The sequence below is a fragment of the Anabas testudineus genome, chromosome 18 (genome assembly GCF_900324465.2).
Source record: "Anabas testudineus chromosome 18, fAnaTes1.2, whole genome shotgun sequence".
Taxonomy (NCBI): domain Eukaryota; kingdom Metazoa; phylum Chordata; class Actinopteri; order Anabantiformes; family Anabantidae; genus Anabas; species Anabas testudineus.
In genome coordinates, this window is record NC_046627.1 from 9,026,459 (window position 1) to 9,098,547 (window position 72,089).

General features: G+C 37.8%; 1 protein-coding gene across 1 annotated transcript; it reads left to right on the forward strand.

The window, feature by feature from the left end:
* The first annotated feature begins 34,984 nt into the window (after nt 1–34,984).
* On the forward strand, nt 34,985–36,965 carry LOC113168110. The gene is made up of 2 exons (XM_026369114.2): nt 34,985–35,018; nt 35,051–36,965. The coding sequence occupies exon 2, from the start codon at nt 35,053–35,055 to the stop codon at nt 36,517–36,519; it is 1,467 nt and encodes a 488-aa protein (XP_026224899.1). The 5' UTR covers nt 34,985–35,018; nt 35,051–35,052; the 3' UTR covers nt 36,520–36,965.
* Nucleotides 36,966–72,089: the final 35,124 nt, after the last annotated feature.

Sequence of the window (72,089 nt, forward strand, 5' to 3'; positions counted from 1 at the left end):
CTAAACCTACAGATAAGATTCACTACAGTAGATGTTTATCTGAAAATGCTTTTGAAAAATTGAAGGAACTGATTCAATCTTTTATTTCAGAGCCATGTACCAACACAGAGGAGGGCAGTCATCTTAACTTTACTTCAGCACAAGTCGACTATCTTGTTGATTGTACTGTACTGTACAATACTGTTGCTCCTCTGAAAAAATACAAAAATAAAATACAATTATATCTGGCCCGCAAAATAATTTTACATTGATCAATTATTATTGTTATTAATTGCCCAGTGATATGAAACGCTGATAACACAGAAACTACAGATCCAATAATGCAGCGCAACAGCTGCTTTGCCAAATGATAGGTTACCTAGGAAAATTCCCGCGTCATTCAAGTAAAGCGTCTGTTACTGTCTGAAACACTATTGTAACGTCAAAGCTAGCTCTTAACAATGGCGAAAAGAAAAGCCGTTTCTCAAAACAGAGCCTTTCAAAACCAATGGGAGGCTGAGTATATGTTTATTGACATTGCCAGTAAACCCGTGTGTCTTATTTGTGGAGGTAATGTGGCTGTAATTAAGGAATTTAATCTAAGATGGCACTTCGAGACAAAACATGAGGACAAGCTGAAAACCTAAATGCGGACCAGAAGCTACAGAAAGTAGAAGAGTTAAAGAAGAATCTGACATCTCAGCAGACATTTATATTTACGGATTGTCAGCGGCGAGTGAAACCACCCGCCGCGAGGGATGTTGAACCCAATTAAAATGCCAGTACCAGAATTCGTGGTTGAACAAGCTCTTTATTATAGATTATGAATGTATGGGTAGGAGACTGATTGCAGGAACCGGGTAACCAGAGTGCGTGGATCTATGGATAAAGAGAGGAGAGCTGATGATGAGGCAGGGGTAGGGAGCAATGGTGACTAGCCTGTAGAGGCCCAGGGTCAGCGAAGAGGTTAGCCAGGCACAGTGTGGTGTAGCTGGTTGGATTAGGTCCTCCTCTTCGTGTGCACACAACATAGACAATCCAAGAGAATGCCAGAGAGAGATCCCACAGATATACAAGGTACACGTCCAGTATTCACGACAGTCATCCACAATCCATATACAAAAGAGGAAGATCCGGTACTCACAACAGGCGTCCTCAGACAGTACTATAGACAGGGGCAAGAGCTGGAGAGCAGGTCCAAACGAGAGCAGGGGTCCAAAACCAGAAAAGGCAAAGAGAATCAATTCACGGTCTTTCAAAGGAGCAGGCAAAACTCAGGGTCGACAATACGGTCCGGTCTGTAACACATATGCAAACAAGATCACTAGAAACACTGGAAAGTCAAACACAGGGTCAGGACAATCTGGCAGCTCTCTCAGGGGAAGAGTCAGAATATAAAGGGAGCTGGCACCAGGTGAAAACAATGAACACAGCTGAAAGAGATTGGATAATTAGAATCAAGCTGCCAGCAACAGGAAAGAAAAACAGGAAGTCAGCCACAAAACTAAAAGCAGGACAGGAAGCCCTGTAGGATCATGACACGGATATTTGAAGTTTAAGTTAATTTTTCTAAAATGGCCAAAGAGCAAAGAAAACTGAATGTTTTGATTTGTTATTTTTACTTTTGTGGAAAAGCATAATTTTTATTTCATTTTTTCATGTTCTTTTGCAGCATGTTCATAGTTGTAACTTTTATACTTTTCACAAGATATATTTTTATAGAGAGCAAAGTATTTTAAGTTATATAAAGTTTAAGTTTATTTATTGTGGAATAATAATCCTGTCTGTTTTTATTCCTATTCATGCTCAGAAAACATTTACTTTTAGTATGTTCAATAAATGTTTATCCTGTTCAGCCTGCGACCTAAAGTGTGCTTTGAGTTTTGGCCCCCGGTGCTTTGACACCCCTGATCTAAACCATCAACATGTCTCTTAGACAACTCAAATATGAATACTACATATTTCAAGATCAGATATTTGGTGTGGTTTAGGCAGTTCATCAGTGACCTGATTAGTGATCATACAGAGTGACTTTCTGCAGTTCAATTTATTTCATATTTATTTAAGTGCTGATCACAGCAAAGTATCAAGCAATCGCATGGCACTTTATAGGTTTAAAACTTAAAATATAAGTGTACACAGAATTTTTTAGAGAAACCTCACAATCTCACTTGAGCAAGCGCGGGTGTGGAGAGGAAAAACTTACTTTAACACAAAAAACCTCCCACAGAACCAGGCTCAGTGTGGGAGGCTATCTGCCTTTGCCGTCTTTTGGAAAGTCTTGCAAAATGTGCTAATTTCTCTCATTTTACTTTGAAACTGATTAACACCCCTAAAAACAGTACAGTAGAGCATAAACAATAAAAAATATGCATATATAAATACAGCACATACAGAGATGTCAGTGTATGTACTATAAACATTGAATGCAGTTACATTGACATGTACAGTGAGAACTTTATGAACCCATTCATTAACTATTGAGTGAACTTAAGGCAACTCATAATTTAAGTGGTGGCCATGTCACACACTGCACAGATTACACACATAATTTCCTTTTATTGAAATTAATTAAGTTACAAACATAATAATTTCTTTTCTTTTGTTTTCCTTGGTAATAAAACATTTTCTGATCTACGTCACAAGTATAGACAAAGACAACATAATATTATTACTTATAATTCCTTCACAATACAATTAATTTCAGTAAATAGTGTTAATTGCAGGAGCGGTTCTAGCCTATAGTGCCTATAGTAACACAAAAAAAATGTTTTAGTCTTTCTTAAACACAATTTTTTAGAGATCAGCTCCAGGCTGTGTGTTGGCATGTGTTGATGCAAAATCAGAGAACATAATGTGATAATAAACCCTGACTTGAATCATATTTTCTCATTAACTTTAAATTGTTAAATTGTACATTCCTCTCAGAATCACAATCGTCCCAACACTGTGTGAACTTCCGGTTTTCTATTGGTTTTCTCTAACTGTTTTTGTAAACTTTACATTCTACTTTTGTTTCAAAAGTAAGGTCATGTATCTTGATACATAACTATCTAAACAGTGTTTTCTGATTGGTCCTCTACAGCACTGTTTACTGATCTCTAGTCTGTACTTTAATGCTGGTGTGAGCAAGATTTTATGCATTTTGTGACAGCTGGGAGAAACACTTTTTTTGCATATTGCAAAACCAAAAAGGGTTTGCACAGACACTAAGAATCATTAGGAATTATTCGTTCTTGCTGTACAGCTGCATGGTAGCACCCCTCTTACTGTGTCTTTCACTGTCTTCTAATGGGCATCATTTGATCGTAAATCCCAATGTCTTGGAATCACCATTGCTGTTCCATGACTTTCAGAGGGAACTGTGTGCTTGTGACGAGGAGAGGGAAAACAGATAAATGCAACAAGAGGAGAGCGAAGGACCACATATAAACATGAACTTTCAGTTCACAGACAGTATGTTGGAGGATGGAACAGTTTTCAGACCACTGTACATGTTCATATGTTTTCTATGTTATATGATGGGACACAGAAAATACATATATTAGAGAAGCCAAGGCTTTAGTTTGTCGTCCACGTATACTATGTCACTAGTAATAACCGGGTTTTCTTTTCATTGTGTTCTTAAGGAACGGCTTCCTAATGGGGAAAAGGATTTGTGCCTATAGTAACACAAAAAAAAAAAATGTTTTAGTCTTTCTTAAACACAATTTTTAAATTATTTTAAAGCAATATTAGACTAGACATGCATACAGTAAATATTCTCCCACAGTTTTGTTGCTATTTTGCTGATCTGCAGCTGGTGGCAGTAAGACACAGGAAATGGAGTGTTTCACCTTGTGTGCGTGTGTAACATGAGAAATATAACCCTAAAACCTCAATCTTAATTGAGCATAATATAGCCACTTTAATGAGACCGTAAATTCATTTTGGTGGGGAACACTGAAATCTTGTTGGCACAGGACAACTGGCATCATTTTACAAGCTTTGATTTGCTTATAAAATGGGTACTTTAATTGTAAATTCCTTTAAAATGCACATTTAACAAATGTTCTTTGACATCTGTTACTAGTAATAAAATTAGTCAATATACATGGTTTACACCTATGCTTACTGAAGCTGGTTCATGTTGTTCTAGTTTAAACTTCTAGTTGCCTTTGCAGCCTGGTAGTTTTCCAGCTTTTTGCAGGTACAGCAGAGGTAACACCAGACTTCCTGGAAAAGTCCACCAGATTGCAGATGACCCCACTATACACTTTGTGTGGGTCAGCTCTGATGAAGTAAACATGATATTAGAAATCAGGTTTCCAACAAATGTAAACATCTGTGCTACAAGTATGGCGACAATGGTGTGAAAGGCCCTCTGCTTTGACTGGTCAACCCGTTTCTTCTCCCCTCTTACCTGCCCTGGCCCTGCATGATTCAAAACATGGAGAACGGAAAAGTTACAGAAAGAGACAAGAATTAAGGAGAAAACCAAGAGAAAAGACACTGTGACAGAACAAAAAGTAGGCATGAAAAATTCAGAGAAACTCATCAATCCAACACACAGCAGCCAAACACATACAGCACTGACATTTCTGATTCTGACCCCACCTGCCTGTTTCAAAGCCAGGTAGGTGATGGGATGAACAACAGCCAGGTAGCGCTCCACACAGGTTAGGAGGTGAAACAGAGTCTGTCCAGGCCCAGTGATTGAGTAGAGAGATACCGCTGCAAATAGTAGTTCTTGGCCTTTATCATAGGCACCAAAACAAAGAATGCAAGACCCCAAAATACTGATCAGCTCCAGACCAACTACATTGTAGGTAAAGAAGTCAGAGTGGCTGATTGTTGCTGCTGATGACTTGTAGCGCTGCTTCCTCCATTGCTGGAAGGTTAAATAGACGACAAGTAATATGAGAGGTAAGAGGAGGAAGACATAAGTGATGATAAAGGACACAAAGATGGGAATGGCAGTTTGGGATTTGAAGCAATTGAGGTAAGAGTCCGAGGAGTTGAAGAAGTTGAATGTCATGTCTGTAGGTAGGAGGAGTAAAGATGAGTAAAAGAGACATTTAGATAAACAAATATGAGACATAGAGATCATACAAAGAGCAGTGTTAATATTAAATCAGAGAACAGATTAAGGAATCTGTATTAGCTTGACTGTTACTAGATGACAAGTTATCAGAGATCAACTCATTTTCTCATTCTTATTGTCGCAGTACTAGTACAACTAGCTTTTTAATGTTTTTTTCTCAACCTTAGTGTAATAACTTCCCATCTTGTTTTCTTTTCCAGCATTGTTTGAATTACTACTACTACTACAGGATGCAGGCTTATAAAGTGAAAATTATATTTATTATATTAATTATTTGTATTATATGTAAAACTTTACAAATCCACACAGGTGTGTAGAAAAACATTTAAAATATCTTGTGTTTTTTGGGATGTAACCCAACATGAATAATCCCATGATTAATAATCCCATGAGTACATTTTGCAACTTGCAAAATGTACTTAGACAAACACTGTAATTATGAAATCACACTCACCTTAGGAGCAGTGTTTTCTGATTGCTGGTTTTCTACAACACCAACCTCACCAAATGTTGGCAACTGATCCCTATTTCATAGTTTAATGATTTTGTGATGAAGGTGTGTGTATTTTGCAACAGGTGGCAGGAATACGTGAAGTTTATTTGCATATTGAAAAACCAATAAATGATTGATCATAGGAAGCAAATGTTCTTTCTGCATTAATCAACCTTGTGGAGCCAGATGCATTGTAGCACCACTGTTACTTTCACAAAGTGTATTGACTGATCAGTGAGTCACCCTAAGAACATTCCAGTCATTCCAACATCCAGTGAAAAGTGGCAGTAACTTTATAGAAAAAGTCAAATCTCATTGCTATCCACTATCTTACTTATAGCTTTAAATGTTTTTTCTGGTCCTACAGATCTTTGTTAATTCTTCTCTGAAGGTCGCTGATATTGTCATCACATTTACCTGTTACTGTGAAGTACTGTGTTTTGAGTTTATGCTATAAGTCACTAGAAGAATAAAAAGAGGTAAAAAAAAAAAATACAACTTTCAACATTGGATACATTGTGATGTCAAACACTAAATTACACATTTCATCATCCATTCATCAATAACATAAAGAAAAAACAAAGATGTTAGCAGTTTAGTTTGCTTATATGCCAGAGCTTTTTTTATATTTACATTTTCAAAGTGTAAAATCACAACATAAATAACCTCAGATCATTTGATTTTGGACACCTCCATATATTCTGACCTGTCTCTGTGTGAACCCATTTCACTGCATTGCATTTGCAGTAAATCTTTTTGTGCTTCTTTGTACTTCGAAATAAACTCATCAAAAATTCATTACACTCTAAAATAAAGACTCTTGTTATTTTTGACATGCAAGTTCACATGTTCACTGCTATTTCAACTTTACATTTAATCCAATAAACTTTATTTAGAGAACACAGACTTAATGTCTGCATGACTTCAATGAAAAACTAATTTCTGTCCATTATTTTTATTTTCTGCATGTTATTTGAATCCTGTCAGATAAAGAGACTGACAAGTGTGGATATGGAACCATTTTTACACCAGGGTTGACTGAAAAACCTAAGATTTAGAGCTTAAAGGTTGAGCCCAACCAGAAATATATGTACATATCCCATATACCATTTCAGTATTGCAGTCATACAGTAAACAAATGAAATTCTACTATAATGTTTTGTTTCTTATCTATTCAATTTCCTTACCATTTCAATCAAAAATAAGTATGAGTGGTTTTCAGTATAGTATGTAAAGGATTTCAGTTTCATGTGTGTCTGTGAGAGAATCACACAGGTCACTAATGATGCTCACCAGAAATCAACCCTGTGATCTGAATTTGTTGTGGAGGAATAATTTGCCTGCCATGTTTTAGAGTACAGAGTCAAGCAGAATAATTTATTCATTTGACAGCATGCAAAACCCCCACAAAAACCACTGCCCTGCTTCTTTGACAAATACATCATTATTACACCTACACCCAGAAGTATAATTATTAATATCAGGTACTTAGGAACAGCAGACTGCATGTGGGGATTCAGGAGAACAATTAGAAAGACTATTGGAAAGGTAAGTTAGGGGTTATTTATTGATTATCGATAATAGATTTAACGATTCTCTGATGAGAATCAGCTTGTAAAACTAAAGCATATTTTAGTCTTATTTAATTTTGATGGCTTTTGATTTCAAGATAAGATATAAAATATGTGAATCACAGCTTAAAGTTTATGTACCATGTAAAACTTGTAAAAAAATAAACTATGTTTATTGGAAACTAAGTCCAGTTTAACTTTTTAAATCAAAGTCATGATACAGCTTGTTTAAGTTAAGTTTTTTAATACAGAAACACTGTTGTCTCATTGATGTTTATGTGGCTGGTTAGTGTAGTGGTAACATCACCGCCTCCCATGTGGGAGACTGGGGAGGCAAGACCTCCTCATGCTCCTGCCTACCCTTGTACTTACATATGTAAGTCGCTTTGGATAAAAGTGTCTGCTAAATGTGAATGTTTCTTTTCTCTCCATAAGAGCCCTACAACACGAGTGATGGCAGTCAACTCCTCTTCCTCTTTGCGTAATAATTTTCACCACTGCTCAGACACTACAACTGGATTTCTGGTAGCCACTGTCTTTAATATGGGCAGATTTTTCCTCCTCCCTCTCTTTTTCTTCGTTCTCTACCTGGGTCACCAACGATGGAGGCAGCAGCACTCCTTTGCCACAACAAGCCACTCTGATATCTTCACCTTCCACTCTGCTGCCATTGAGCTCATCTATGCATTAGGAGACGTCATTTACTTCTCTGGCAACTTAACTGGTCTAACAAAGTTGATACAAGTGGGATATTGTTTGTGTTTTGTTGATCTCCCTGGAAAAACATCCTTTCACATCCTGACTTGTGTGGAGCGCTACCTGGCTGTGGTTCACCCTGTCATCTACATGAGGCTGAAACGGTCAAGGGGGGTCAGGATCAGAAACATCAGCATTGGGTGTGTTTGGTTGTTGTGTGTGGTATGGATTGGTGTCACAGCTCTGTACTACCCTGACTACTCCTACACCTTAGCTTTCTGTTTTTTGGTCTTGGCCTTAGTTGTTGTATCTTTCTGCAGCCTCTCTGTTCTCCATGTTCTGATTCGTCCAGGTCCAGGGGAAACAGCTGGGGACAGGGAGCGAGTTGACCAATCAAAGCAGAGAGCTTTCAATACCATCACTGCTATAACAGGAGTGCTGTGGATGTTTTTTATAGGGTTTCTTGTTTGTCTTGCTCTGGAAGAATCACATGTGCTGAGTTATAATGATGGGTGTCTGGTGCTGATATCGGCAAACTTCATTACTCTGCCAAGTAGTTTAGTTTTACCTCTGTTGTTTCTACACAGAGCAGGAAAACTGGTCTGTTTCCATTGCAACAAGTAAAAACCATGTCTGTCTTGGATCTAACATGAACTGTATTCAATTAGGTAGAAGAAGAACCTTAAACTATTCACCAAATTCAGCAGCAACCCCATGTGACTGCATGAATATATACTTCCCTCCAAAAGCATCAGAACTGTAAGGCCCTTTATTTTTGCTGTAGAGTTCATTTGACTTCTCAATATGAGATTTCAGCTTTTATTTCCAGGTGTTAACACCTGGATCTGATGCACAAGTTAGAAGATAGCACCTTTTGTTTGAACTGAGCAAAATCATTAGAACATATTGCTGAAAGGTGTATTTTGTTGCCCAGGTGAGACCTATTACATTTACTATTCAAGCAATAAATAAAACTGAATGTCTTTGCTCAGATTTGGGTTTTGCCTGCTGCATTTAAAGTTATGAGGTGTAACAAGAACTGTAGAGAGCTGTGTATCTGAACATAAGATAAAGGTGAATGATTTTTACATTATTTTTCTGTACCACTGGATCCACTTAAACAAACAGTAACAAAGTTAGCATTAAATAAGAAACTAAGTTGAGTTTAGTTTTTCAAATTAAAATTATGATACATTACATTAGAGAAATTTGTCATTAATCAGAAATATTTAACTGCAATGTTAATGTTAATTCTAACGTTAATTCATACTAAAAAACTTAAAACTATGACAAAAACCACTGTTTAGGTTTAGTTTTACCTCAGCTGTTTCTACCCAGAGCAGGAAAACTGCTCTGTCGCCGCACGACTGTCCTGGTGGTGAAAATGACGGTGATCACAGCTCTTAAATTAATGTGAATTCTGCTTTGCACTATACATTTATAACATATTTATGATCACAGCTGTTGATAGCACAGTTGATACTAGAAATACAGTGTCACCTGCCTGATTTTACCATTTGTCAATAATGTTTGATGTTATGCCTATTATTATTTATAATTCCTTAACAATGAAATACAAAGTTAAAAGGAGACATATGTTGCAGTGTGGTTTTGCGAAGTCATCAGCTTATTTTGCTGCTGTTTCTTTCTTCAGTGAGTGACTTTCGCATGTAGAACAATAGTCTTGCATCCAAAATTTACTTTGCTGAAAGTGCTAATTTGCAGCCCCTTTGTCTGGTTATGCTTTCAAATTAACATTTTTCTACTTCTGCTTTATACACTGTTAAAGCTTAAGCTGAATTGTTTGCAGCAGAGTGGAGCTAATTATTGTAGCTGTTTGTACTGTAAGTCATTCTATAGCAGGAAACGGTCCTTCAAAATAAACCTATTGATAATGTACTACACTTAAAAATATCTTGTTCCGTTCTTATTGTCTTGCAAATTGGCATGTTGACATGTTCATGTGTGGTCCATAGTTCAGGGACACTCACCTTATTAATATGTTGCTTTTGAATATTACATGAGTAGATTTTTACACAAATGCCTTTAATTTTATCTCTGTATAATTCAGAATAAGCTTTATTTTAAGAACACACTAGTTTGTACCCATGATTATTATGAAACACCTGGCAGAAAATGTCTCCATTTGTAGATGCAGACTCACATGACACCACCTTTTTAAAAAAGGGGAATAACACGTGTAGCTATAGAACTAACTTAACACAATGACTGACTGAAATACCTAATGGTTGGGGCTTGCTGGTTTATCCCAACTGTTGGGCTCTGTTATATAAATATACTTGGGCATCAGGGACAAGATTCATAAAGTTCTGTTTAGAATCATGAATACAACTGGGCGCACAATCAAAATATACACAGACATTATTTCTATATTCCATTTTATCACTGTACACATCTAAAGAAACAATATTTTACTATTTGACTATATATCTCGTGTTATATTTAATGTCATCCTTACCATTTTAGTCACCACTGCTGCTAAAAAAATCACATATATTCATGGTCTAAAGTATGTTTGGGGTGAGTAGGTTATCCCAGTGTGTTCTGTGTGAAAACATTCAAGTTTATGTGTGCGCAAAGGTGTATGCATGGTTTTTGTGCACAATGTTTATACAGCCAGAAATTGATGCTGTGGTCTGACCTCGCTGTGGAAGAATAATGTGAAAAGACAATTTGACTGCCATGAATCAAATAGGATTGTTTTTTTGACAGCATGCAAAAACCACGGTCCTGCTCCTGTCTGAGTCCTGTGGTAACCAGGTGCACTTTGGCAGAGAGGTAGGCTACGGGGTGAAGTTTGTCCCCATGGGCCTGTAAAAGAACAGAAGTCATGCACCCTGATTATTCATCCACTGTCTGAGTGAATGGTTTAGTCTGGTCAGGTAGTCCTCAGGTGGCTGCAGACTGGAGCACTATTTTAAGGTCAGAAAAAGATTGTTCCAGCTCATGGGTCCACTGTAATAAACTTCCACTAGGAAACCCAAATTTATTGTTATTTTATGCAATTCATTCAGACATTCATTCATCACCATATTTTCTTGTCATGCGTTTCACAATCTCACTCTGTGTTACATCTTCCTTTGTCTGACAGACTTCCTTTCAGTGGAGCCCCACTAATATATATACTACCTTATTGAAATAGATAGTCTCTATCTCAGGGATTTACCAGTTCGTTTTGGCCCTAGCAAAACTAATTCACTCGATATTACACAGTGTGAAATATATGAAAAAGCAGGAAAACAATGTTTTTTTTCCCCTTTTTTTTAATTGAATTTAGATCTTCTCTCACTGGATCAGTCTTTTAGAGTTCGTTGAATGTTACCGGTAGACAACCTTGTGTGGAGTGAAATAATCCTCCCTTTGCTATGCCTATGGCGGTTTTTGTATTCTCGGGTAAGTCATGAGGGACAAGATGCATAAAGTGTCATTTATATGATTATGTCTCTCGTGTTATTTTGTCCGGTCATCATTACCATTGCAATCCTAGCTGCCTCAAGAAAAGAATACATATGGTTTAAAAAAAATTTTGGGGGGTTTGTGTGTGTGCATTGCTTATCAATAATGTTGCTACCAGTGAAGCTCACAAGAAATCGACCGTGTTATCTGACCTCACTGTGGAAGAATAATCTGTAAAGACAATTTGCCTGCAATGATTCACTGTATGAAGGCAACAGAATCATTTATTTGTTTGACAGGATGCAAAAAACCCACCAAACCCAAAGTCCTGCTGTTCATCATCATTGCTATTCCTACATGCAGAAGCATTTGTGGACGATCTGGAGAAAGTTTAGAACCAATCACTGTTGGTACGGTACGTGTCTTTTATTTATATAATAGATTTCAGGTAATGTTTTAAATACCTAACTCAAACAAAAGACTACCATACTGCTGTTCTGACTAAAACTCGGTTTACCTGGTCACCTGGTTTTTAATTTCATATTTCTTTCCTACTTCTTCCAAAAGATTCTACTATTTTGTTAATTTTGCTTGTAAAACATTAATTGCCAAAATAAATCGTCATTTTCATAACTTCTGAATTCAAGATCAAATCTGAAACACTATGTAAATTAGATATTTAGTTTTTTTTAACTGTGGTTAAATGTCAAAAACAACAGAACTAGTCTCGAATAAGTCTAAAATATAGTACAACAATACAGAGTAGATCAATAGTGTAACAATAATAAGAGACACAACAGATAACAAAGTTTGTGGGAAGCAACAATAGCACTAAATTGACAGATGCATTTAAGCTGAGTAATAAAGGAGATTAGTATGAATTTGTTAAGGTTTGTTAAGGTACACCTGCTCAGAGAAGCATTAATAAATGTTAGGATGAGAAACTCATGAACTGCACACTAGAGACGAGAAACATCAGAAACACAAAGGTGAGTGTCCTAAAATTTTGTCATGTCTTAAATAGAGTAATAATATTTCTATATTTTCTATATTTATATATCATCATTGTAAAATTACTTATATTTTGCATCTGTGAATATACAAATACTGCACTGTCAAATATAGCAGAAAAATCAGAGAGTTCGTTTTAAAGAGCTGATTTCTCTGTAGTTGATGTAGTTTGTGGTAATGTTAACTTGACTTCTATAAATTACATTCCTAAAAGATCCTAAAAGTAAATGTTTAATTGCAAAAATAATTTAGATTTTTAATAAAATAATTTGTTTCAAAAAGATTGATGATTTATTACTTGTTTTTATGTAATGTGCTTTAAATGTCTGAAACTGATGAATGTTTAGTTATGAATAAATACAATTTAAAATGTATTATTATTTAACTGGATTTCCCTAAAAAGACGCACACATAATAATAATAATAATAAAATACAGACAAAATAATGTTACAGTAAGCTAGATTTTCCACTTCACTTTTGCCAAAAATAGTTCCCCTCATTTCAACTGACTACAGCTATTTTTATTTTTAACATTTTCTTATTTAGATTTAATTTCATTCATACGTCTTAAATAAAAACATAGTTACAATCTTTTGAGATTGAAGTGTTTTTAGACAGAAACATGCCTCACAATAGTGGAGGAAATATTCTGCAATTTCCTTAAAATACCACTCATCATTTAATTTTGTTCCATTATTTTCTTTATCCTATATAAAAGCATTTCCATTAAAAATTAAGATGGCAGTCAACTCCTCCTCTTCCCTCGGTAGCTTTCACCACTGTGGTGACTCCACAGTTGGATTCCTCATTGCTGTTGCTTACAACATATCCAAACTCATCCTCCTCCTCCCTCTCTCCATCCTCGTCCTCTATTACGGTCACCAAAGATGGCGGCAGCAGCGCTCCACCCACTCTGACGTCTTCACCTACCACTGAGCTCATCTACTCACTGGGGTCCATTTTTTTCTATTGTGCCAAAAACTTTGGCCTTTCAGAATTGATGAAAGTGGGTTTTTATTTGTTTTGTATTGCTGTACCTGGACAGACCTGTTTTCACATTCTGACCTGCTTGGAGCGCTACCTGGCTGTTGTTCACCCTATCACATACCTGGGGCTTAGACAGTCAGGGGGGGTCAGGATCAGAAATATCACCATTGGGTATGTTTGGCTGCTGTGCTTTGGAGGGATTAGTGTAGTAGCTTTGCACAGTCCCAATTTTCCTTATGTTCTGTTTTTTGGTTTATTTGGTTTTGGCCTTAATTATTGTGTCTTTCTGCAGTCTCTCTGTTCTCCATGTTCTGGTTCGTCCAGGTCCGGGGGAAATGGCGGCGGACAGGGCATGGGTGGACCAAACAAAGCATAGGGCTTTCCAGACCATCACAACCATAACAGGAGTTCCTTGTGGTTGTTTTTTGGGGGGTTGCCTATTAGTGTTGCTCTGGACAACTCCCACCTGCTGAGTTACAGTGATGGCTGTCTGGTGCTATCTGGAAACTGGTTTAGTTTGCCAAGCAGTTTAGTTCTGCCTCTGTCATTCCTACACAGAGCAGGAAAACTGTTCTGATGCCACTCCAGTAATGTATAAAGACCCCCACTGGTCACTTCATTAGGTACACCTGTAAAAAATGATGTAATACATCAGCTCTGGCATGAATACAATTTTTCAGTTTTTCTTGAAACTTTTAATTGGTATTAATTCCACCATATGCTCATTAGTCATAGTGGGGGGTGGAGTCAAATTCAATAACAGAATATTAGCCATTTGGAGTGTCATGTAAAATACAGCCACTGAACACAGAAATAAATGACTTGGAAATAGAACAGTTTGTGCTCAGGTTCTGTAAAAAGCATGTTACATTATTAGACTTTGCAGCACTGATTCAGCTGCTCAAACAGAAGCTAAGCCTTGGCTCTGACATCCCTGTGCAAGAAAATAAGAAAGTTTGTGTAATTATTTATTTGCATGCTATGATTGAGAGTGTAGTTATTTGACACTATGCAAAAAAATATAGTCCTGTTGCTGCCGACACTTTGACAAATGACTGGCACTGATGCTAATGCACACACACTAGGATGTTTTTTTCCCTTTTTATGGATCAGGCATTAGTGAACAGATTTTTCAGTATGTTTTAAATGTCAGCTTTCCAATGGTTATTGGCTCAAAGTGGGAATAACAAGGGTAGACCATGCTGAAACTCTGACTGAAGCTCCAGTGTGAAGTTTGCGTTTCCAGTTATGTTTTGTTAGAATTTACTTATTGTGACTTTCTAATGGGAAATTAAATCAAAATGCAAAGGCAGCATATTCAGTTGCACATCTAAGCTTTTATTTCCCTGCTGACAGTAATATGTTGTTGTGCACTATAGAATGTTGCATACTGTTGTAGCCTGCCCAGCTGTTTAATTTTGTCAGCAATGAGTAAAGACCATCACAACATTATATCTGAGGGGGACTGTTTTTTGCAAGCCTCAAAATAAAAAAAAAAAATTGTAGCACAGCAATAAAAATGAAGACAATAAATGGATAAATAAAATTAAAATAGCAGAGGATTTATTTAAACAAATTTGCACAAATTGTATTTCAAATGTTTTTTTTAACAAAAAAGTTCTCTTCCTTGGATAATATAACTATTATATAATATACTACAATTCAACCCTTAAGCTTAATAAGATTGATTTATATGCATTTATATTTGCATTGATTTCAACTAAAGCTCATAAAAACATGACGTGAATTCATCACATCTGAAAACATAACAAAGTGCCACATCTGAAATGGTTGTATTGCTTTTACTGGGTGGGTGGGGGAATTGAACATCTACTTTTTATATTTGCTCTAAATTCAGCTTTAATGGCCGATGATGATTTGTCTTTGTTGTTGTTGTGTCTATTTAGTTTTCATTCACTAAAACAAAATAAACACAGCTTATAACTAATGATGGCATAAACTACTGATTGTGCAGAGACATTAGTGCATATGCAACCATGAAGGAAGGCTTTCATATTACTATTGGATATTTTTTGAGAACATTGAGTGGTTTGTTTTAACTTTTTCTGTGTGGGTTTATTTTGCGTAGTTTGATTACTGATGAGCTGGGACTGCTCATTCAGGGCCACTGTCCTTGACCTTGTTTTTATAACTCTTCCTAACAAGCTCACCTGTCGCTGACCCTGCAGTTTGAACTCCCAGTGGAAGAAAAAATCATGTGAAACTCTAATTTGCCTGCTATAATTTAGTGAATTTAACCGCATAAATTAATTTGACAATATGCAAAAGTCTTGCTGCTGTCTGACAGCTTGACAAATAATTGCTATTAACATTCTTACACACAAAAGCTTTAATATTAGGATGAGATAAATGTGAACAGCAGACCGAGTCTGGTAAACAAGGAAGAAACACTGCTAACAAGGTGGGTGTCCTGCAGTCACATATTTTTCACAAATGATTCTATTTGTTTCTAATTTGATTTCCCAAGCGGGACAAAAAGCTATTTGGAAATAATTTTGTTACTTTTCAGGTTTTTAAAGTTTGTTTATGGCTGAAACATGGAGAGAGCTTCAATTACAATGCTAAAAATGAATCTGCTGCTATTAGAGACAACTGTGAAACTACTAAATACAAATTTAGAACAGTAAAGATACTTTTGTGTTTTCTCATTTCATGTATTTGTTTTATTTCTTTTTAAAAGCAGTACTATAGTAACTGATATGGAAGTCAACTCCTCTTTTCCTTCACTCAAACATGATCAAAACTCCTCCGACTGTTCAGCTGCAGCTTTAGTGTTCACATCCTTCATCATCACTAAATGCTCCCTTCACCTCCCTGTCTCCCTCCTTGTCCTCTACCTCGCTCACCAACGATGGAGGCAGCAGCGCTCCTTTGCAACAACAAGCCACTCTGACATCTTCACCTTTCACTCAGCGGCCATTGGACTGGTGTACATACTGGGGGTAGTCGTTTACTTCTTTGGCCGTTTTGTTTATGTGATCGAGGTGGCAGAATTGGGTTACTATTTGTGGTGTATTGATTTCCCTGTAGAAATCTCCCTTCACATTTTAACTTGTATAGACCGCTACCTGGCTGTTGCTCATCCTGTCATTTACCTGGGGTTAAGAGGTTCAAGGTGGGTCAGGATCAGAAACTTCAGCATTGGGTGTGTTTGGCTGCTAAGCTTTTTATGGACTAGATTGGGTCAATATCACTCCACTAATTATTACTACGTCCTATATTGTTGCATTTTGGTTTTGTCTTTAGTTGTCGTGTCTTTCTGCAGCCTCTCTGTTCTCCGTGTTTTGATTCGTCCAGGACCGGGAGAAATGGGCAGAGACAGGGGACGGGTTGACCAAGCAAAGCAGAAGGCATTTTACACTATTACAGCTATAATGGGAGTGCTGTGGTTGTGTCTTGTTGGGTATCTTGTTAGTTTTGTTCTGATCAACTCACCCAATGTGAATTATAATGAGTGTCTGGTGCTGATGTTTGCTTACTGGTGTAGTCTGCCCAGCAGTTTTGTTTTACCTGTGTTCTTTCTGCATAGATCAAGGAAAATGCTCTGTTGTCAACAATAAGTAAAGTAAAGGGGTTTCATCGCATTAAAAACATCACAAGGTGCCACAACAGAAAGCTTTTTATTTCTTGGGGGGGTGGTTGGGGTGAGGGGAAATTTAACACTTCGCTATTTGGTTTCAATTCAGGTTTATTTGTTTGCATGATGGTGAGTCATGTAAGGTTTGTCTGTTAGACTTTATTGCTCATTGTCTTGTCATGGATTTAAAGTCGCGCTCATTGGGAGCCATTTGTTCTCTTTTAATTACCTTGATTGTACAGTTTATGTCCTTATTTATACCCCTATCGCTCCAAACCACTGATAATAAATAATTAACAAATCAATTACATTTGGCCAATTATGTTGATCTTTTTTGCTTGTGAACAGGAATGTAATATTTAATGTTAAGAAGATGTCCAAGATGAACCAACGTCATTTGTATTTGTATAGCCATGTAACTCTGTAATGTCATAAAAAAGAATCTTACGGGACTCAAATTCAGATTATTGTTGGTGTTTATGACAAAACCTTTATGGAAAATATCACTTGGTCTATTCTGAATGGTAGATGTATTGATTTTGGGCTCCAGTACCTACTGCCACCAGGAGCAACAGAACAGCACTCCTCTGTTTCTTTTAAAGGAAAAATGTGTATTTGTTTGTTGTTGTCATTCTCCTCTGCATTCTTTTTAATTGACTTTATGTTTGTACAGAAAGTTATTACCAATTAACCCTAACCCTGGCACTGGTGTGTTACCTCATTGAGGTGTTAAACTATTTCAGCGCTTAAAAAAGACTTCTTTAGAAAGCCATTAACAACACTGCACCATTCTCCTAATGAACATGCACTTTTCAGTTTTTTGTACACACAATGAAGGACTTATAACTAATGATGGCATAAACGTCTAAGTGAGCATTGACAGTAGTGCATACGCAAACAAATAAACAAATGCTCTCACATTGTTATTGGCTTTTTTTGAAAACATTGAGTGGTTTGTTTTTCCATTTTCTGTGTGGGTTTATTTTGCGTAATCTGTTTTCCTCCCATCTTCATGACAGCTGGAACTGCTCCTTCAGTTTAAACTTCCAGTGGAAGGAAAAATCATGCCTGCCATAATTTAGTGAATTTAACCGCATAAATTTATTTGACAATATGCAAAAGTCTTGGTGCTGTCTGACAGTTTGACAAATAATTGATATTAACATTCTGACACACAACAGCTTTGATATTAGGATGAGATAAATGTGAACAGCAGACCGAGTCTGGGAAACAAGGAAGAAACACTGCTGATAAGTTGGGTGTCCTGCAGTCACATATTTTTCAGGTTTTTCAAAGAATATTTATGGCTGAAACATGAAGAGAGCTTCAATTAAAATGCTAAAATTAAAACTACTGCTATTAGAGACAACTGTGAAAGTACTAATTACAAATTTAGAACAGTAAAGAGACTTCTGTGTTTTCTCATTTCATGTATTTGTTTTATTTCTTTTTTGCTTTTTAAAAGCAATACCACACAAACTGATATGGAAGTCAACTCCTCTTTTCCCTCACTCGAATATGTTTAAAACTGCTGCGACTGTCCAGCTGCAGCTTTAGTGTTTGTGTTCTTCGTCATCACCAAATGCTTCCTTCACCTTCATCAGGCAGTGCTTCTTGAAACCAGTAAACCCAAGACTGTGGTGTATTTAAAGGGCAGGACAGCTTTCAGCAACACATCTAATATCATCACACTGATTGGACTCAATGTTGTCTCACTCCTGCCTCCAATTAGCTCTTGGAGAAGTCATTAGGCTAGGGGTTCACATACTTTTTCAATCCTGCCTGTGAATGTTTACATGTTATGTTCAATAAAAACATGAAAACATATGTTTATGTAGTATTAGTTAAGCAGACTGGATATTTTCTATTGTTGGCTTGGATGAAGATCAGAGCACATTTTATGACCAATAAATGCAAACCATGAAATTCCAAAAGGTTCACAAATTTTCTCTTGCCATTGTATGTATGCAACATGTAAAAAGGGAAAGCTTTTCAAGAAAATGCTAAAGGTTCAAACCTGTCCCGGAAAACTCTCTGATGCCTCAATGCTCGTCTGAGCATCAATAGACCACGTAATCTAAGAAAGAGCATGTCATTGTCAAGAGAAACTGGAAAGTGGGATCTTTACCGTACATCAGACTGCATGTTGGCCACTTTATGAACTGAATTGAAACTGGATCTCCTGGTGTTATGATCAGATTTTTTTTTGTTTTCTTCAACATTTTTCTGTGTTGGCTCACTCTGGACCACTGTCCTGCATATTTTTAAACTCCCGAACTTTCTGTTGATTACCTGGATCAGGTGTGTTCAACCAATCAAGATCTGTAAGTTCAGGAATAGCTAGAAAACAAGCAGGACATTGGCCCCTAAGGATTTTCCTGTTTTGATTTATTTTACAAACATACTGAGGCTCAAAGTCTCACTTTTCTCCATCATCTTGTTCAGTGTGATATCACCCATCTAATTTTAGTTTTTTTAAATAAGAGGCCACAATCCAACCAGTAATGCTCACCTGTCGCTGACCCTGCAGTTTGAACTCCCAGTGCTTTCCCAAATAATTAAATGAAAATCAAATTTGCCTGCTATAATTTAGTGAATTGAGTCAAACAAATATATTTGACAGTATGCAAAAAAATCTTCCTGCTGTCTGACAGTTTGACAAATAAGTGATACTAATATTCTTATTCACAAAAGCTTTTACATTAGGAGGAGATAAAAATGAACAGCATGACTGAGCTGCAGACTGAGAATGGTAACGAGGAAGAAACACTGCTGACAAGGTAGGTGTCTTGCAGTTACATATTTTTTACTTACTGAACTTACTTTTGGGTGATTAGATAATTTGTATGGGAGAACTTAAATTACAATGCTAAAAATAAATCTGCTGCTACTAAAGTACTAAAAAAATGTATAAAAGAAAAAAAAAGAGACTGCTGTTTTCTCATTTCGTTTAGTTCGTTTTCTCTTTTTTTTCTGTATAAAAGCAATAGATAAACTGAAATGGAAGTCAACTCCTCTCTTCCCTCACTCGAGGACTGCTCCGAATCCCCAGTTGCGAATTCATTGGCCACGTCCTTCATCATCACCAGATGCTCCCTTCAGCTCCCAGTGTCCCTCCTCGTCCTCTACCTCGGTCACCAACGATGGCGGCAGCAGCGCTCCTTTGCAACAACAAGCCACTCTGACATCTTCACCTACCACTTAGCTGTCGTTGGACTGGTGTACATACTGGGGGTAGTCTTTTACTTCTTTGGCCTTTTAATTGATGTGTTAGCGGTGACACAGTTTGGTTACTATTTGTGGTGTGTTGGCCTCCCTTTAGAAATCTCCCTTCATATCTTAACTTGTGTAGACCGCTACCTGGCTGTTGTTCATCCTGTCATTTATCTGGGGTTAAGAGGCTCAGGGTGGGTCAGGATCAGAAACTTTGTTATTGGGTGTGTTTGGCTGCTGAGCTTTGTATGGACTCTTGTGGATATATTGTCAGACTCCACTGATTATTCGTTTATCCCATATTTCTTCTTTATGATTTTGTCCTTAGTTGTTGTGTCTTTTTGCAGCTTCTCTGTTCTCCGTGTTCTGGTTCGTCCAGGGCCAAGAGAAATGGGCAGAGACAACGCACGGGTTGACCAAAGAAAACAGAAGGCATTTTATACAATCTCAGCCATTCTGGGAGTGCTGTGGTTTTGTCTTTTTGTGTATTTTATTACCTTTACTTTGACAAACTCTCATGTTTTGAATTACACCGCTGAGTGTCTTGTGGTGATGGTGGTTCCTGGTGTAGCCTCCCCAGCAGTTTGGTTTTACCTTTGCTCTTCCTACAAAGATCAAGGAAAATGCTCTGTTGCCAGCAATGAGAAAATGGATGCATTGCTGCATTGCATGTGAGGATTGAATTGTGTCATGATCATTAGTCAAAATTAAAACTTTTAATAGGAAATTATGCTAGTTGTGGCACTGAAATTAGAATTTGGTGTCATCTTTCATCTTATTTACGATTCAAAGTGATTTCATTTGTTATGAAATTATGCACAGATTTGGTTTAGTCTTAAAATTGTTTTTTTTTTTCTCAAAAGAATAATTGTTCTTACATGGAATATATAACCAGTTTCCAAAATGTAGTTTTTCAATCCACACACCCAATGATTTTGCTTAGTATGCATTAGTATGTAGGATGTCCCAATCTCGTTTCTGAGCAAAGGTTTAAAGTTTAAGGTTCTCAATCTGGGGTTCCTGCCTATATGATAATCAATTCAAATTCAAAACAGTCCTTTTTATTTAGCACAAAAGCACAACAAAAATCGTCTTAAAGCACTTTACATGGAATTAAGGAGAATAATTTTCTTTTGATTAAATTCAGAGGTTTTTGGTGTCACCATCACACATGCACACACACACACACACACACGAAAGACCAATTTTTTATTTAAGTGTAAATTAATTTTAATTTAAGTGTAAAAAAATACCTGTAAAGATAAGATGTTTACATGTTTTCATCCTAGAGGAACTGCTGGAGTATGTTTGTATTATAGAGTAGAAATGTGTACTGGGGCTCCTGGTTGGTTTAACATGACTGGTCTCTTTGAATAATTTATCAATGTTATCTATTTGTTACTAAATTCATATTCTTATGTACATTTCACTTAAAACTATGCAGATATTAAATGGGACACATTTGTTACAGTATGTTTTCTATAAGTATTTTCACCTTGTGCACAAAACATAAATACTCTTCAACATTCAATTAAATGTCTTCTCTAACTGATTTTATATTTATAATGTTGGGTTGGTAAGTAGTAGTTCGTTGTTGTAGCTTTATGATGTGAAAGCAGTTTATATAACACACAGTTAGGAATGAGCCGTGTTCATTTTTCAATAAAATGTCTTACAAAATCATCTTTAATTTGTTTAATTATTTTGCATTAAATATATTGTTAGATAGATTGAAAGTTGAGAAACAGACAGGAAACATGGGTAAAGAGAAAGGGAGGCACTCAACAAGCATGGTTGTAAATATTGTGCATAGTACTGAAGATCTAAGGTTGACTTGACATTTTCTCTTGCGTTCTTTCATTGTTTTGGGCATTAGGTTTAGTCGCTGTCTTTGTTTGGGTATTATCATAGTGAGCACCTTCCTGTGTTTGTTGTTTTGTGTCTTATATTGTATATTACGTTCCTACTTCTTAGTTTGGAGGTGTAACAGTGTAATCAGCATTTCACTGTTTTTGTACTGGAGCCAATTTATTTATCTATTTCTACAGTTTGCAGTGGTTCTTAATCTAGGGCTTTGGGCCCTCTAAATGGTCAATACCATCATCTGAGTGCTTGTTAGATGAGAATAGTAGAATAAAGGAAAAGGAAAAAAAAAAAAAAAAACAAGATACACAAATCTTTTTTCTGTTTATGGAATTTCTTTGGAGTCCAGTCTTTGTTAGTGTGAAATATGTGAACAGTTACAGTAACAAAAATATGTGATCAGTTTACAGGGGAATATCTCTTTCTATAAGCATCAACTAATAGATGCCCAAAATACAGCCTACTATGCTGTCTGGTACATGTGATCTGCTTAGGACATCTCATTTGTCCTCGACGTCTTTTACAGTGTAAATGCAAGATTTATTCATTTATAGTTAAAAAATAAGCTTCTAAAAAGCAAAAATTACTATTAGGAATGTACAAATTTTCTGTTTTATACACACACACACACACACACACACACACACACACACACACACACACACACACACACATATATATATATATATATATATATATATATATATATATATATATATATATATATCTGTAATTGTGGGTTCAAACTAATGAAGGCACGTGAAACTGTATATATCCTGGGGTAGACAAGGGCTGATATTTAAGTGTTAATACTGCTGAAGTAGTTTGTAGGTAGCCTGTTTACCGTGTCTTTCACATTTATTTTCTAATTTACTGGAGCTACAAATTGCACTTTGAATTAGTATAACTCTTTGACTGGAGCATGTGCTCTGTCCTCCCTGCGGTAGATTAATGTGAAAATCCAATCTGCCTGCACATAAATTAGTTATAGAGTCGCAAACATTAGTTTGACACTATGCAAAACGTCCGGCTTCTGTCTGACACAAAGACAAATAAGACCATTGATTATTAAGTTTCTTACACACAGAAGTGAGAGACAATGAGGGAGAAACACTGCTCACAAGGTGAGTGTCCTTCAATTGCAAAATATTTATATTTATACTTTTCCATTAGTCATCAGCGCATTGAAATAAAAAAAGAACAAACGACCAGGCATGCTGTAGTTTTAAACTAAAAACCATTTTCTGAGTTGTTCTGCTTACAACCAACAGCACCTATACTGTACATGCAGTGAATAATTACAATTGCTTTACATTTTTATAATGTGATTGGTAATTTCTTTTTAATGAACTTGGAAAGCAAAGCAAGATAAAACAATTTTTATGGTTGTAAATCACAATGAGGAAGTAAATAATCCTGATAGCATTATTGAAATGACTATCTAACAGATTTCAAAAAATAAAAAGGGGGTAAATTATTATTAGCAAGATTTTCTCTTTACCATATCTCATTTATATAATTTATGTCTTTTCTTTTCAGCAATACCACCCAAACTGACATGGCAGACAACTCGTCTTCTCTCGCCCTCAGCTATTATCAAAACTGCTCCAGCTCTTCAGCCACAGTTTTAATGGCCAGTTCCTTCATTTTCGCTAAATGTTTCCTACTCCTCCCTCTCTCCCTCTTCGTCCTCTACCTCGGTCACAAGCGATGGAGGCAGCAGCGCTCCTTTGCAACGACAAGCCACTCTGACATCTTCACCTACCACTCAGCTGCTTTAGGGCTGATTTACACATTGGGGGTCATCTTTAACTTAGGTGGATTATTCTTTGGTCTGATGGAGATGTTAAAGGTGGGGTCTTATTTGTGTGTGGCTGTTCTTCCTGGAGAGACCTTCTTTAACATCTTAACTTGTGTAGAGCGTTACCTGGCCGTTGTTCACCCTGTTGTTTACTTAAGGTCTAGACAGCCAGCTGGGGTCAGACTCAGAAACATCAGCATCGGGTGTGTTTGGCTGCTGTATTTTGGATGGATGGCTGTGGAAGATTCATACTCCACTGATTTTCCCTATATCCTATATTTCTGCTTTTTGAGCTCATCCTTAGTTGTCGTGTCTTTCTGCAGCCTCTCAATTCTCCATGTTCTGATTCGTCCAGGACCAGGAGAGATGGCCAGAGACAGGCCACGGGTTGACCGAGCAAAGCAAAAGGCATTTTACACCGTTACAGCTATACTGGGAGTGCTGTTGTTCTCTTTTTGGGGGTATCTTGTTAGTATTGCTCTGGTTAACTCACATGTGTTAATATACACTGATGAGTGTCTTGTGCTGATGTTTGGATACTGGTGTAGCCTTCCCAGCAGTTTAGTTTTACCTGCTCTTTTTCTCCAGAGATCAAGGAAAAATGTTTTGTTGTCGACAATGAATAAAGACCACCACTGAGACGAAATACTAGAGGATGTAATTTAATTCATAACCTTACTTAATACTCAATTTACCTGCTTTCTCTCTCATTTAATTTTTTTAATAAAGCACCAAAGTTATAAATCATCCAAACAGACAATATATCAAAGCACTGATCTTGTGATAGAGACAGAGACATACTGTAGTTCCTCAATGCATCCAGTCTGAGACAAGAGATTTTTACCAATGTCTTCTGGTTTATATGTGAAAAGAGAACTTCAGTGAGTTGAGTTGGTAAATCTTTAAAGTATAAAATATTTAAAATATTAATTAAACATTTAACATCTGGACCAACGGACGTTTGAGTACAAATATGTGTTGGGGACAAATTCAAATGTATAAAGTAACTTTTTCCTTCAGGAGAACATATCTGCCTTTTCTCACTCTGTTATTGTTGACTTCCTATTTTTATGTACTTTCACTTAACACTAACAAGATTTTAAAATGGGACACATTAATTCCAGTCTGGTTTTGTGTGTTGATAGAGTAATTTCTAGTCACAGAATATGGATATGTTTTGCATCCACAATGCTACTTAACTACAAGTGAAGTATTTTCACCTACTTGTACAAAATATATAAATATTTCTTAATCTTCAATAAAACATCTTTTGTAACTGACTTGTTGTTTTTTTCAGTTTTCATGTTGCAAAACATGTGAATATGCCAAGGTAAAATATGTATTTAATCAAAGTCCAGTAAAGATAATTTAATCTCTTTCGTAAACAGATCTGAAAAGTAAAATGTCAGAGTTTTACATCTGTTCATAAATGCAGAATACATTTGTAAATTTGAGGCAACTTTTTGTGTGTATAACATGATCCACACAGGTCAGGTGATTTGCACCAAATGCATCTAAACAAGTGTTTAAATAGATGTAAGATTTCTGCACACAGAATAACATAACAATAATAATAATTTTATATGTAGATTTATGAGAACACACTTTTGACCATTATGCGACACACACAAATAAACTGTTGTATTTGTAAACCACAGAATAAGCATTTGTGGAATTTTATCACCATATTGATAGAATATATGCTAAAGGATAATTCACATCAATACACATGTATAAAATAACACCCAACTTACATGAATGCTGTCTCCCACCACATACCACTCTACTCATCAAGACACCAAACAAAATACACCACAATTTAAGAGCCAGGCATCCGTTCAGAGAGGGGCCTGGCCAAAAAGCTGCCCCCTTTGTACACTTCCTTGGCAAGTTGTTGGTTCCTTTTATTTAGGACAGCCAACCAGTGTGTACCAATTAGATTTAAATGGGCCAATTGGTAAAGGCACAGTACCCAGAAAGAAGAAAATGTAAAATGTACTAAAGTAAAGATGTTTACACAACTAAACTATCAGTTCTCATTCTGCATTAAATGATCATGTTGGACATTTATGTTATCTTGCTGTGTAAAGTGCATATTTAGGTGCTTTTGCATAATAAAAGGGCTAATTGTGAATTTAAAAATTATGGTTATAATGTGTTTAAATAATTTCAATACAAACCAAAAAAAACCTAATCATCTACTGAAATCGCTTTAAGAAACACACCAGAATATTGTAAAAGTCAAATTGGTCACGATAGAGAATACAGAGTCACAGAAAAAAATTTGTTTGTTGGACACCATGCAAAACCTCCAAAGTCCTGATGCTGTTGAAAACTCTGACCAGCTGTATCAGTAATAACCTTCCACAGAGAAGCATTAATCAGATCCTTCTGAGACAGAATGACTGAGACGGAGATTGAGAAGAAACAAACACTGTTGATAAGGTGGGTGTCTAATATTTTTTACAATTTTATTATATTACATCATGTTTTTGAGTTAACATATCAAATGCAAACTTTTCATTGGATATCAACATTTTTACCGATCATTGACTTAATGTCCAACCATGTTGTTCTTTTGCTAAAACTCTAAATTGATCAAGTTTAGTCTATTTTCTTAGTTCTTAGTTTTTCTTAGTTCTTAGTTTTTCTTTTATGGACTATTTTCCAAGTTTTTTGACGCTGAAAGTGTTTTGAATTAAAATGTTTCATCCTTTCTTTTAACTTTTCTCCAGAAAAGCACTACCACACCAACTGACATGGCAGTCAACTCCACGTCTTTTCTCAGTACTTTTCACCGTTGCCACAAATCTGAAGTTGGAGTTTCCGTCGTCACGACTTTCTTTGTCAACAAATTTGTCTTATTCCCCCTCTACCTCCTCGTCCTCTACCTCGGTCACCAACGATGGAAGCAGCAGCGCTCCTTTGTGAAAATAAGTCACTCTGCCATCTTCCTTAAAATCCTGGCTCAAAATTTCATCTCATAAGATCTTACAAAGCATTTCAAAGATCATTTACATCAAACCGCTGTCTGTACTCACAGAGACTATGATGTCTATTTGTCACTGTTTGTTTGCATGTTATTTGAATCTTCTCTGGTTAAAACAATGACATTCATGGATAACACTTAATTGTAATATTTCAAGCTTATATGAAAAAAAAAAACATAGACTTAACATAGACTAAATGTATAATTTATTAAAATGCTCTTCAGAAAACAAAATCAATCACTTGTTAGTTTGACACTATGCAAAACAAACAAAAAAACTGTCCTGCTGACATCAGTACCTCGGACAATGATAACCTTATACACAGAGAAAATAATCAGAGCTCATGAACAGCAGACAGCGTTTGGAGATTATGGAGAATCAAACTCTACTGCCCATGAGGTGGGTGTCCTTTAATTCTTTTTCCAGTAAATATATAAATACTAATGTTTTAGTGGATTTTACTATATGAAATGTCAGTAATATGTTGCAAAACACTTTTACAGAGAGGAGGAATGCATAAGAAATAATTACATATAGTGTAAACAGCAACAGATTGTTATCACATTTGTTTGCAGTGCTGTTGATAATTACTTTTTCACAGCTTACTATGTAAGACGAAAACCTATATAGATTTATCTGGATATAGATTATTATTATAGATAATATAGATTTAGAAGATTAAAAGTCAACCTGAAAAAAAACATGAAGAAAAAAATGGGAAATGAACAAATATAGGCTTAAATTAAAAAAGGGAAAATAAATGAAGAAAGAAAACTTTTTTTTTCACAGTGTTTTCTAATTTAATTTATTATTGTTCTTCCCTTTTTTTCCCTTTTCTCTTTAAAACCAGTTTCACACACACCAATATGGAGATCAACTCTACGTTTTCCCTCAGTAATTTTAATTACTGCATGGTTTCTAAAGTTGGAGTTTCCATCTTAAATGCTTTCATAGCCACCAGACTTGTCATTATTTTCCCTCTCTCCCTCCTCGTCCTCTACCTCGGTCACCAACGATGGAGGCAGCAGCGCTCCTTTGCAACAACAAGCCACTCTGACATCTTCACCTACCAAACGGCTGCTGTGGAGTTGATCTGTGTGCTGGGGACAGGTTTTTGGTTTTGTGGACAATACTCTGATGTCTCAGAGTTGGTGACAGTGGGAAGTTATTTATGTGCTGTTGTTATCCCCGGAGAGACCTCTTTTCATATCTTAACCTGTGTAGAGCGCTACCTGGCTGTTGTTCATCCTGTCATCTACCTGGGGCTTAGACAGTCAGGGGGGGTCAGGATCAGAAACATCAGCATCGGATGTGTTTGGTTGTTTTGCCTTGGATGGATTGGTGTAACAGTTTTGTTCTACCCTGATCCTCCTTATATCCCATATTTCTTCATTTTATTCTCCTCTTTAGTTATTGTATCTTTCTGCAGCCTCTCTGTTCTCTGTGTTCTGATTCGTCCAGGGCCAGGGGAAATGGGTGGGGACAGGGCTCGGGTTGACCAATCAAAGCAGAGGGCTTTTCACACCATCATGGCTATAACAGGAGTGCTGTGGGTGTATTTTTTTGGGTTTCTGGTTAGTGTTGCTGTGTTGAACTTTCGTGTGCTGAGTTTTGTTGGCGAGTGTGTTGTGATGCTGTTTGGAAACTTTGTTACACTGCCCAGCAGTTTAGTTTTACCACTGCTGTTTCTACACAGAGCAGGAAAACTGCTCTGTTGTCACAGCAGCAAGAAGTAAAATGGAACATTGCCTTGGTTTTTATTAGCTAGGAATGGGAACTCTAACAATTAATTTGGCCTTACACTAAGTAGGAGCACAGAGAAATTTGGTATCAGTGAATAAAACTAAAGAGAGAAAGATTTATCATTCATTCATCAGTAGGTTCTACAGTATATTTGTACAGTATAATTCATCACCTATACAACGAAGGATTTTGGAATATAGTAGAACTGAATTGTCTATCTTGGCTTCACCAGATTGTCACTGAAAGTTCCACTCATTCGCAAAAATATCTATGTTACACTGTGGGATGAAAATAAGTTTCACAATCCAATGTTACTACAACAAAATGTTTAAAATCATCATTTATATTTACTGTAGATTATAAAGGAGTAAGTTTATCTGTTCTGCGATTTGAACAATTTTTTATTTAAAGAAGTAATGTCTATATAAGTCTGTTGTTTCTAAGTTGACCTTGACTTTGTTTATTGGAAAGCTGTATACTGTAGATTTATGTTATTGTGCTGTATCAAGTGCATATTAGGTGCATATGCATAATAAAAGGGCTAATTGTGAATTTAAAATTTATGGTTATAATGTCAATGTCATTTTAATACAAACCAAAAAAATTAATCTGCTACTTAAATCCTTTAAAAAAAAAACACCAGCATATTGTAAAAGTCAAATTGGTCACAATAAAGAAAATAATTTTTTTGTTGGACACTATGCAAAACCTCCAAAGTCCTGATGCTGTTGAAAACTCTGACCAGCTGCATCAGTAATAACCTTCTACAGTAAAGCATTAATCAGATCCTCCTGGGACAGACTGACTGAGGCGGATATTGAGGAGAAACAAACACGGATTAGGTGGGTATCCATTAATTTTTACAATTTTATTATATTACATCATGTTTTTGAGTTAACATATCAAATGCAAACTTTTCAATGGATATCAACATTTTCCACCGATCATTGACTTAATGTCCAACCATGTTGTGATAAAACTCTAAATTGATCAGGTTTAGTCTACTTTCTTAGTTTTATTGTTTTTGTCTTATGGACTATTTTGTGTTTCTAATTAAAATATTTGATCCTTTTATTTTTACTTTTCTCCATAAAGGCACTACCAAACCAATTGATGAGACAGTCAACTCCACTTCTTTCCTCAGTACTTTTCACCGCTGTTATGATTCTGAAGTTGGAATTTACATAATCGCCGCTTTCTCTGCCACTAAATTCATCTTCTTCCCTCTCTTCTTCTTCATCGTCTACCTTGGTCACCAACAATGGAGGCAGCAGCGCTCCTTTGCAACAATAAGCCACTCTGACATCTTCACCTACCACTTGGCTGCTGTGGAGTTAATCTATGTGTTGGGGGTAACTTTTTACTTTTGTGGTATATCTTCTGGTTTCCCAAAAGTGGTGACAGTAACAAATTATTTATGTTCTGTAGTTTTCCCTGGAGAGACCTCTTTTCACATCTTTACTTGTGTAGAGCGCTACCTGGCTGTTGTTCACCCTGTTATCTACCAGAGGCTGAGACAGTCAGGGGGGGTCAGGATCAGAAACATCATCATCGGGTGTGTTTGGCTGTTGTGCTTTGCATGGATGGGTGTAAAAGCTTTGTTCTACCCTGAACCTCTTTATATCCTGTATTTCTGCATTTTAGTCTTCCCCTTAATCATTGTGTCGTTTTGCAGCCTTTCTGTTCTCTGTGTTCTGATTCGTCCAGGACCAGGGGAAAAGCGTGGGGTCAGGGCTCGTATCGCGTTGACCAATCAAAGCAGAGGGCTTTCCACACTATTGCAGCTATACTTGGAGTGCTGTGGTTGTATTTTGTTGGGTATCTTGTTAGTGGTGCTTTCTACAACTCACGTGTGCTTCATTATATTGGTGAATTTGTGATTATGACACTTGGAAACTTTGTTATGCTGCCCAGCTGTTTAATTTTACCTCTGCTGTTTCTCCACAGAGCAGGAAAACTGCTCTGTTGTCATGGCAGCATTAGGTAAAGATGATCATTGCTTTGAATAAAATTTTACAATATATTTTATACATGTAAAGTTCAAGTTTTCCAACACCCTGTAGAATTACCTGATTCATGCAGCATTGTTCCTATTGCTAACTAAGAGAAAGATCTAAAGTCTATCTTTGAACAATTAATTATAACCTGGGACATTGTTAATTTAGATGTGTTGAGAAAGGACAGTCTCACTATCTACTGGCAAGGAAAATTTAATATTTTAAGTCCATCTACAAATTCACATGCAATCCCCATACAACCTGACAGAACTTGACCAAATTCCAGATGTTGATGCTAATTGAGACCTTTCCACACAGACCTCATTCTATAATTGAAGCCAAAGGCCGGGATTGATTTATATTGCCAATAAAAGCATGAAACATTGAAGGAGATGAATACTTTTATAGGCACTGTTTGTATATGTGGGTGTCATCTGTGTAGCAATTGAGTGTTTTCCAATAATATTCTGTAGTGGATATATGTATAACTGAAAAGTATCTGTATGACCACAGAAGTTTGTTGAACAAAATAATTATCTTCTGCGGGTGTTTCAAGACTCATCAGTATCATCAATAAATTTTAATTTATCTGACAAATGAGTTTTAAACCAGCCTTATTCTGTTCCTTAAACCCATATGATTTTGATTGATACTGTAGAAGTGAATAATTTACATTTACATCAAACCATTGTCTGTACATACAGAGACTCATGTCTATTTGTCACCGTTTGTTTGCATGTTATTTGAATCCACTCCAGTAAAAGCAATGACATTAATGGATAACAGTTATAATCTTAATAATTGGAGCTTAAATTAAACAAAAAACAACTGAACATAGATTAAATGTATGATTTAGTCTATGACACAAACAAGAGTCACAAATTTAGACTGATATTAAAATACTCTACAGAAAAAAAAATCAATCGCTTGTTAGTTTGACACTATGCAAAACATACAAAAAAACAAAAAACAGTCCAGCTGACATCAGTTGCTCAGACAAGGGGTGTCAATAATACCTTTATTCACAGAGGCAATAATCAGAGCTCATGAACAGCAGACAGCGTTTGGAGATCAAGGAGAATCAAACTCTGGCCATGAGGTGGGTGTCCTTTAATTCTTTTTCCAGTAAATATATAAATTTGTTAAAATGTTTTAGTGGATTTTACTACATGAAATGTCAGTAATATGTTGTAAAACACTTTTACAGAGAGTAGGAATGTATAAGAAATAATTACATATAGTGTTATCAGCAAAAACAGGACATGAGGTTGGCTGGTGTGAGGGTAGAAGACGCCCATGATAGAGTAAGTTGTAAAAAAAAATTATTCGCTGTGGTGACCCTTGATGTTGTATAGGACCATCACCTATACAACAGGTTTGAAGAAGTAATGTCTATATCAGTCTGTCGTTTCTAAGTTGAGCTTGACTTCATTTATTGGAAAGCTGTATATTTTAGGTAAAAATGCATTTTATGCATTTATTAAATTAGTGCTAATTTATTCCTTGATTAATTAAGTTTCTAATGACTTGAGGTCTGGGCTCTAACTGGGACACTTCAAAAAGCAGATTTTGTGTCCCTTATACCTACTGTGGTTACAATTTACACAATAAATAATGAAACTGTTGAACCCTAGTTTTATCAGTTCACAAAGAATTTTTCCAGTAGCACTGTGGAGTTCAATGTTTTCAGTTTTTTTTTTAATTTTTATTTTAGAAGAGGCATTCAGAATTTAAAAAACTTTATCAAAGCCAATGCTCAAGGTTGTATTTGCTGTTGAATGACCTCAATAGAGCCATTCACAAAGACGTTCGAAGAATTTGGCTGAGCTGGAGCAGTTCTGTGAGGAAGAAAGGGCCAAAGTTCCCACTGAGGGGTCTAATCCACAGCTATATAAGTTATTGCTTCAGGTTATTGGTCCCAAAGGAGGTTCACTCATTAAAACACTCTTTCATCTACTCTTTCCACAATGACTTTCGATGTTTTATAGATATGTTTAATAAAGGCTTTAAAGACCATGACTATTATGCAGCCTTTTCTTTTATTAAATTAAATCATCGTTCTAAAACTACATTTTGTATTTACTTTGGTTTTGTAACATTAAAATTTATTTCAAGATCTGAATGAGTTTCATATATGATATGCAAATAGAAGATATTCAAATGAATAAAACATCTGGTGAAAAAACATACTCACAGCACTTTAAGAGTCATCAGAGCTCTAAACCACATTGGAGTGGAAACCAAAGAGGACGATAGGCATCGAAAGAAAACTCTTAATGTGTTCAGATACCTTAAGCAAGCCTTTAACAGGTCAGTGTGCTGATCAAGAAAGACAGCAGAATAATATGAGAGTTAGGGCCGGTGTGTCCGAGAAAGTCAAAGGATTTTAAAAGGAGAAACTTTACAATTGGAACAGAAAGCCCAAATATTTAATGCATTGTGGGTGAACAGTATCACTGGTTCATATAAAGAAAACTTGAATCTGTTATATTCAATCATATCGTTTCAGTTCACTTTATTATCTGTGTTTCTAGTTTATGTCATCTGTTCAGTTTTATAATTCTCCCACACATCTTTTAAGTTGCATTTTGTGCTTATGCAACAGTTGTAAATTAGGTCCCAGATCTCCACTGGTGAGGCTGATTAACAACTGGACCTGTTGTCAAACCTGTGAAAGAATAATGTGAAATTCAAATTTATCTACTACCATGATTAAGAGTCACAGAAAAACATTAATTTGTTTGACAGTATGCAAAGAACAAAACTAAAAAAAACCCACAGTCGAACTCCTGTTTGACACCCAGATAAACGGGTTCCAATGATGTGCTTACACTGAGCAGCACTAATATCTGTTAGGATAAGACACTTAGAAACAGAAGACTGACATTAGAGACTCCGGCAGACAAGGTGGGTGTGTTTTAATTATTTAAGTTTTACAAAATAGATATTCAATGAGGATGGGAATTTTACCTAAACCATTGACTTATAATGGGGTAACCATCTTAGGATGGGGAGTCCACTGTGTTGTAATTTTTTACAGTTGACATTGTCACAAAGCAGCTTTACACAAGCTAAAAAAACTATGGAATTATATGAAAAAACATTTACAGTGTCTATAAAAAGCATTGTTTATTTGTCACTGTTTCTTTGCATGTTATTCTAAACCTACAGTATCAAATAAAGGCAATGACAGTTATGCATAACTCTCTTAATTTTAATATTTGGAGCTAATATTTAAAAGAAAAGTAGACTGAAATACGAGAATACTAGAATTTATAAAGACAATGTGAAAGTGTAATTTGCCTGCTATGATATAGACATTATGAAAAACAAACAGTCCTGCTGATGTCAGAAACTCGGACAGAGATGTCAATAACAACCTTATACACAGAGGCAATAATCAGATCTCATGAACAGCCGACTGAGTTTGGAGATTTAAAAAAAAGTCTGCTGATGGGTGGGTGTCCCTAATCATGTAAAGTTTTTCCAGTAAATGTTTTAGATGTATTCCTTTACCTGTTCAGTGCTTTTTCACAACTTGCTGTGTATAACAAAAACCAATAGAGCTTTTTTTTATGACTGAAACGTGAAGAATAACAACTGTGAAATAAACAACTACAGACTTAAATTATAAAAAGGGAAAATATATAAAACAATACGTAGCTATAAACGCTTTCACTGTGTTTTCTAATTCAATTTTTTTTTTGTTCTTCTCTTTTTTTCTGTTTCTCTTTAAAACCAGTTTGGCACAAACCAATATGGAGATCAACTCCACTTTTTCCCACAGTAGGGGAGAACGGGGTTGGTTGTCACATGGGTTGGTTGTCACATTGATTATAACTCGGTCGCTAGGGGGCGCTGTTAAAAACTTTTACCGCCAGATTTTCAGGAATTTGGGTCAAAGATCACCTACTATGACTTTTCTGCATTAACACACTTTATACTGAGGTGAGAAAACTTTTAGTTTTTTTCATGGGAAAATGGACATTTTTTACAATGTGAAAATTTTCATATAGTTTATAAGAAAATAAGTTCATAAAAAAATAATAATTACCAGTTAAAAGCCTGAAGTGTTAGCTATATTTTACATAGTTTTTTTCTATGCTACGCTAAAAAATGTAGCTGCTAGCTTTGATGTTAGCTAAAAAGTCCAGTTGGGGATGCTTGTCACATTCTCTTCGGGGTTGGTTGTCACATGTGACAACCAACCCCTTCATTTAAATAGACATGCATGGTGTGACCTACCAGACCCTTTTTGTTCTTTTTAAATAGAAAAATGGGCAGAAAGTTTGTGAGGAAGACAAAGAACGGACAGACTCCACCAGATGTAATGCTCAGGGCAGTCAGAGAGGTGAAGCTGCACAACAAATCAATCAGAGGAATGGCTAAAGAATTTCAGATAAACTATCGAACACTGGCCAGATATTGTAATAAAATAAGTCCAGCTGAAGTTGCTGGAGATGGAATTTTTCCATCCTTGCCAGTAGGGTATCTCAAAAATCGTTCAGTTTTCAGTGAGGAACAGGAAAACCATTTGGCAGAGTACATCATCACTGCATCGGACATTTATTTTGGCCTCTCTCCTATTGAAGTGCGCAAACTTGCATACATGTATGCAGTCCATAATAATGTTGCAGTCCGCACAAACTGGGCAGAGAAGAAGATGGCAGGTGCAGACTGGTTCTCTGGCTTTCTAAAGAGACATCCATCACTTTCAATCAGGACCCCGGAGGCCACTAGCCTTTCACGTGCCACAGCTTTTAACAAGCATAATGTGGACCAGTTCTTCGACAACTTGGAGGAGGTGATGGGAAGACACCAGTTTGAGCCCCAGTCCATTTGGAATATGGATGAAACTGGCGTTACCACGGTCCATAAACCAAACAAAGTGGTAGCCAGGAAAGGCTACAAGCAGGTGGGATCTTTGACATCTGCTGAGAGGGGAACCCTGGTCACTGTGTCCTGTGCTGTCTCCGCCACTGGAAACAGTATACCTCCCTTCTTTATTTTCCCGCGAGTCAACTTTTTTGACCATTTTCTAATTTCTGCTCCCACAGGAAGTGCAGGAGGGGCAAATCCAAGTGGGTGGATGAAGGAGGAGCATTTTGTAGACTTTTTGAAGCATTTTGTAGTTCACACAAAGTGCAGCAAAGACAGGCCATGTCTCCTGCTGCTGGACAACCACAGCTCCCACCTCTCTGTCGATGGCCTTAATTATGCAAAAGAGAGTGGGATTGTGATGCTATCATTCCCCCCTCACTGCTCTCACCGCCTGCAGCCCCTGGATGTGGCTGTCTTTGGCCCATTGAAGAAGCACATCAACACTGCCTCATCTGCCTGGATGTTCAATAATCCAGGAAAAACAATGACCATTCACGAAATACCAAGAATTGTAGCTGCAGCCTTCCCTCTTGCAGTTAACATGACCAACATTCAGGCAGGCTTCCAGGCAAGTGGAATATATCCCCTCAATAGAGAGGTGTTCCCTCAGTCGGCATTTGCTCCTGCCTTTGTGACTGACCGTCCAAATACTGACCCCTGCAGAGCTTCCGATGCATTGGTGCTAAATTACACACAGAACGGGGCACCTACAATCCACCAGTCACAGGCTACTAACACTGTCCATTCATCAGACCTTCCCACTAGCTCTGGACATAGAGTAACTACTCCAGTGGAGTTGAGGCCATTTCCAAAGGCTGGACCCAGGAAGGAGACGCGAAAAAGAAAAAAACTGACGAGTTCCATACTCACAGATACCCCAGTGAAAGAGAGGATTGAGGCAGAAAAAACATTTACTCAGCAGAGAATGAAAAAGACCCTCTTCTCTAAAACTGAAAAGAAAAAGAGCAAGACATCAAAAAGAACAAGTAAGAAAAGAAAAGAGCAGAATACAGAGTCATCCTCAGATGAAGAAGAATGTTTCTGCTTGGTGTGTGTGGAGCCCTTCTCAAACAGCCGCCCCAGGGAGAAATGGTTGCAGTGCATCATGTGCAAACAGTGGGCACACAAGGACTGCACCCCTGGACTATCGGTCTATATCTGTCAGAACTGTGACTCTGGGTCCGGTAGTGACTGACAAGATAAATTAAATGTTATCGTTGTATTGTTGTTGTCTGTTGTTCTTTCTAGTGTTATATATTGGTTAAAAAAACACTTTCAGGAAAGAGTTTTTCCTGCGTATGTTCTTATGTGATATTAGGCTTTTGCATTTAATAAAATAAAATTTTTAAATTAAATTTTATGATTGTGTATTTTTAATGTTTTTTTGCATTAAAATACATAGGGACAACCAACCCCATAGTGTGTGACAACCAACCCTACAACGGGGATGGTTGTCACAAATGCACACGATGTATTTAAAAGACAATATGTTTTGAACAGAAAAAGGTTATGGAAAGTAATTACACTCTATTCTTAGCTGACACTTTACCCTTTCATTTTCCAGTGAAAGTTAATATGTTAGGGTCACGGTTTTTGAGGAATCTGTAAAAAAGTAAAAAATGTGACAACCAACCCCGGTCTCCCCTAATTATAACTGCAGGAATTCTACAGTTGGACTTTCAATCATTGTTGAAATACTGTAATTTCACCAATAGGGGCAGTGTGAGTTGTAACGTTGTTGTTCTGTGTTAATGAAGAAGTAATAAAGTGAACGGTGAGACCTGTGTTGAAATTCATCAGGTTATGGGCCCAGTAGGACGCTAAAAGGCTGTTTTCGCTGTATTTTGTGGACTAAACAGCGTTGTGAGTTTTCACAATGGAAGATAAGCTGTTTATAGACAAGCTGAGCGGACCGGAAAATTGGGCGACATGGAAGTTTCAGATGGAGCACTTGTTGAAGGCTAAAGGTCTGTGGGACATGCTAACGGAGACGCTAGCCGCGGATGCTAACGCACAAGCACAAGCGGAGTTTAGCAAACGGAGAGAGAAAGCATTCTCCATGTTGGTGCTGAACGTGAGTACACCCCAGCTGTACCTGGTAACAAGCTGCCAGACTCCCAAAGAAGCGTGGACTACGCTTAAAGGCCATTTTGAGAGAGATACATTGGCAAATAAACTGTTCCTTAAGAAAAAATATTTTCGATGTGAAATGAAGGAAGGATGTCAGTTAACTGAACATCTGAAGCAAATGAAGGAACTGACTGATCAGCTGTCAGCTATAGGAGCTGATATTAAAGAAGAAGATCAGATCGTAACACTTTTAGGTAGTTTGCCACCTAGTTATGCTACCATTGTCACTGCATTAGAAACTAAGATGGACAATCTGACGCTGCAGTTTGTTCAACAAGCTTTAATAAATGAAGAGCAAAAGCGGGTTAATGCACATGAAGGTTACAGTGGTGCTACTTCAGGTGGTTCATCAGCGATGTCATCTCAGTGTTGGGGAACTGTCCCAGACAACTCCAGGACAGTAGGAGCAGAAAGACCAACCACGTGGCGGTGTTATAAATGTGGAAAAGAAGGTCATATTAAACGTGACTGTCCAAGTTTGAAGTATAAAGCAAAAAAGAAAACTCATAAGGCTAAAAGCATGATGTGTGAAGATGCAGAAGGTGGAAGTGCCTTTGTCAGCAAAGAGACAAATCCAACTGACACACCACAACAGGTTGAATGGTTGATAGATTCAGGAGCATCAAAGCACATGACATGTGATAACAACATTCTTCAAGATTACCAAGAGTTCGCGGAAGCACAGTCTGTGAAGCTCGGTGATGGCAGGGTGGTTGATGCTCTAGGAATGGGAAATGTAAAGTTGAACATGACTTTCAAAACAAGTGATGTCAAAAATGCCACAATGTATGATGTGTTGTATGTTCCAAAGCTGTCAGGGAATTTATTTTCAGTGGGAGCAGCTATCAAGAAAGGCAACACAGTGCAGTTCAGAAAGTCTCACTGTTACATACGTGGAAGAAATGGAACCCTTCAAGGAATGGGAACACAAAGAGCTGATGGACTTTATCAGCTGAATGTAAAGAAGGACTTATCTGTTTGTCACAGTGCATCACTAGCAACCAGCTTATGGCACCAGCGGTTGGGTCACACTACCAAGCTTAAAGAACTGAAAGATCTGGTAAACGGAGTGGACTTCTCCACAGAAACAGATGTTTCTTTCTGTGAGGCATGTGTGGAAGGTAAACTGTCTAAACAGCCATACAAGTCGATTGGAGGAATTCGTTCCAAACACAGAATGCAGCTGATTCATAGTGACGTCTGTGGTCCCATGCAGACTGAATCTATTGGTGGAGCAAAATATTTTGTGACTTTTATTGATGATTACTCTAGATGCTGCAAAGTGTACTTCCTGAAACACAAGAACGAGGTGTTAACCAAATTCAAAGAATTTGAAAGAACATTCACAAATGAGTGTGGACAAGCTGTTAAAAGACTCAGAACAGACAATGGGGGTGAGTACACATCAAGAGAGTTTCAAGAATATTTGAAAGGTCAAGGCATCCAACATGAAGTGACTGTACCTCACTCACCACAGCAAAATGGTGTTGCAGAGAGAAAAAACAGGACATTAGTTGAAGCAGCTAGAAGTATGCTGTCACATGCTAAGTTGCCAAAAATGTACTGGGCAGAAGCTGTAGCCACAGCAGCTTACATTCAGAACAGACTGCCTACATCTGTACTGAAGCAAGAGACACCCTATGAGAGATGGTGTGAAAAAAAACCTGACATGAGTCACATGAGGGTTTTTGGATGCATTGCTTATGCACATATTCCAGGTGAGAAGAGACAGAAACTGGACAAAAAGGCTATGAAGCTACGTTTTTTAGGCTATGCAAGCAACACTAAGGGTTATCGCCTATATGATGAAGAGAAAAGGAGGATTTTAATCCGCCGGGATGTTGTTTTCAATGAAACGAACTTTGACTGGAAACAGAAAGCAGAAGAGTCTCGTCTTGAGAATGAGGTAACTGTGGACACAAATGAGAATGTAACACATGAAGTCACTGCTGACGACACAGTCAGAAGAAGCGACAGAATAAGAAAGGCTCCAAAGCGATTTGGATACGACGAGTTTGCTGAAACAGTCATCGTTGATCATCATGCAAATATGTGTTGTGAGACAGAGCCACTCACAATGAAAGAAGCTCTGAAGAGTCCTAATGCAAAGGAATGGCAGGAAGCAGCTGATCTGGAATATGAGTCGCTGCTTGAAAATGAGACATGGGATCTAGTGGATTTACCAAAAGATAGAAAAGCTGTAGGTTCAAGGTGGGTGTTCAAAGTCAAGCATCATAGTGATGGACAAGTGGAGAGATACAAGTGCAGACTTGTTGCCAAAGGCTACTCACAGTTGTATGGTGCTGACTATGATGAGACATTTTCACCAGTGGTGCGTTTCAGCTCCATTCGTGCACTACTAGCGTTTGCAAATCAAAACAATCTGCATGTACATCAGATGGATGTTGTAACTGCATTTCTAAATGGACACTTGGAAGAAGAAATCTATATGGAGCAACCAGAAGGATACATCCAACCAGGACAGGAAAACCTGGTGTGCAAACTAAAAAAATCAATCTATGGACTGAAGCAATCTCCTCGTTGCTGGAGTAGAGCCTTCACAGAGTTCATGATGGAACTTGGTTTTAAACAGAGCACATCAGATCCCTGTGTGTTTGTAAGATCAAGACAAGAGCTTGTGATACTTGCAGTTTACGTGGATGATCTCATTCTGATAACAGAGTCGACTGAAAGCATGAACGAGCTGAAAGCAGCGCTCAAGAAGCGCTACAAGATGAAAGACATGGGTGAGTTGTCCTACATCCTGGGCATCTCTGTGGTCCAAAGCAAAGAGAAGAACTGTGTCTTTCTACATCAGAAGAACTATATTGAAGCCATGCTTAAGAAATACGGGATGGAAAATGCTAATCCTGTAGCAACTCCTGCTGATACCAGTGTGAAACTGAAAAAGAATGATGGTGTTAGTAAACCTGTACACCAACAGAACTATCAGTCAATGGTGGGAAGTCTGCTGTATGCGTCAATAGCTACACGACCAGACATAGCTCAAGCTGTGAATGCTGTGTCAAAGTTCAACGCAGATCCCAATACTGCTCATCTGACTGCTGTGAAGAGGATATTTCGTTACTTGAAAGGGACAGTGAATCTTGCCCTGAAATATGAGCGGTCAGAGTCTGGATCTTTAATTGGATTTTCAGATGCGGACTGGGCTGGTGACCAAGATGACCGACGCTCAACAACAGGCAACGTGTTTTTACTGAGTGGAGGAGCGGTGAGCTGGCTGAGCAAGAAACAGGCAACAGTTGCACTATCAACGGCAGAAGCTGAGTATGTTGCACTTAGTCAAGCTGCTCAAGAAGGAGTTTGGCTGAGACGTTTACTATGTGATCTTGGAATGGAGGATACACCGACAGTGATCCTGGAAGACAACCAAAGTGCCATTGCAATCGCAAAAAATCCAGTGGATCACTCGAGGACCAAACACATAGACATTCGATATCACTACATACGTGAATGTGTGCAAAATGGACAAGTAAAACTACAATACTGTCCAACACAGGATATGAAAGCAGACATTCTGACCAAACCGTTGACCAAACAGAGGTTTGAAAGTCTCAGAGGACAGATTGGACTTTGTTTAATGTGAGAATAGTTGAATATTTTTTTGACAGGCGAATGCTGAATACGACCTGATCATATAAAGATGTTTCCTTGTTCAGTAAAATCATTATATAGATAAGAAATGTAAAAGAAAGGAAATAAGCTTCTCAGGGTTACTGAACACAGATAAGTGAGGTTAAAGACAGATGTCTGAAATTTAAGTTATTCTTGTCTTTTGAAAAAGGGAGAGTAGCCAACTTGAGTAAAAGAGAAGGGTTCAGAATTCTTTAAAGTCCTAAATATTGTGAAATTAAGTGGGAGTGTTGAAATACTGTAATTTCACCAATAGGGGCAGTGTGAGTTGTAACGTTGTTGTTCTGTGTTAATGAAGAAGTAATAAAGTGAACGGTGAGACCTGTGTTGAAATTCATCAATCATAACTGCTTTCCTAGTCATCAGACTCGTTATTATCTTCCCTCTCTCCCTCCTCGTCCTCTACCTCGGTCACAAACAATGGAGGCAGCAGCGCTCCTTTGCAACAACAAGCCACTCTGACATCTTCACATACCACATGGCTGCTGTGGAGCTGATCTATGTGTTCGGGGCAGGTTTTTGGTTTTGTGGACAATACTCTGGTCTCTCAGAGTTGGTGAGAGTGGGAAGTTATTTACATGCTGTTGTTTTTCATGAAGAGACTTATTTTCACATCTTAACTTGTGTAGAGCGTTACCTGGCTGTTGTTCACCCTGTCATCTACCTGGGGCTGAGACAGTCAGGGGGGGTCAGGATTAGAAACATCAGCGTCGGCTGTGTTTGGCTGTTGTGCTGTGGATGGATTGGTTTCTTAGTTTCTTACTACCCTGCTCCTACTTATATCCCATATGTCTGCGTTTTATTTTTCTCTTTAGCTCTTGTGTCTTTTTGCAGCCTCTCTGTTCTCTGTGTTCTGATTCGTCCTGGACCAGGACAAATGAGTGGGGACAGGGTGCGGGTTGACCAATCAAAGCAGAGGGCTTTTCACGCTGTGACAGCTGTAACAGGAGCTCTGTGGTTGTATTTTCTGGGGTATTTTGTTTGTGTTGCTGTGTACAACTCACATATGCTGAGTTTCATTGATGAGTGTGTGATGTTGGTATTTGGAAATCTTGTAACTCTGCCCAGTAGTTTAGTTTTACCTCTGCTGTTTCTACACAGAGCAGGAAAACTGCTCTGCTGTTGAAGCAGCAATAGGTAAAAATTATCCATGCAGTGGATCTGATGAGAATGTATTTAAACTAAAACCATAGCTTAGAACTTCCCCACTAAGTAGTAGACTTGGTAACAGTGAATGGACCAAAAGACATATTACCATCATCGTGGCTGGTGGACTTGAGCAGAACACAGCAACCTTACTGAACAATATCCAGCAACCCTCACAATGGCAGACATCCAAGAGAGGGTCTCGAGTATGAAGAAATGGACAGCACCAGTTCCTGACATGATCCATGCCTACTGGCTAAAGAAGCAATCCCCACTCCATGAGTGCCTGGCGTCACAGATGACAAAGCTACTAGTGGATGGAACCCACCCTGAGTGGCTAATGGAAGGCCGGACAGTCCTGATCCTGAAGGAGCCCCAGAAGGGAGCAGTCCCATCCGAGTACTGCCCAATAACCTGCCTCTGCACGACATGGAAGCTCCTGTCAGGCATCATAGCGGCTAAGATGAGCAGGCACATGGATCAATACATGAGTAGTGCCCAGAAAGGAATTGGTAGTAACACCAGGGGAGCAAAGCATCAGCTACTGGTAGACAAAGCAGTCACCAGAGACTGTAAGACCAGACATACCAACCTGTGCACTGCCTGGATTGACTACAAGAAAGCCTATGATTGAATGCCTCACACATGGATGATGGAATGCTTGCAACTGTACAAGATCAACAGGACTATAAGAACCTTCATCCAGAACTTGACGGGAAAGTGCAAAACAAACCTGGAGGCCAACTTCAAGTGCGGCATATACCAAAGAGAAGCTCTGTCCCAACTGTTTATCTGCATAGGCCTGAACCCCCTCAGCCAGATCATCACCAAGACTGGCTATGGATACCGTCTATGGAATGCCACAACCATCCGCCACCTCCTCTACATGGATGACATCAAGCCTTATGCCAAAAGTAAACGAGACATCGACTCGCTGATACATACCACCAGGATATACAACGAAGACATCAGGATGTCATTTGGACTGGATAAGTCTGGTTGGATGGTAGAAAGGAGAGGAAAGGTTGTCAGAACTGAAGGACAAGAACTACTAGAAGGCAAGAAAGCAGATGTTGAGGATAGGTACAAATACCTTGGAATCCCACAGGCAAATGGTAACTACGAAGAGGCTGCTAGGATAATGGCAACCACTAAGTACTGGGCGATCTACACCTATGCCCTCCCGGTCATCAGCTATCCCGCTGGCATAATAAGCTGGCCAAATGAGAACATGGAAGTCACTGACAAGGAGGCTCCTTACAATGCAGAGAGAGTTTCTCCTCAAATCCAGCACCCTGCGGAAGGAAGGAGGCCGAGGATCAGTGAGCGTCAAAAACAACTAAACTCCATGAATACATCAGGAAGATGGCTCCTTAAGCAAGCCTGTAAGAGGTCAGTGTGTTGATCCAGCAAGACAGCAGAGTAGCATGAGACTTGGGGTCAATGTGGCCGGTGTGTCCGAGAAGGTAAAAGGATTTTAAAAGGAGAAACTTTACAATTAGAACAGAAAGCCCAAATATTTAATCCATTGTTGGTTTACAGTACCACTGGTTAATATAAAGAAAACTTGAACCTGGTACATACAGTACAGTCATATAGTTTCAGTTCACTTTATTATCTGTGTTTTTAGTAGAAACCATCTGTTCAGCACAAATCTTTTAAGTTGCAGTTGTAAACTGTTGCAACTGTTTAGACTGATCAACAACTGGACCTGTTGTCCAATCTTTGAAAGAATAATGTGAAATTTAAATATGTCTACTACCATGATTAAGAGTCACAGAAAAACATCAATTAGTTTTTTCTACCTACCACTTTGATGTTATGCCTATTATTATTTATAATTCTTTAACAATGAAATACAAAGTTAAAAGGAGACATATGTTGCAGTGTGGTTTTGCCAAGTCATCAGCTTATTTTGCTGCTGTTTCTTTCCTGACTGAGTGACTTTCCCATGTAGAACAATAGTCTTGCATCCAAAATTTACTTTGCTGAAAGTACTAATTTGCAGCCCCTTTGTCTGGTTATGCTTTCAAATTAACATTTTTCTACTCTACACTGTTAAAGCTAAAGCTGAATTGTTTGCAGCAGAGTGGAGCTAATTATTGTAGCTGTTTGTACTGTAAGTCATTCTATAGCAGGAAACGGTTCTTCAAAATAAACCTATTGATAATGTCATCCTTACAATTTCAGTCACCACTGCTGCTAAAAAATCACTTATAATCATGGTCTGAAGTATGTGTGGTCTTACAAAAACCACGGTCCTGCTTCTGTCTGACACTTTGACAAATACATCATTATTACACCTACACCCTGAAATATAATTGTTGACATGAGGTACTGAACAGACTGCATGTTGGGATTCTGGAGAATGATTAGAAACACACTATTGCAAAGGTGTGTGTCATTTATTTATCTAATGTTTTTCAGTTAATATTTTAAATACCTAACTCAAAGAAAAGACCACCATGCTGCTATTCTGACTAAAACTCAATTTACTTGGATTTTACTTTCTTCTTTTGCTTACTATTTTCCTATTTTAACATTTTTTTAATGTTAGGAATCAACATGTAAAACTTTGCAAAAATAAATAATCATTTTGATGTTTTTGATTTCAAGATAGAATGTAACATGTAAATCATAGATAATTAGGCTATGGACCTTGTCAAAGTTAGCAATGAGGAAATTCTATTAAAATAAACCTAAAACTAAAATAGAGCTAGTTTTAGGTTTTTTAATACAGAAACACTCTTGTCTTATTGTTATTGTTTCTCCATTAGATCATTACCACAGAAAGTGATGTCAGTCAACCTCTCTTCTGCTTCTCTCAATAATTTGGAAAACTGGTCTGTTTCCACTGCAGCAATGAGTAAAGACCATCACTGTCTTAGTGGTGAGAAGAAATATATTTAATTAGATATGAGTAGAACTTCAAACTGCTAAAAACATTTAACTAAAACCTGCAGCAAACACCCAGTGACTATATTACCACAGCTCAAATTTTACCTCCCTTTCTGATATGTTTTCCAGTGTGGTTAACAAGAATTGTCGTTTACTTAAAAATAAACTCTTTTCTTCTTTTTGTTTGTCTTACAACAATGCTCCATGCTTTATGGGTACTTGAAACTAAAGTTGATTTGTTTGCAGCAGTGTAGCACTAGCTAATGTGGCTGTTTGTAAGTTGTTCTACAACAGGAAGCAGTTCTTCAAAATAAACTCACTGAATTATCATTGAATATCTTGTTGTGTTCTTATTGTCACACTCACGGTTCACATGTAGTCCATATAGACCGGATGCTTGACCCACTAATATGTTGCTTTTTCATTCTAATTAGTCAGACTTTACATAAATAACATCATTTTTTTCTTTTAGAAAATATTCTCGGTGATGACTTCTGTGACAAGATGCAAAAGCTCCTTTTGAATCATGAGAAAAATTGTGCATTCAAACACGGATATAAACGTGCATACACATTTTTCCATATTCAATTTCAGTACTGCACGCATTTAAACTAAGAACACTCTACTATATGATTATGTCTCTCATGTTATTTTGTCAGGTTATCATTAGCATTGCAATCCTAGCTGCCTCAAGAAAAGTAAACTCGATTTAAAGTTCATTTTGTTTTGTGTGTGTGCAATGCTTATCCCTTATGTTGCTAACAGTGAAGCTCACAAGAAATCGACCCTTTGATCTGACCTCGCTGTGGAAGAATAATTTGTAAAGACAATTTGCCTGCAATGATTTACAGTATGAAGGCAACAGAATCATTTATTTATTTGACAGGATGCAAAAAACCCACAAAAGCCAACGTCCTGCTGTTAATATGCACGCCGACAAAGACATCATTACTAATCCTACATGCACAAGCGCTTGTGGACATTCTGGAGAAAGTTTAGAACGAAACAATGGTGGTAGGGTACGTGTCTTTTATTTATATAATAGATTTCAGGTAATGTTTTAAATACCTAACTCAAACAAAAGACTGCCATACTGCTGTTCTGACTAAAACTTGGTTTACCTGGTCACCTGGTTTTTAATTTCACATTGCTTTCCTACTTCTTCCAACAGATTCTACTATTTTGTTAATTTTGCTTGTAAAACATTAATTGCCAAAATAAATCGTCATTTTCATAACTTCTGAATTCAAGATCAAATCTGAATCACTATGTAAATTAGATATTTAGTTTTTTCTGTTGTTTTACTGTACTACAGTTAATAGTTTATGGATACCCTAAAAGATTAATGAAGTTAGCATTGAAAAGATGAAACTAGTAATAAACCAGGTTGATAAGAAACTATGTCCAGTTTAACTTTAAAAGTCAAAATGATGATACAGTGTGTAGTCATTAATCCAAAATTTATGTTTACAATGTTACTGTTCATTCATATCTAAGAACTAAGTATTTTTATGCATATGACAGAAATATAGAGAATACATACTCATACAATGGGGAACTGTGTAATGGCTAAAAATGTTTTTTCAATACAGAAACACTGTTGTCTCATTTGCTTATGTTCCTCTTTTCTCTCTTTTCTCCATAAGATCACTACCACAAAATCTAATATGGCAGTCAACTCCTCTTCATCTTCCCTTAATAGTTTTCCCTACTGCTCAGAGACTACAGCTGTATTTCTGGTAGGCATTACCTTCAGTGTAGCCAGGTTTCTCTTTGTCCCTCTTTCCATCCTTGTACTTTACCTCGGTCACCAACAATGGCGACAGCAGAGCTCCTCTGCAACAACAAGCCACTCTGACATCTTCACCTTCCACTCCGCTGCCATTGAACTCATCCATACATTAGGAGCAGCTTTTTACTCCTGTGGTGAATTCACTGGTCTAACAAAGTTGACACACGTGGGATATTGTTTGGGCTCTGTTAATCTCCCTGGGCAAGCCTACTTTCATCTCCTGACCTGCTTGGAGCGCTACCTGGCTGTGGTTCACCCTGTCATCTATCTGAAGCTGAGACAGTCAGGGGGGGTCAGGATCAGAAACATCAGCATTGGGTGTGTTTGGCTGCTGTGTTTTGTCTGGATAGTTGTCACAGCTCTGTACTACCCTGATTTTATCTATAACCTATTTTTCGTTTTATTTGTCTTGGCCTTAGTTGTTGTATCTTTCTGCAGCCTCTCTGTTCTCCATGTTCTGATTCGTCCAGGTCCAGGGGAAACAACTGGGGACAGGAAGCTAGTTGACCAATCAAAGCAGAGAGCTTTCAACACCATCATTGCTATATCAGGAGTGCTGTGGATGTTTTTTATAGGGTTTCTTGTTTGTCTTGCTCTGGAAAAATCACATGTACTGAGCAACAATGATGGGTGTCTGGTGGTGATGTGTGCAAACTTCCTTTCTCTGCCCAGTAGTTTAGTTTTACCTGTGCTGTTTCTACACAGAGCAGGAAAACTGGTCTGTTTCCATCGCAACAGTGAGTAAAGACTGTCTAGTTTGTGATAAGAACTGTATTCAGTTGCTGTATGTAGAAGTAGAACGTCAAGCTATTAAGAACAAGAACAACAGCACCAACACTAAATGACTGTTTAAACATACTTCACAACACACTTAAGTAAAAACAACTTCAGTTTATTAATAAACTTTATTTGTAATTCAATTTCGGCATTAATGTTAAATATCTTAAATGACTAAATTACTTTGTGTGTACAAATTAACTAATACATTTGTTTGGATCCACGAAACCACCATCTCTTTATTCCTGAATGAGCAGTCACCTAATTTATATAATTAGTTCCCAAAACATTAAGTTTTTCTTTTTGGGGTTGGTCACTCATTTTCTCTGTGCAAATATCATGTTTAACCAGACTAAAGGGTTAAGGGAGTCCACACGTTTCCTTAGCGCATTATAGCACAGTTGTAGTGTGTATTATGAACAGGTATTAATTTGGATATACACTCACTCCAATGTCAGAGCAAAAACAGAAGAGCAGAGTCTACTCAAATGTCTGTAAAAATTAAGGCATTTTAGAGCTAGTCAGCGCATTACCTGCTAAGTTAATGCTAAGCTAGTTACCATTTATCTGTGCTGTTCAATGTATTACTAAACACTGAAATAAAAGATTTTAAAATGAGATATTTACTGCAGTACGGTTCTGTCGAAACATTATCTTGTTTCGCTAGAGTTTCTTTCCAAACTGACTTTTAGCATTAGAATGAAAGTGGACCAACAGGGAAGAACTCAGTTCTTTTTGTGTTCACATTGCACATTGGTTATTTGAAAGAGGACTGTATATTAATCATTAAATACAAATCACATGACCTGGTCATGTACACTAACAGTTGCTGTATTTGGACTTTTACAGCTTCGTAGTCTGCAGGTGGGAGGAAATTAGCCTGCAGGAGGCAGCAGAGGTAACTGTGGTACAGCTGGGCAAAGTTCAGCTATATGAGATAAGAGATAAGATAACACCTTATTCATCCTCTGAAAGGGAAATTCACATCACAGCAGCAGAGTCAAACTGTGGTTAGATGTCAAAAACAACAGAACTAGTCTCGAATAAGTCTAAAATATAGTACAACAATACAGAGTAGATCAATAGTGTAATAATAATAAGAGACACAACAGATAACAAAGTTTGTGGGAAGCAACAATAGCACTAAATTGACAGATGCATTTAAGCTGAGTAATAAAGGAGGTTAGTATGAATTTGTTAAGGTTACTTGAATTTGCTGGAAGCGTTAGAGAAAGAGAAGTTAGATGGCAGATGGAGGATACTGGGATGGGGTTACTGAAATATTTCAGAGCAGTTCCCCAAATTTGACTTTGATACCATTCCTCCACAGGTGGAAATCAAATTAGCCTGCTATGTTTTACACCACAGTCACATAAAATCATGTTTGTTTGACAACATGCAAAAAGGGAGCATTAGTACACCTGCTCAGAGAAGCATTAATAGATGTTAGGATGAGAAACTCATGAACTGCAGACTAGAGACGAGAAACATCAGAAACACAAAGGTGAGTGTCCTAAAATGTTGTCATGTCTTAAATAGAGTAATAATATTTCTATATCTTCTATATTTATATATCATCATTGTAAAATTACTTATATACTGCATCTGTGAATATACAAATACTGCACTGTCAAATATAGCAGAAAAACCGCTAAGAAAACAGTTTGTTTTAAACAGCTGATTTCTCTGTAGTTGATGTAGTTTGTGGTAATGTTAACTTGACTTCTATAAATTACATTACAATATCCTAAAAGTAAATGTTTAATTGCAAAAATAATTTAGATTTTTTAAAAAATAATTTGTTTCAAAAAAATCAATGATTTATTACTTGTTTTTATGTAATGTGCTTTAAATGTCTGAAACTGATGAATGTTTAGTTATGAATAAATACAACTGAAAATGTATTATTATTTAACTGGATTTACCTAAAAAGACACACACATAACAAAATACAGACAAAATAATGTTACAGTAAGCTATATTTTCCACTTACTTCACTTTTGCCAAAAATAGTTCCCCTCATTTCAACTGACTACAGCTATTTTTATTTTTAACATTTTCTTATATAGATACATTTCAATTCACACATCTTAAATAAAAAACATAGTTACAATCTTCTACAAATGTAGTCACCCCATTGAATGAAGATTAGCACTTTGTGCACTTTTTTGAGATTGAAGTGTTTTTAGACAGAAACATGCCTCACAATAGTGGAGGAAATTTTATGCAATTTCATTGCAATACCACTCCTAATTTAATTTTGTTCCATTCTTTTCTCTATCTTATATAAAAGCACTTCCATTAAAAACTGAGATGGCAGTCAACTCCTCCTCTCCACTCAATATTTTTCACCTCTGTGGTGACTCCACATTTGGATTCCTCATTGCTGTTGCCTACAACATATCCAAACTCATCCTCCTCCTCCCTCTCTCCATCCTCGTCCTCTACTACAGTCACCAAAGATGGCGGCAGCAGCGCTCCACCCACTCTGACGTCTTCACCTACCACTCAGCTGCCACTGAGCTCATCTACTCACTGGGGTCCATTTTTTTCTATTGTGCCAAAAACTTTGGCCTTTCAGAATTGATGAAAGTGGGTTTTTATTTGTTTTGTATTGCTGTACCTGGACAGACCTGTTTTCACATTCTGACCTGCTTGGAGCGCTACCTGGCTGTTGTTCACCCTATCACATACCTGGGGCTTAGACAGTCAGAGGGGGGTCAGGATCAGAAATATCACCATTGGGTATGTTTGGCTGTTGTGCTTTGGATGGATTAGTGTAGTAGCTTTGCACAGTCCCAATTTTCCTTATGTTCTGTTTTTTGGTTTTTTGGTTTTGGCCTTAATTATTGTGTCTTTCTGCAGTCTCTCTGTTCTCCATGTTCTGGTTCGTCCAGGTCCGGGGGAAATGGCGGCGGACAGGGCCCGGGTTGACCAAACAAAGCAGAGAGCTTTCCAGACCATCACAACCATAACAGGCGTACTGTGGTTGTTTTTTTTCGGGTTGCTTATTAGTGTTGCTCTGGACAACTCCCACCTGCTGAGTTACAGTGATGGCTGTCTGGTGCTGGTATCTGGAAACTGGTTTAGTTTGCCAAGCAGTTTAGTTCTGCCTCTGACATTCCTACACAGAGAAGGAAAACTGTTCTGATGACATTAGTAGATTTTGCAGCACTTTATTGACTGAGCTGCTCAAGTTGGAGCTGGTATTAACTACATTAATCAGCAGCTAAACCTTGGCTCTGACATCCCTATTCAAGAATAAGATGAAAGTCCAATTTGCATACCATGATTTAGAGTGTAGTTAGTTGACACTATGCAAAAAATATAGTCCTGTTGCTGCCTGACACTTTGAATAATGATGCACTGGTGCTAACACACACATCAGGTTTAGTAAGCAGAATGTCATTGTCAGGAGGAGTGAACTGGAAGCTGATGGCTGCCACCTTGTTGGTAAAAAAGGAGGCAAAGTCGTCAGCTGTGAGACACACCTTAGGATATTTTGTCTATGTTCATGGATTAGGCATTTGTGAACAGCAAATTTTTCAGTATATTTCAAATGTCAGCTTTTTGATGGATGATACCATTTTCCAATGGTCGTTGACTCAAAGTGGGTATAACAAGAGACGACTATGCTGAAACTTTGACTGAAAATCCAATGTTAAGTTTGCTTTTACAGTTATGTTTTGTTACAACTCACTTTATTGTTACTTTCTGATGGGAAATTAAATCAAAATCCAAAGGCAGCATATTCAGTTGCACATGTAAGCTTTTATTTCCCTGCTGACAGTATTATGTTGTCGTGCACTATAGAATGTTGCATACTGTTGTAGCCTGCCCAGCAGTTTAGTTTTGTCAGCAATGAGTAAAGACCATCATGGCATTAAATCTGAGGTGGACTGTTTTTAGGTAACCCTCAAAATAAAAAAAATATTAGTAACAAATTATACTCAGTTGTAGCACAGCAATAAAAAATAAACAGGGAGCAAATGCAAAGATCTGAAGAGTGGTGTGACATGAGACCTTTTTGGTTGATTAAAAACAAGCCGTGCTTCTGCATTTTAGATCATCTGGAGTGTTTTGGTCGTGGATGCTGGTAAACCCATGCAGTAATCCAGGCGAGATAAGATCAACGCCTGTACAATGAGTTGGGTCATGTGCTCCGTCAGGTAGGGTCTGATCTTTCTGATATTGTGGAGGGCATATCTACATGACCTAGAGACTGTGGCGATGTGTTCCGTGAAGGTCAGCTGATCATCAATGATGACCCCCAGGTTTGTGGCTGACTTAGAAGGGACAATCACCGCCAATCCAATGTTAATGCTGATGTTGTGTTGAGTTGAAGGTCTGGCAGGGAAGACTAGAAGTTCAGTTTTGGGAATGTTGAGTTGAAGGTGTCTTTTTCTCATCCAGGCAGAGATGTCAGAGAGACAGGCAGAGATCTGAGATGAGACAGTTGAGTCATCCGGTGGAAAAGACAGGAAGAGCTGTGTGTCATCTGCATAGCAGTGATAAGAAAAGCCATGAGAATGGATGATAGAGCCTAGAGAAGAAGTATAGATTGAAAAAAGAAGAGATAGAGTTGCCCCCGGTGAGTCAGGTCAGCTGCATAGCAGCTCTGCCATCGGTGTGTGTGTGCTTGTGTGTGCGAATGGGTTAATGAGACGCAGTGTAAAGCGCTTTGAGTACCAGCTAGATAGAAAAGTGCTATATAAGTGCAGACCATTTACCATTTAGAGTAAAAACTTGAAAGTTGAGAACAGCTTTCTGGGGTCTGTGGTGTTGCTGAGCTTGTCCTGGTAGTATTCAGTCTTCGCCCTGGTGACACTGTAAGAGAAAGATTGAAGCAAATCCTGATACTCAGTTAGAGCAGGTTAAGGCTTGGATTTGCGCCACTTCCTCTCAGCACTCCTGAGCACCGTGCGTTGTTCACGGATCTGGTCAGTGAGCCACGAGTGGGAAGCTGAAGGACGAGCAGGTCTAGTAGATATCGGGCAGATACTATTCAGGCAGAATGAAAGAGTATCGCAGAGCCTGTTCGTGGCTGCGTCAACCCTCAAGCTTAATAAGATTGATCTATATGCATTTATATTTGCATTGATTCCAACTGCAGGATAACTACTCATAAAAACATGACGTATATTCATCACATCTGAAAACATAACAAAGTGCCACATCTGAAAGGGTTTTATTGCTTTTACTGGGTGGGTGGGGGAATTGAACATCTACTTTTTTATTCGCTCTAAATTCAGTTTTAATGGGCGATGATGAGTCACGTAAGATTTCTCTGTTGTGTTTATTTTGTTTTCATTCACTAAATAAACCAAGTATATTTGATTTGACTAAACTTCACCTCCCTGTCTCCCTCCTCATTCTCCATCTTTATTTGTCTGTATGATAGTGAGTCAGGTCAGATTTGTCTGTTAGACTTAATTTTGCTCATTGTCTTGTTTTGAATTTGAAGTAGAGCTTCAAATTGGGGATTTGGCATTTCTTCTCTTTTACTGCTTTGAATGTACAGTTTATGTCCTTATTTATAACCCTAATATTGCTTTATGCCTCTTTCTCCAAACCACTCATAATACATTATTAACAAATCAATGACATTTGGTCAATTATGTTGCTTCCTTTATGTCTTGTGTACAGAATTATAATAAGTGTTTACAAGATGTCAAAGATGAACCAATGTCACTCCATATGTATTTGTATACCCATGTAACTCTGTAATGTAATAAAAAAGAAACCTACAGGACTCAAATCCAGATTATTGTTGGTGTTTATGACAAAACCTTTGTAGAAAATATCACTTGGTCTATTCTGAATGGTAGATATATTGATTTTGGGCTCCAGTGCATTCTGCCACTAGGAGCAATATACCAGCACTCCTCTGTTTCTTTTAAAGGAAAAATGTGTATGTTTGTTGTTGTCATTCTCCTCTGCATTCTATTTAATTGACTTCAAGTTTATACAGAAAGATATTACCAATAACATGGATTGGTCATTGAGGTGTTAACCTATTCCAGTGCTAAAAGACCTTCTTTAGAATGACATTGACAACACTGCACCATCTGTTGATTTTGTCTGTTTTAAAACAGAAAAGCAGCATTGAAAAATCCAGGATATCTAAAATATCCTACAGTAGCTTGACCTATTCTGACAAACTCATCCCTGCTTATTCTGTTGCACGTTTGCCAGAATAAGAAGGTGCAGCTAAGTCAAGCTACATGCAGATATGGGATAAGTGTGCCTTCACGGTATTGTTTAAAAGATTGCATGTATTGATCCCAGAGTTACTGATTAAACATGGACAAAACAAACACAGCCTACTTTTAGCCCAGCAGAGCAGCAGCACAACATGGAGATGTACGAAAATGTAAAACATTGACATTGAAAACTGATGCCTGAATGCTCGTCTATTTTCTCATAGACTACTTCGTCTAAGAAAGGGCATGCCATTGTCAATAAAACTTGTAAATGGGATCTTTACAGTGTATATATCAGACTGCATGTTGCCTACTTTATGGACTGAATTGAAACTGGACCCCATATTATGATTTGATTTTTTTAAAAACATTATTCAGTTCTACCTTCTGTGTTGGCTCTCTCAGGGCCACTGTCCTGCTTTTTTTTTAAACTATCCTTTCCCGGACTTACTGTTGATTACCTGGATCAGGTGTGTTCAACCAATCAAAATCTGTAAGTGCAGAAATAGCTGGAAAACAAGCAGGACAGTGGCCCTTCCTGTTTTTATTAATTTTACAAACACATTGGGGCTCAAAGTCCCATTTTGTTTTATTATGCTATGTAGTGTGATATCCACCATCTAATTTTATTTTTTTTTCGACAAGACGCCACATCACAACCAGTAATGCTCACCAGTCACTGCTCCTTCAGTTTGAACTCCCAGTGGAAGAAATAATCAAATGAAAATCAAATTTGCCTGCTATAATTAAGTGAATTGATCCAAACAAATTTATTTGACAGTATGCAAAAAAAGTCTTGCTGCTGTCTGACAGTTTGACAAATAAGTGATACTAATATTCTTATACACAAAAGCTTTTATACTAGGATGAGATAAATGTGAACAGCAGACCAAGTTTGGTGAACAAGAAAGAAAGAAACACTGCTGACAAGGTGGGTGTCCTGCAGTCACATATTTTTTACTTACTTGTTTCCAATGTGGTTGGTTGATTCTAGTTTAAGGACTTCCTAACAGAGACAAAAAGCTATATGGAAATTATTTTGTTACTTTTGGGTGATCAAATAATTTTTATGGCTGTAACATTCAATTCAATTGAATTTTATTTGTATAGCGCTTTTTACAATTGACATTGTCGCAAAGCAGCTTTACACAACCAAAGAACAGTACATGAACAGTGAATGTGTATGAATCATAATAATCAGATTGTCCCTGATGAGCAAGCCGAGGGTGAAGGTGGCAAGGAAAAACTCCCTGAGAAGGCAACAGGAAGAAACCTTAAGAGGGAGGAACCAGACTCAACAGGGAACCCATCCTCATATGGGTGATTACATGCTGTGTGTTAGGCAGCAGGCAGTCCAGTATAACAGTTATTCTCTACAAGTTAATTTGGATTTGAAAATCCACTCCTGGACTATCGAGTGTTGAGTCGAGACCTCAGAGAAACAGCTGCCGACGTCAGTCGAGGCCAGGACCGTCTTCATGGTGGCGTGGAACCAACCCCAGTCACCACACGCATCCCATAGGGTCCACACGGGGCATCCAAGCGACGAGATCTCCAACCAGAAGTGCGGCACCAGAACGAGTCAGACAGGTCCAGAGGTCAGAGGGTGGAATGACATGTAGCTCTACTTTAAATGTCAAAAGTAGTATTTTAAAATCAATGCAAAATTTCACGGGGAGCCAATGGCGTGTAGATAAGATAGGGGTGATGTGCTCGTATCTTCTGGTTTTAGTGAGGACTCTTGCTGCTGCATTCTAAACTAACTGAAGCTTGTTTACATGAAGAGAGTTTAAATTAAACTGCTAAAAATAAATCTGCTAACTAAACTACTAAAAAATGTAAAGGAAAAGAGAGACAGCTGTGTTTTGTCATTTCCTTTTTTTGTTTAATTTCTTTTTTCTTTCTAAAAGCAGTACCACATAAACTGAAATGGAAGTCAACTCCTCTTTTCCCTCACTCAAATATGATCAAAACTGCTACAGCTCCCCAGTTGCGAATTCATTGGCCACGTCCTTCATCATCACCAAATTCTCCCTTCACCTCCCTCTCTCCCTCCTCGTCCTCTACCTGGGTCACCAACGATGGAGGCAGCAGCGCTCCTTTGCAACAACAAGCCACTCTGACATCTTCACCTACCACTCAGCTGTCGTTGGACTGGTGTACATACTGGGGTTAGCCTTGTTCTTCTTTGGCTCTTTAATTGATGTGTTGGAGGTGAGACAGTTTGGTAACTATTTGTGGTGTGTTGGCCTCCCTTTAGACATCTCCCTTCACATCTTAACTTGTGTAGACCGCTACCTGGCTGTTGTTCACCCCGTCATTTACTTGGGGTTAAGAGGCCCAGTATGGGTCAGGATCAGAAACTTCATTATTGGGGGTGTTTGGCTGTTGAGCTTTTTGTGGAGTGGAATGGAACAATTTCATTACTCCACTGATTTCCCGTATATCCCATATCTCTTATTTTTAATTTTGTCCTTAGTTGTCGTGTCTTTCTGCAGTCTCTCTGTTCTCCATGTTCTGGTTCGTCCAGGGCCAAGAGCAATGGGCGGCGACAACACACGGGTTGACCAAATAAAGCACAAGGCATTTTATACCATCACAGCCATTCTGGGAGTGCTGTGGTTTTGTCATTTGGGGTATTTTATTAGCTTTGCTTTGGCAAATTCACATGTGTTGAATTCCACAAATGAGTGTGTGGTGCTGATAGTTGGTTACTGGTGTAGCCTGCCGAGCAGTTTAGTTTTACCTTTGCTCTTTCTACAAAGAACAAGGAAAATTCTCTGTTGCCAGCAATGAGTAAAGACCATGGCTCGTTGCATCTGAGGATTGAGTTTAGTCATGATTAGTAGTCAAAATTAAAAATTTAATTGGAAATTATACTAGACTATAAAAAAAGAGGATCACTTGTGTGTACAGTCTCACTGATCATTTTATTTATGATACAAAGTGATTTCATTTGTTTTTAAATTACGCACAGATTTGGTTTAAAGTCTACAATTGTTTTTTTTTTTTTCAAAAGAATAATTGTTCTTACCTATAAATAAATAACCAGTTTCGAAAATGTTGTTTTTCAATCCACAAGCCTAATGATATTCCATAGTGTATTAGTATATACAATGTCCCTATCAAGTTTTTGGGCACCAATTACAAGTTTAAATTTCTTAATCTGGGGTTCCTGCTCATATGAAGTCATATCAAATTCAAATCAGTCCTTTTTAATTTATTTAGCACCAAGGCCCAACCAAAATCCTTTCAAAGCACTTTACTTAGAATTATAGAGAAGAATTTCTCTTTAATTAAGTTGATGGGTCGGTTGATTACAAGAAAGACAAAAAAGACATATATATATATTTTTTTTTTGTGTAAAAAAGTATCTGTAAGGATAAGATAGCATGTTATTCAACCTGGAGGAACTACTGGAGTATGTTTGCATTACAGAGTAGTAATGTCTTTTGGGGCTCTTGGTTGGTTTGACATAAACTGATCTGTTTTTCCTCACTTAATTTTTATAATTTATCAATGTTATTAATCTGTTACTGACTTCATATTCTTATGTACAATTCACTTAAAACTGAGGATTTTAACATGGGACACATTTGTTGCAGTCTGATTTTCTAGTCATAGGATATGGAAATGTTTTGCATCCACAAACTTTAATTAAAATTGAAGTATTTTCACCTTCATGTACAAAAGATATAAATATTCCCCAATCTTCAACATGTCTTCTTTAACTGATGATGATTTTATATTTATAATGTTGCGTTGTTAAGCAGTAGTTCATTGTTGTAGCTTTTTGAGCTGAAATTAGTTTATATGACATACAGTTAGGAATAAGTCGTATTTATTTTACAGTAAAATGTCATATAATATTTATTATTTAGTGATTTTTTTTTTCCATTTCATCCTTGGTTATATAGATTGACAGTTGAGAAACAGACAGAAAACATGGGTTGAGAGAGAGGGTGGCACTCATTAAGAACGGTTGTAAATATTGTGCATAGTATTGAAGGATGACCTGATTTTTTCTGTGACATTCTTTTATTGTTTTGGGAGTTAGATTTAGTTGCTGTCTTTTTCCGGGTTATATCTTAGGTAATAATCAGCACCTTCTTGTGTTTTTTTGTTTTGGCCTTTTCTTTTTTTGTATATTATGCTCCTACCTCTTAGACAGGGGCATAACACTGTAATCGACAATAGCATTGTAGCTATTTGTAGTGCAGCTAATTTAATTTATCTATTCCTATGATTTGCTAGTTACGTGCCGTGGTTCCCAATCTATGAGTTGGGGCCCTACAAATGGTCCATAATATAATATAATAATCTGAGTGGTTGTTAGATGAGAATAGGAGTTGAAAGGACAGCAAAACCTGAGACACACAAAACTGTTTTCTGTTTATAGACTTAGGAGTCCAGTCTTTGTTATTTTGAAACATATGAACAGCTACAGTAACCAAAAATATGTGCTCAGTTTATAAGGGAAATATCTCTTTCATGGCACTGTCATTGACTAATAGATACCCAAAAAACAGCCTACTATCCTGTCTGGTTGTCGTGTCTTTCTGCAGCCTCTCAATTCTCCGTGTTCTGATTCATCCAGGACCAGGAGAAATGGCCAGAGACAGGCCACGGGTTGACCAAGCAAAGCAAAAGGCATTTTACACCATTACAGCTATACTGGGAGTTCTGTTGTTTTCTTTTTGGGGGTATCTTGTTAGTATTGCTCTGGTCAACTCACATGTGTTAACATTCCCTGACGAGTGTCTGGTGCTGATGTTTGGATACTGAGGCTACACCAGCAGTTTAGTTTTACCTGCTCTTTTTCTTCAGAGATCAAGTAAAATGTTCTGTTGTCGACAATGAATAAAGACCACAACTTAGACGAAATAGTAGAGGATGTCTTATTTAATTTTTTTTAATAAATCACCAAAGTAATAACTCATCCAATCAGACAATATATCAAAGCACTGATCTTGTGATACGCAGAGAGACGTAGTTCTTCAATAATGTTTACCAATGTCTTCTGGTTTATATGTAAAAAGAGAACTTCAGTGAGTTGAGTTGGTACATCTTTAAAGTATAAAACATTTAAAATATTAATTAAACATGTAACATTTGGACCAACGGATACTTGAGTACAAACATGTGTTGGGAACAAATTCAAATGTACAAAGTTACTTATTTTTTACTTTTTTTTTCTTAGAAGTGTTTAAACAGATTTTAGATTTCAGGACACAGAATAATATCTAAACATTTGTAAATCTCGATTTTATATGTAGATTTATGAGAACACACTTGTCACTATTATGCGACACACAAATAAACTGTTGTATTTGTAAACCACAGAATAAGCATTTGTGGTATTTTATCACCATATTGATAGAATATATGCTAAAGGATGATTCACATCAATACACATGAATAAAATAACACCCAACTTACATGAATGCTGTCTCCCACCACATACCACTCTACTCATCAAGACACCAAACAAAATACACAACAATTTAAGAGCCAGGCATCAATTCAGAGAGGGGTCTGGCCAAAAAGCTGCCCCCTTTGTACACTTCCTTGGCAAGTTGTTGGTTCCTTTTAATTAGGAGAGCCAACCATTGTGTACCAATTAGATTCAAATGGGCCATTTGATAAAGGCACAGCACCCAGAAAGAAGGCTGTTGAAGAAAAAAAAGAGGTGGAGTGAAACAACAGTGCCATCTACCCTGAATGTAACATGACCAAAATAACCTGATCTTTTCTGAGGAGCATTACTACAACACCTGTAGCTGAGTGATATCCCTAATTCTGATTGAGTTTGGTACTGTTTTATTTATTTATTTTGTTCTTACTAAAAGAACAGATGTTTACTCACCTTTACGAAACTAAACTATCAGCAGTTCTCATTCTGCATTAAATTATCATGTTGGACATTTATGTTATCTTGCTGAATAAAGTGCATATTTAGGTTATAAAATTTATGGTTATAATGTGTTTGAATCATTAGAATACAAACCAAATAGAACCTAATCATCTACTGAAATCGCTTTAAGAAACACACCGGAATATTGTAAAAGTCAAATTGGTCACGATAGAGAATACAGAGCAACAGAAAATAATTTGTTTGTTGGACACTATGCAAAACCTCTAAAGTCCTGCTGCTGTTGAAACCTCTGACCAGCTGCATCAGTAATAACCTTCCACAGTAAAGCATTAATCAGATCCTCCTGAGACAGACTGACTCGGACGAAGATTGAGGAGAAACAAACACTGTTGATAAGGTGGGTGTCCATTAATTTTATTTTTTTTTCATATCATATTTATGAGTTAACATGTCAAATGCAAACTTTTCATTGGATATAAACATTTTCCACCGATCACTGACTAAATGTCCAACACTTGATAAAACTCTAAATTGATCAAGTTTAGTCAATTTTCTTAGTTTTATTGTTTTTCTTTTATAATAATAATAATAATATGGACTATTTTCGAAGTTATTGATGCTGAAAGTGTTTCTAATTAAAATTTTTAATCTTTTCTTTGTACTTTTCTCCATAAAAGCACTACAAACTGACATGGCAGTCAACTCCACATCTTTCCTCAGTACTTTTCACCGCTGCCACGAATCTGAAGTTGGAGTTTCCATCACTACTACTTTCTTCGCCACCAAATTTGTCTTATTCCCCCTCTACCTCCTCGTCCTCTACCTCGGACACCAACGATGGAGGCAGCAGCGCTCCTTTGCTACAACAAGCCACTCTGCCATCTTCACCTACCACTTGGCTGCTGTGGAGTTAATCTATGTGTTGGGGGCAACATTGTACTTTTGTGGTATATTTTCCGGTTTGCCAAAGGTGCGGACAGTAGCAATTTATTTTTGTGCTGTAGGTTTCCCTGGAGAGACCTCTTTTCACATCTTAACTTGTGTAGAGCGCTACCTGGCTGTTGTTCACCCTGTTATCTACCGGAGGCTGAGACAGTCAGCAGGGGGTCAGGATCAGAAACATCATCATCGGGTGTGTTTGGCTGTTGAGCTTTGCCTGGATAGGTGTAATAGCTTTGTTCTACCCTGATCCTCCTTATATCCTGTATTTCTGCATTTTAGTCTTCTCCTTAATCATTGTGTCATTTTGCAGCCTCTCTGTTCTCTGTGTTCTGATTCGTCCAGGACCAGGGGAAAAGCGTGGGGTCAGGGCTAGGATTGACCAATCAAAGCAGAAGGCTTTCCACACAATCGCAGCTATACTTGGAGTGCTGTGGTTGTATTTTCTTGGGTATCTTGTTAGTGGTGCTTTCTACAACTCACGTGTGCTTCATTTTATTGGTGAATGTGTGATTATGACACTTGGAAACTTTGTAACTCTGCCCAGCTGCTTAATTTTACCTCTGCTGTTTCTACACAGAGCAGGAAAACTGCACTGTTGTCACGGCAGCAAGAAGTAAAGATGATCAGTGCTTTGGATCATAGGAGGCTTTAATTGATTCCATTGTTTTATAATGTATTTTATATATGTAAGGTTAAACCCTTCCAATACCCTGTGGAATTATACAATATAAATGAATGGAAATGTATTGTTTCCCTAAATTGAAAATTGACTTTGGCTTACTAGACATAAACACAACACTTGATTTTATCTGATTTGTGCAGCATTTGTTCCTACTGCTAAATACGAGAAAGAGTCCAACCAAGAACAATTTTTTGGGTGCGGTCCAAGACTCATCATTATCATTTTAAACCAGCGTAGTTCTGTTCCTTAAACCCCAATGATCTACAGCATCTGCTGCAGCAGTGCGATCTGACAGGACAAATATCCAGACAAGTCCATAGACGACTAATACTAATACTAATACTAATATCGTAGTACAAAAACACTAATACTGTTTCTGTAAAATGATGTACTCTAAATCCTGGCTGAAAATCTCATCTTATCAGATCTTACAAAACATCTCAAAGACCATTTACATCAAACCGCTGTCTGTACTCACAGAGACTCATGTCTATTTGTCACTGTTTGTTTGCATGTTATTTGAATCTTCTCTGGTTAAACCAATGACATTCATGGATAACACTTAATTGTAATATTTCAAGCTTATATAAAAAAAAAAAACATAGACTTAACATAGACTAAATGTATAATTTATTTTTCACATTCGCTTTAAACAAACAGACACAAACACAAGTCACAAACTTAGACTGTTATTGAAATACTCTTCAGAAAACCAAATCAATCACTTGCTTGTTTGACACTATGCAAAACAAACAAACAAACAAAAAAACTGTCCTGCTGACATCAGTACCTTGGACAAGGGGTGTCGATAATGATAACCTTATACACAGAGGCAATAATCAGATCTCATGAACAGCAGACTGTGTTTAGAGATTATGGAGAATCAAACTCTACTGATGAGGTGGGTGTCCTTTTATTCTTATTCCAGTAAATATATAAATACTAATGTTTTAGTGGATTTTACTATATGAAATGTCAGTAATGTGTTGCAAAACACTTTTACAAAGAGGAGGAATGCATAAAGAAATAATAACATTTAGTGTAATCAGCAAAAACAGAGTACATGAGGTTGGCTGGTGTTAGGGTAGAAGATGTGAGTGAGGTGGAAAAGGATGATTCGCTGTGGCGACCACTGATGGGAAAAGCCGAAAGAGAAGAAGAAGTGTAATCAGCAAAACATTGTAATCATATTTGTTTGCAGTGCTCTTGATAGTTACTTTTTCACAGCTTACTATGTAAGACAATAACCGATATAGATTTATCTGGACACAGATTATTATTATAGATAATATAGATTTAGAAGATTAAAAGTCAACTTGAGAAAAAAACATGAAGAGAAAAATGGGAAATGAACAGATACAGGCTTTAATTATAAAAGGGAAAATAAATGAAGAAAGAAATGAGAATGTTTTTTCACAGCTGAGAGTGTTTTCTAATTTAATTTATTATTGTTCTTCTCTTTTTTTCCTGTTTCTCTTTAAAACCAGTTCCACACAAACCAACATGGAGAACTCCACTTTTTTCCACAGTCAATTTAACTGCAGGGATTCTACACTTGGAGTTTCCATCATAACTGCTTTCCTGGCCACCAGACTCGTCATTGTCTTCCCTCTCTACCTCCTCGTCCTCTACCTCGGTCACCAACGATGGAGGCAGCAGCGCTCCTTTGCAACAACAAGCCACTCTGACATCTTCACCTACCACATGGCTGCTGTGGAGTTGATCTGTGTGTTGGGAACAGGTTTTTGGTTTTGTGGACAATACTCTGGTCTCTCAGAGTTGGTGAGAGTGGGAAGTTATATATGTGCTGTTTTTATCCCCGGAGAGAACTCCTTTCACATCTTGACTTGTGTAGAGCGCTACCTGGCTGTTGTTCACCCTGTTATCTACCTGGGGCTGAGACAGTCCGGGGGGATCAGGATCAGAAACATCAGCATTGGGTGTGTTTGGTTGTTGTGCTTTGGATGGATTGGTGTATCTGATTTGTTCTACCCTGATCCTCCTAATATCCCCTATTTCTTCATTTTAGTCTCCTCTTTAGTTGTGGTGTCTTTCTGCAGCCTCTGTGTTCTCTGTGTTCTAATTCGTCCAGGACCAGGGGAAATGGGTGGGGACAGGGCTCGAGTTGACCAATCAAAGCAGAGGGCTTTTCACACCATCATGGCTATAACAGGAGTGTTGTGGTTTTATCTTTTTGGGTTTCTGATTAGCATTTCTATGTTTAACTTACGTATGCTGAGTTTTGTTGGCGAATGTGTTGTGATTGTAGTTGGAAACTTTATTACTCTGCCCAGTAGTTTAGTTTTACCTTTGCTGTTTCTACACAGAGCAGGAAAACTGCTTTGTTGTCACAGCAGCAAGAAGTAAAACGGATCATTGCCTTGGTTTTTATTAGCTTCGAAGGGGAACTAGTAATTAATGACCATTAATTTGGCCTCACACTAAGAATTAGCACAGAGAAATTTGGTATCAGTGAATGAAACTAAAGAGAGAAATATTTATCATTCATTCATCAGTAGGTTCTACAGTATATTTATACAGTATAATTATTCACCTACTGTATACAACAAAGGATTTTGGAATATAACAGAGTAGAACTGAATTGTCTATCTTGGCTTCACCAGATTGTCACTGAAATTTCCACTCATTATGTTACACTGTGGGATGAAAATAAGTTTCACAATCCAATGTTACTATAACAACTCTAACTCTAGCTCTAACTGGGACACTTCAAAAAGCAGATTTTGTGTCCCTTATACCTACTGTGGTTACAATTTACACAATAAATAATGAAACTGTTCAACCCTAGTTTTATCAGTTCACAAACAATCTTTCCAGTAGCACTGTGGAGTTCAATGTTTTTTTTGTTTGTTTTTTCTTTTAGAAGAGGCAAGTAGGGTATGGAATAGAAAGGAAACCATGGTTCAACATGAAAATCTCATTACAACAGTGCCTTTTGGTGTGATGCAATCTTAGCTTAGACCTCAGCCGATTAGAGATTCATTCAGAATTTAAAAAACTTTATTAAAGCCAATGCTCATGGTTGTGTTTGCTGACCTCAATAGAGCCATTCAAAAAAGATGTTCTAAGAATTTGGCTGAGCTGAAGCAGTTCTGTGATGAAGAATGGGCCAAAGTTCCCACCGAGGGTTTGTGCAGGTCTAATCCACAGCTATATAAGTTCTTGCTTAATGTTATTGGTCCCAAAGGAGGTTCACTCATTAAAACACTCTTTAATCTACTCTTTCCACAATCACTGTACATGTTTAATAAAGGATTTGTGTTCCATCAGCCTTGAAATGCAGCCTTTTCCCTTATTAAATGAAATCACCATTTTAAAACTGCATTTTGTATTTACTTTGGTTTTGTAACATTAAAATTTATTTCATGATCTGACTCAGTATCATATATGATATGCAAATAGAAGATATTCAAATGAATAAAACATCTGGCGAAAAAACATATCACAGCACTTTAAGAGTCATCAGAGCTCTAAACCACATTGGAGTGGAAACCAAAGAGGACGATAGGCATCTAAAGACAACTCTTAATTTGTGCAGATCTCTTAAGCAAGACTTTAACAGGTCAGTGTGTTGATCAAGAAAGACAGCAGAATAATATGAGAGTTAGGGCCGGTGTGTCCGAGAAAGTCAAAGGATTTTAAAAGGAGAAACTTTACAATTGGAACAGAAAGCCCAAATATTTAATGCATTGTGGGTGAACAGTATCACTGGTTCATATAAAGAAAACTTGAATCTGTTATATTCAATCATATCGTTTCAGTTCACTTTTTTATCTGTGTTTCTAGTTTATGTCATCTGTTCAGTTTTATAATTCTCCCACACATCTTTTAAGTTGCATTTTGTGCTTATGCAACAGTTGTAAATTAGGTCCCAGATCTCCACTGGTGAGGCTGATTAACAACTGGACCTGTTGTCAAACCTGTGAAAGAAAAATGTGAAATTCAAATTTGTCTACTATCATGATTAAGAATCACACAAAAACATAAATTTGTTTGACACTATGCAAAAAAAAAAACAGAGTCATACATACATTCCTGTTTCCAAATAGCGTTCGGGACTCAGACACAGTCTCAGTATTTAAGTCTGGGCTGAAAATCTATTTATTTAGTCAAGCATTTTTGTAAATAGATTTGGGAAGGGCTCATGGACGTAGAGCATTATGGTGAACTGGTATGTTTAGATGCTGTCTTCCCCACTCTCACTGATCACTCAGGTTTGTTGATGGTGAAGTGTTCGGTTGCTCTACATCCCAGGGAGCCCTCATGTCTGTGTTTTCTTCTGAGCCCACCCTTTTAGTTAGGCTGTCATAATTAGTCCTGCCGGAGTCCCTGCTGCACTATTCTACATATACATTTACCTCAAACTTTATCCAACTGTGAATACAACTAACTGCCATCTCTCCTCTTCTCTTTCTCTACCTCTCTATTTCCCTCTTCCTGTCTCTCTGTCGAGCTACACGTCGTTCCACCCTCTGCCCTCTGGTCCTGTCTGACTCGTCCTGATGCCCAACTTCTGGCTGGAGATCTAGTCGCCTGGATCCACCGTTTGCCCTTTGGGATGCGTTTGGAGACTGGAGTTGGTCACGTGCTACTATGAAGTCGGTCTTGGCCTTGGCGGACGTCGGCAGCTGTTTCTCTGAGGTCTCGACTCAACGCTCGATAGTCAAGGAATGGAACAAGTCTGCCTGCAATTAACTAACTGGACTCCACATTAACTTAAAGACATTAACTATTATATTGGACTGCCACAGCATGTAATCACCCATATGAGGATGGGTTCCATGTTGAGTCTGGTTCCTCTCAAGGTTTCTTCCTGTTGCCTTCTCAGGGAGTTTTTCCTTGCCACCGTCGCCCTCGGCTTGCTCATCAGGGACAATCTGATTTCATGATTCTTACACATTCTCTGTTCATGTACTGTTCTTTGGTTGTGTAAAGCTGCTTTGTGACAATGTCAATTGTTAAAAGCGCTCTACAAATAAAATTGAATTGAATATTTAAACCAATATGGAGATCAACTCCACTTTTTCCCACAGTAATTATAACTGCAGGAATTCTACAGTTGGACTTTCAATCATAACTGCTTTCCTAGTCATCAGACTCGTTATTATCTTCCCTCTCTCCCTCTTTGTTCTCTACCTCAGTCACCAACGATGGAGGCAGCAGCACTCCTTTGCAACAACAAGCCACTCTGACATCTTCACCTACCACATGGCTGCTGTGGAGCTGTGTGTTGGGGACAGGTCTTTGGTTTTGTGGACAATACTCTGTTTCAGAGTTGATGAGAGTGGCAAATTATCTGAATGCTGTTGTTTTCCATGGAGAGTCCTATTTTCACATCTTAACTTGTGTAGAGCGCTACCTGGCTGTTGTTCACCCTGTCATCTACCTGGGGCTGAGACAGTCAGGGGGGGTCAGGATTAGAAACATCAGCGTCGGCTGTGTTTGGCTGTTGTGCGTTGGATGGATTGGTTTCTTAGTTTCTTACTACCCTGCTCCTACTTATATCCCGTATGTCTGCGTTTTTTTTTTTTCTCTTTAGATCTTGTGTCTTTTTGCAGCCTCTCTGTTCTCTGTGTTCTGATTCGTCCTGGACCAGGACAAATGAGAAATGAGTGGGGACAGGGTGCGGGTTGACCAATCAAAGCAGAGGGCTTTTCACGCTGTGACAGCTGTAACAGGAGCTCTGTGGTTGTATTTTCTGGGGTATTTTGTTTGTGTTGCTGTGTACAACTCACATATGCTGAGTTTCATTGATGAGTGTGTGATGTTGGTATTTGGAAATCTTGTAACTCTGCCCAGTAGTTTAGTTTTACCTCTGCTGTTTCTACACAGAGCAGGAAAACTGCTCTGCTGTTGAAGCAGCAATAGGTAAAAATTATCCATGCAGTGGATCTGATGAGAATGTATTTAAACTAAAACCATAGCTTAGAGTTTCCACTAAGTAGTAGACTTGGTAACAGTGAATGGACTAAAAGACATATTACCATCATCGTGGCTGGTGGACTTGATCAGAACACAACAACCTTCCTGAACAATATCCAGCAACCCTCACAATGGCAGACATCCAAGAGAGGGTCTCGAGTATGAAGAAATGGACAGCACCAGTTCCTGACATGATCCATGCCTACTGGCTAAAGAAGCAATCCTCACTCCAGGAGCGCCTGGCGGCACAGATGACAAAGCTACTAGTGGATGGAACCCACCCTGACTGGCTAACAGAAGGCCGGACAGTCCTGATCCTGAAGGACCCCCAGAAAGGAGCAGTCCCATCCGAGTACCGCCCAATTACCTGCCTCTGCAAAACATGGAAGCTCCTGTCATGCATCATAGCGGCCAAGATGAGCAGGCACATGGATCAATACATGAGCAGTGCCCAGAAAGGAATTGGTAGTAACACCAGGTGAGCAAAGCACCAGCTACTGGTAGACAAAGCAGTCACCAGAGACTGTAAGACCAGACATACCAACCTGTGCGCTACCTGGATTGACTACGAGAAAGCCTATGACTCAGTGCCTCACACATGGATCATGGAATGCTTGGAACTGTACAAAATCAACAGGACTCTAAGAACCTTCATCCAGAACTCAATGGGAAAGTGGAAAACAACCCTAGAGGCTTCAAGCCGATTGCCCAAGTCAACATCAAGTGCGGCACATACCAAGGAGATGCTCTGTCCCCACTGCTGTTCTGCATAGGCCTGAACCCCCTCAGCCAGATCATCACCAAGACTGGTTACGGACACCGACTACAAAATGTCACAACCATCAGCTACCTCCTCTACATGGATGACATCAAGCCTTATGCCAAAAGTGAATGAGACATCGACTCGCTGATAGATACCACCAGGATATACAACCAAGACATCGGGATGTCATTCGGACTGGATAAGTAGGTTTGGATGGAACTGAGGGGATAGAACTACCAGAAGGCAAGAAAGCAGATGTTGAGGATAGCTACAAATACCTTGGAATTGCACAGGCAAATGGGGACCACGAAGCGGCCACAAAGAAAACGGCAACCACTAAGTACCTCCAAAAGGTAAGAGAATAATAAGCTGGCCAGAAGAGGAGATGGAAGCCACTGACATCAAGACAAGGAAGCTCCTTATAATGGGTTTCACCCCAAATCCAGCACCCTGAGACTGTACACTAACCTAAACAGGAGAACAAGGCTGTAGTGATAGAGGTAGCAATCCCAAGTGATAGCAACATCAGGAAGAAGGAGCACGATCGAGATTGAGAAGTACTAAGGGCTGAAATAAGAGCTGGAAAAGATGTGGAAGGTGAAGGCCCAAGTGGTACCAGTGGTAATAGGAACACTGGGGGCTGTGACTCCCAAACTGGGAGAGTGGCTCCAGCAGATCCCAGGAACAACATCTGAGATCTCTGTCCAGAAGAGTGCAGTCCTAGGAACAGCTGAGATACTGCACAGGACCCTCAAGCAGTAGAAGACCCAAGCTTGCAGGAATAAGACCGGTCCAAAGAAGTAGCGAGTGGGGAATTTAATATATATATATGCTAAATTCAATGTGAGGGGATTTCTGCTCTTTGCAAGATGTCAAGAATAGAACAATATAAGTAAAAAAAACAGGCCTATTAGGTGTGTTCTTTGGTACTGGGTATCTTTGCCCCATACAATACTCTATTTACCTAAACTGTAAATTTGTATTTTACCAGGATTTCTGATAAAAGATTTGCTCATCTAAAAAATTTATGTTTCTGTGTCTACTGTGCTTCTACTTTTTCTACTGTGACTATGATTGTTGTGTTTCTTTTCCCACATTTACATTCTTAAGCTAAAAGCCAAACCAAAGAGGGTGACAAGCATCTAAAGACAACTCTTAATTTGTGCAGATCTCTTAAGCAAGCCTGTAAGAGGTCAGTGTGTTGATCCAGCAAGACAGCAGAGTAGAATGAGACTTGGGGTCAATGTGGCCGGTGTGTCCGAGAAAGTCAAAGGATTTTAAAAGGAGGAACTTCGGAATAGAAAGTCCAAATATTTAATGCATTGTGGGTGAACAGCATCACTGGTTCATATAAATAAAATTTGAATCTGTTAAATTCAGTCATGTCAGTCGTTTTAGTTCACTTTTTTATCTGTGTTTCTAGTTTATACCATCTGTTCAGTTTTATAATTCTCGCACAAATCTTTTAAGTTGCAGTTGTAAACTGTTGCAACTGTTAAGACTTGTTAGGACCTGTTGTCCAGTCTGTGAAAGAATGATGTGAAATTTAAATATGCCTACTTCCATGATTAAGAGTCAGAGAAAAACATTAATCTGTTTGACAGTATGCAAAAAACCCCACAGTCCTACTGCTGTTTGACACCCAGATAAAAGGCTGCCATTAATGTGCTCACAATGAGCAGCAGTAATATCTGTTAGGATAAGACTCGGCGAGAAAAAACACCGTTGACAAGGTGGGTGTACTTTTGTCGTGCAAAGTTTTAAATAATTTCAACAAATATGGGTATTTTACCTTAGCTATTCACGTAAGAGGAGGGAAACCATCTTAGGATGGGGAGTCCACCATGATGTAATTTCAAATAGAACTCTGAATAGAATATGTGCTGAAGTTAAATCTTTTTATAGTTTATCTTCCAACAAATTTTAACTTAAACCAATTTTAAGTTTACCAAACAAAAGACAGAATGTAATTAGTTAAAATAACAAGGCAGCATATCCACCCGCGTCAAACATGATCATGCTTTGTGCTGACTGTTTGAAGCCAAGAGGAGATCACTAGTGTTGCATTTTAGTACTGTTTCTGTTCTATGATCTACTCTAAATTGTGGCTGGAAATCTTACAATGCATCTAATAGACCTTTTACACTTCTGTCTATATTTGTCACTGTTCGTTTGAATGTTATTCTAATCCACTCAAATAAAGGCATTGCCATTTCTGAATATGTATAATCCTTATGAGTTTATATGTAAAAGAAACATAGATTGAGCACAGAATAAATGTATAATATATTGTTTAGATTCAGTTTGAATGATTTTAACCCAAACTTAGACTGTTGTTAAAATACTCTACAGAAGACAGACTGAAAGACTAATTTGCCTGCTATGATGTACGGTAGAAAATATCGAAATCAATTGTTTGTTTGTTTGACATTATGCAAAAAGGAAACAAAAATAGTCCTGCTGATGTCAGAAACTCTGATGAGGGTTGTCAATAATAACCTTATACACAGAGGCAATAATCAGATCTCATGAACAGCAGACTGAGTTCAGAGATTAAGGTGAAATAAACTCTGATGAAGAGGTGGGTGTTCTTTAATTATGTGATTTTTTTTTTTCCAGTAAATATTTTAAATGCCAGCTTTTCAGTGGATATTATTCTTTTTCATTAACGTCAGTTTGCTTTCTACTCTAAGAAATTTTTAGAATTGTAACAGTGAAGTGTTGAAAAACACTTACGGAGAAGAGGAATACACAAAAATGAATTACATATAGTTGTCAGTTATCGGCAATATAAATTTATTTACAGTGCTTTTTCACAACTTGCTGTGTAAGACACAAACTCATGGAGATTTTTTTATGACTGAAACATGAAGAATAACAACTGTGAAATAAACAACTACAGGCTTAAATTATAAAAGGGAAAATAAATCAAACAAAACTTAGCTGTAGGCTTTATTTTCTTTGTTATTGTTCCTCCCTTTTCTCCTTAGAACCAGTTCCACACAAACCAAATGGAGATCAACTCCACTTTTTCCCACAGTAATTTTAACTGCAGGGATTCTACAGTTGGAGTTTCAATCTTAACTGCTTTCCTGGCCATCAGACTCGTCATTATCTTCCCTCTCTCCCTCCTCGTCCTCTACCTCGGTCACCAGCGATGGAGGCAGCAGCGCTCCTTTGCAACAACAAGCCACTCTGACATCTTCACCTACCACTTGGCTGCTGTGGAGCTGATCTGTGTGCTGGGGATAGTTTTTTGGTTTTGTGGACAATACTCTGATGTCTCAGAGTTGGTGAGAGTAGGAAATTATTTATTTGCTGTTGTTTTACATGGAGAGATCTCTTTTCACATCTTAACTTGTGTAGAACGCTACCTGGCTGTTGTTCACCCCATCATCTACTTGGATCTGAGACAGTCAGGGGGGGTCAGGATTAGAAACATCAGCATCAGTTGTGTTTGGCTGTTGTGCTTTGGGTGGATTGTTTTCATAGTTTTGATCTACCCTGCTCCTGTTTATATCCCATATGTCTGCGTTTTGGTATTATCTTTAGTTGTTGTGTCTTTTTGCAGCCTCTCTGTTCTCTGTGTTCTGGTTCGTCCAAAGCCAGGGGAAATGGGTGGGGACAAGGGGCGGGTGGACCAATCAAAGCAGAGGGCATTTCACACTGTAACAGCTGTAACGGGAGTGCTGTGGTTGTATTTTTTGGGGTATTTTGTTTATGGTTCTGTGTACAGCTCGAGTTTGCTGAATTTCATTGGTGAGTGTGTGATATTGGTATTTGGAAATGTTGCAACTCTGCCCAGTAGTTTCGTTTTACCTCTGCTGTTTCTACACAGAACAGGAAAACTGCTCCGTTGTCAAAGCAGTGATAAGTAAAGATAATCCATGGACAGGATCTGATGAGAATGTATTTGAATTCAAACCATAGACTACAACTTCCCCACTAAGTAGTAGACTT

Bases quoted from the DNA above. Each gene is read 5' to 3' on its own strand.
- LOC113168110 (XM_026369114.2), top strand. From the start codon at position 35,053: ATGTATGCAGTCCATAATAATGTTGCAGTCCGCACAAACTGGGCAGAG.